The sequence below is a fragment of the Carassius auratus genome, unplaced genomic scaffold (assembly GCF_003368295.1).
Source record: "Carassius auratus strain Wakin unplaced genomic scaffold, ASM336829v1 scaf_tig00216334, whole genome shotgun sequence".
Classification (NCBI taxonomy): Eukaryota; Metazoa; Chordata; class Actinopteri; order Cypriniformes; family Cyprinidae; genus Carassius; species Carassius auratus.
In genome coordinates this window covers 115,528-181,747 of record NW_020528516.1, presented here as the reverse complement: position 1 = coordinate 181,747, position 66,220 = coordinate 115,528, and the positions used below count along the sequence as shown (strand labels likewise).

At 37.6% G+C, this 66,220-nt stretch overlaps 6 protein-coding genes and 1 pseudogene across 7 annotated transcripts; 3 read left to right on the top strand and 4 right to left on the bottom strand.

Annotated features, from left to right (window-relative positions):
• Nucleotides 1-1,559: 1,559 nt before the first annotated feature.
• Nucleotides 1,560-21,589, bottom strand: LOC113097623 (protein NLRC3-like; annotated as a pseudogene).
• Nucleotides 21,590-30,026: 8,437 nt separating this feature from the next.
• On the top strand, nucleotides 30,027-34,364 carry LOC113097621 (uncharacterized). The gene is made up of 3 exons (XM_026262889.1): nucleotides 30,027-30,150; nucleotides 31,445-31,842; nucleotides 32,778-34,364. The coding sequence occupies exons 2-3, from the start codon at nucleotides 31,445-31,447 to the stop codon at nucleotides 33,031-33,033; spliced, it is 654 nt and encodes a 217-aa protein (XP_026118674.1). The 5' UTR covers nucleotides 30,027-30,150; the 3' UTR covers nucleotides 33,034-34,364.
• Nucleotides 34,365-34,676: 312 nt separating this feature from the next.
• Nucleotides 34,677-43,016, bottom strand: LOC113097619 (phosphatidylinositol 4-kinase type 2-alpha). The gene is made up of 9 exons (XM_026262888.1): nucleotides 42,597-43,016; nucleotides 38,420-38,620; nucleotides 38,056-38,187; nucleotides 37,172-37,325; nucleotides 36,991-37,052; nucleotides 36,795-36,894; nucleotides 36,489-36,622; nucleotides 36,313-36,372; nucleotides 34,677-35,314 (listed from the first exon to the last, which is right to left on the bottom strand). Exons 1-9 carry the CDS (start codon nucleotides 42,933-42,935, stop codon nucleotides 35,153-35,155), a joined length of 1,344 nt encoding a protein of 447 aa, XP_026118673.1. The 5' UTR covers nucleotides 42,936-43,016; the 3' UTR covers nucleotides 34,677-35,152.
• Nucleotides 43,017-46,053: 3,037 nt separating this feature from the next.
• LOC113097622 (phosphoglycerate mutase 1-like) lies at nucleotides 46,054-49,964 on the top strand. The gene is made up of 4 exons (XM_026262890.1): nucleotides 46,054-46,367; nucleotides 47,466-47,740; nucleotides 47,838-48,018; nucleotides 48,927-49,964. The coding sequence occupies exons 1-4, from the start codon at nucleotides 46,229-46,231 to the stop codon at nucleotides 49,094-49,096; spliced, it is 765 nt and encodes a 254-aa protein (XP_026118675.1). The 5' UTR covers nucleotides 46,054-46,228; the 3' UTR covers nucleotides 49,097-49,964.
• A 510-nt stretch (nucleotides 49,965-50,474) lies between these two features.
• On the top strand, nucleotides 50,475-54,650 carry LOC113097626 (exosome complex component CSL4-like). Of its 2 annotated transcripts, none has more exons than XM_026262896.1 (8): nucleotides 50,475-50,526; nucleotides 51,651-51,766; nucleotides 51,860-51,934; nucleotides 52,083-52,171; nucleotides 52,607-52,640; nucleotides 52,794-52,844; nucleotides 52,924-53,008; nucleotides 53,770-54,650. In XM_026262896.1, exons 1-8 carry the CDS (start codon nucleotides 50,499-50,501, stop codon nucleotides 53,874-53,876), a joined length of 585 nt encoding a protein of 194 aa, XP_026118681.1. In that variant the 5' UTR covers nucleotides 50,475-50,498; the 3' UTR covers nucleotides 53,877-54,650. The 2 variants fall into 2 exon arrangements, with proteins under 2 accessions (XP_026118681.1, XP_026118679.1); XM_026262894.1 differs by having other exon boundaries at nucleotides 50,488-50,526; nucleotides 51,642-51,766.
• An 812-nt stretch (nucleotides 54,651-55,462) lies between these two features.
• On the bottom strand, nucleotides 55,463-58,677 carry LOC113097625 (lysine-rich nucleolar protein 1-like). Its single transcript, XM_026262893.1, has 5 exons — nucleotides 58,579-58,677; nucleotides 57,053-58,190; nucleotides 56,462-56,521; nucleotides 56,322-56,375; nucleotides 55,463-56,210 (listed from the first exon to the last, which is right to left on the bottom strand). The coding sequence occupies exons 2-5, from the start codon at nucleotides 58,058-58,060 to the stop codon at nucleotides 55,905-55,907; spliced, it is 1,428 nt and encodes a 475-aa protein (XP_026118678.1). The 5' UTR covers nucleotides 58,061-58,190; nucleotides 58,579-58,677; the 3' UTR covers nucleotides 55,463-55,904.
• A 1,089-nt stretch (nucleotides 58,678-59,766) lies between these two features.
• Nucleotides 59,767-64,628, bottom strand: LOC113097631 (G-protein coupled receptor family C group 5 member B-like). The gene is made up of 4 exons (XM_026262899.1): nucleotides 64,359-64,628; nucleotides 60,662-61,732; nucleotides 59,897-60,003; nucleotides 59,767-59,811 (listed from the first exon to the last, which is right to left on the bottom strand). The coding sequence occupies exons 2-4, from the start codon at nucleotides 61,728-61,730 to the stop codon at nucleotides 59,767-59,769; spliced, it is 1,221 nt and encodes a 406-aa protein (XP_026118684.1). The 5' UTR covers nucleotides 61,731-61,732; nucleotides 64,359-64,628.
• Nucleotides 64,629-66,220: the final 1,592 nt, after the last annotated feature.

Here is a 66,220-nt window from a genome sequence, read left to right as displayed (position 1 = left end):
ATATAGGCTTTTAATAATCTTTCAGTGCGCAAACCCATGATAATATGAAACGCTTCAAAACAGAGCACACAAAGTGCGTATGCACATCGCGGGTGCAGAATGATGTGCTCAAAGCAACATGGAGTCACAGTGTGCTGCGCTGCTCAAGTGCGCATTTAAAAGTACGTGCATCCCCGCCCCAGGTGCAGCCCCGCCTCGACCTGCAGGCTGCAGCCGGTGCTTCTCCAAAACAGGCAGAAATGATATGCATTGTGAACATCAGACTTATAATCATTTTCGTTCCGTCTCGTCTCGTCAACGAAAACGTCTCGTCATGTTTTAGTCACATTAGAGCCAATTTTAGCTAGTCATCGTCGTGTTATCGTCAGAAAAAAAAGGTACGTCAACGAAATCATTTCGTTATCATCATCGTTGACGAAAACAACATTGTTGCAATCCATATAAAGCACCTGCGGCAATATTTCAATCATTAAACAGTGCGACAAAACATTATAAAACACTTAAAGTGTCTCTAATATATTTAAAACAGTAATATTCTCTATATTAATGATGCATAGTTCATATACGCAAACAGACGAGGCCAGAATATGAACACAATCCTCTTAATGGTTCAATGTTTTCCTTCTAAAAGTTTTCTATGGGAAACCATTTAATGTGACATTTAATGTTGCACATTGTGTTTATATTCTAGCTTCATCTGCTTGTCTGTACAAAATATACATAAGGTGTTTACTGAATTTCAACTTTTAATATACATGTTTTAAGTCAAGTCAAGTCGCCTTAATTTATATAGCGCTTTAAACTAAATACATTGCGTCAAAGCAACTGAACAACATTCATTAGGACATTAATTGTTTTATTTATTAATAAGTTAGTGTTTTCTGAGTCATTGTCTGCTGCAGTGATGAAGTTAATGATGTTGACTCGTCATCTCTGCAGTACAGTGACGCATCTTTAGAGAGAAAAACACCTTTCATACGATTACCTCACCAGAGAGTATCTGTTCAGTTTGAATTGGTTTGTTTAGACATTTCTAGCTCTTTACAGATATATGTGTCATGTCTGTGAGGCAATTTTTTATTTTAGTGAAGCGCTCCAGTTCACGGTGACAGAGACGGCAGAAAGCACATCCTGTTTGTTTTCTTGATTTTACAAAACCACAATGTTTAGTTAATATTGAGAGTGCACACAGATAAAAGTAGAATGATGTATTACACTGATCTGTGTGAGTAAAAATGATGACAGATTTTGTGTTGTTTCCACAGTTATCAGGAGAAACGTCAGAGATCTACTTCTGTGTGCTTACAGTTCTGAACAAACACTCAATAGTGCACTTTTATCCAGATTAACACTAGAGCGAGGGGCTGTGAAAAGCTGCAACAACTTACACGTTTTCATTTACAAATTATCATTTGAGTTTTTTCTAATCTTCTACTGTATTCATTTGAAGACCGAAATTCATACAGATGTGGGATGACATGAGAGTGAGAAATGACAGAATTTTAATGTTTGGGTAAATATATTATTGTTATAATACATAATTGTTTCACTGGAGCTTGATACTGAATATGATCTTACCTCAGTGTCTCCAGTTTACAGTGAGGATCCTTCAGTGCATCAGAGATCAGCTCACTCCTGTAACTCCTACTTTATTCAGAGTCAGATCCAGTTTTCTCAGCTGTGAGGAGTTTGATCTCAGGCTGAACTCAGAGCAGCACAACCTTCCATCTGTGACGCCACAATATCTCAACCTGCAGAACAACACACTCTTCACTCTTCAGATCAGCAGAAACAATCACACAAACACAGACTATGATATTTAAATGATGAATCGGTGTGTGTTACATCTCAGGAGGTTTATTATTATTTTGTCTCATGTCTAAGGGGATGTTAACACAACACCATTTTCAACTAAAAACAGGAAAACTTGTGTGCTTTGGTTGTTTATTTTCTTGACAATGTATTTACATTTTCTTTTTAAAAACAACAATTAATTAATGATCAATTACATATTTTAACAATGACATTTTATTGGTCTTATTAACTAGTAAAACTGCTCATTCTGAGGAAAGTCTGAAGCAAGTGTATTTGGTGGTTAGTTAATATGCACCTAACTGATCAACAATTAAAGGTAGCAAGCTAATGATTGGTATTATAAATAACAATCATTACAGAACAATTGCAGCGAGCAGCTGCTTAACACATTTAAGCCTTTTTATTGTTTGAGTCCCTTTTCAAAAGTTATTAAAAGTTGGCCAAATAAATTTTAAAAAACTACAAAATGTGTTGCTAGGTTCAATGTTTGAAAGAAAAGTTTCAAAGTGTTGTCTTAAAAAGATGCTAATTTGGGCAACATGAACACAAATTAAGAGTCTCTAATTAGATATTTGTGAGCTCATATGATGAAATATAAAGGGGCATATCATTACTAATTTGTGAAGCTCTTTCTGAAGCTGAATGTGAAGCAGAGTCTGCGTCTGTGTTTAAATGTCACAACTGCAGCCGGACACGTGGATGAGGCAGGCTATGAAAACATGACCAACTAAAGTAAGTCTCTAAATAATATTGATCCTCTTATTCTGACTCGATCATTATTGGCTCGTGTAGATGGACATCAGATTGATCTGATCAGAGGATGAGTTTGAGGGAGGTAAGACTTGTTAAACTGTACATCCTCAGCCAGACAGGTCTTCAGACAGTCAGAGGAAACGTCTCGGGAAAACCTGTCAAGTCTGTAATATTGCAGTGTTGCTGTGAAAAACGATTATGGGTTCTGTACTTTCAGATATGAAATTATATTTATTTATAATATTAAATATTTCACTATTTCGCCAACAAAATTATTCCAAACACAGCCACAAGCACAGTTTTGCATCTCTGAGCAGGAACATGATCGTGTTTCGTTCCTGAATGAATCAACCGTTAAATGATTCAGTTCAATCATAAAGACTCACTTATTAACAGTGATTTGGCTGTCACCTACTGGCGGATTTAATTTCACATTTCAACCTTTTTTTCATTGTTTTAAATCATTTTAAATATCAACATTATATGTTTTATATATCAAATAATTATTCGCATTTGTAAGTGCAGGTTAACTGCATTCAAGTCCTGCATTAAACAGTGTGTAAAATATATCAAAGTGTCACTTCAGATGCAGCTTCTGTGTTGATTTATTTGCTTGGTAACAGCCCAAATGTTTTATTCTAATTCACTGATTAAATTAAAGAATTTGACTCAAAAGATAATGGTCACTTTTAGAAAAAATGGCCTTATTAAAAAGTAAAAAAAAACAACAAAAAAAAAACAGTTTAAAGTTATTGGAAAAGATTACCTTTTATCAGTGTGAATAAAAAATAAAAAACCTGCACATGAGTCTGTTTCACAGTGTATGCCTAACAATGTTAATGTTCATGTTATGTATATAAAAGATATCAATAATTTTCCTTCCTATTGTTGCAATGTAGGAATATTGGTTAAGCAACACAAGTTTGTACAGTGCATTGTGTTGCACACTTCTTACACACAGCAGGCTTTCAAGAAAATAAATAAATAAATAAAATAAGTAATGGGGTCCTGTGCCTTAGTAAGGTTTGAGGTCTAACAACGCCCCTGAACACCAACTATATTGTTTTGCTTCAGAAGACACTGATTTATCAACTAGGGTCTTTGTGGATTATAGTTGTGTTGGTTTCTAGATGGTTTTTGAAGCCTAAACTCTGATCTTACCATCCATTTACATTAATTTTGGGTGAAGTGTCCCTTGTGTCCCTTGTCCCTAATGTAAATTATATGATGAAAGAACCTAATATATAATAGTTTTTAGTTGAAATTAATGTATGTTCTTACCTCAGTGTCTCCAGTTTACAGTGAGGATCCTTCAGTCCATCAGAGATCAGCTTCACTCCTGTATCTCCTACTTTATTCCATGTCAGATCCAGTTCTCTCAGCTGTGAGGAGTTTGATCTCAGAGCTGAACTCAGAGCAGAACAACCTTCAGCTGTGACGCCACAACCACACAACCTGCAGAATAACACACTCTTTGAACTTATTTGCATGTTTTTTGTGTGTGTGTTTTTATCCTCATTCCAAATGATCAGAGAAGAGGAAGCCAACAATAAAAAAGTAGAAAGTTCTAAATTATTACTATATTAAATAGTAGTAAAACGCATGTGAAGAGTAGTGTAGAGTCATCTGTAATATTCAGGAAATAATAGATATAAATGGATGTTTAAACTTTTTCGAAACATTTTTTTTAGCTATTTGTCTCTTTATTCCAAATAATTAGGAAATATAATAAAAAAAAAACTATCAAACAAACAACTGGAAAACAAGAAAAAGTAGTAAATTATTATTACACTATGCCATGCCAAAATGCATGCATCAATTTTTTTGGTCAGTTGTCCAGCTATCAGTCCAATCAGGTGTCTAGGTGACACAGTTTATAGTCATAGAGAGTATGATACCTCTCATTGCACAGCACACAGACCTGCTCCACACTGACTGCACCTGTACTGTCTGCTGGTGGCTCTTACAGCCTGTGTGATCAGAAACAGATCTACTCTGGAGACTATGACCATGTTCACCCCTGCCACCCTCATCCCCGCTGGGCAAAGGGATGAAACTATCACTTGTTTCTTCTTGTTTGGAATACAATTGAGATATTACACCATATTAGGAACTACAGTCTATTTTATTAAGTATGACGTCTTGTCGCAATTTTGTGGCTTTGGCGCTTAGAGGGTTAAAATTAATACTACCACTGACAATAGAGAAAAGAAAAACAGCGTTTCAACACACACACACATCTGAAGATTACACTCAGTGCTACTTACTTTAATGATCTGGAGGCTTCAACGACAGGCAAGAGCTTCAGAAGAAGTTGATCAGGTGTCATGTGGTTTGGGTTTTGGGCTCTGCTTATGTATTTACTCAAATCAAATGTATCCAACTGCTCTGAGGTCAACAAAACAAAGACAACAGCTGACCACTGTGACGAGGACAGTTTGGCTCCTGACAGACCTCCAGATCTGAGATACTTCTGGACTTCACTGACGAGAGACTGGTCACCGAGTTCATTTAAACAGTGGAACAGATTGATGGATTTCTCTGGTGAGCGATTCAGTTTTATTCTTGTTTTAATGTACTCAACTGTTTTCTCCTCACTGAACGGGATGTTTACAATGCGTGTCAGAAGACCTTTCAGAAGCGTCTGACTGGACTCCAGCGAGAGACCCAGAAGAAATCGGAGGAAAAGGTCCAGATGTCCGTTCTTACTCTTTAAAGCCTTGTCCACGGCTCTCTGATGCAGGTCAGATATTGTGTGACATGTGAACTCGTGTGAATATTTTGAGCTGAGGTTTTCATTGAGCACATCTCTCTTGTCCAGCAGGAATGAAAGCAGCACATATAGAGCTGCGAGATGCTCCTGAATGCTCAGATGAACAAAGCAGAAGACTTTCCCCTGATACAAGCCCAACTCCTCTCTGAAGATCTGAGTGCACAATCCTGAGTAAACTGATGCTTCAGTCGCATCAATGCCACACTCGCTCAGGTCTTCCTCATAGAAGATCAGGTTTCCTTTCACAAGCTGCTGGAAAGACAGTTTCCCCAGTTTGAGGATCATGTCTTCATCCTTCACGTTCTTCTCATAGTCCTTCTCGTGTTTGATGTTGGTCTGAATGATCAGGAAGTGTGTGTACATTTGAGTGAGAGTCTTGGGAATCTCTCCAGTCTCTGCTTCACTCATCATCTTCTCCAGAACAGTGGCTGAGATCCAGCAGAAGACAGGGATGTGGCACATGATGAAGAGGCTCCTTGATGACTTCAGGTGTGAAATGATCCTCTCGGCCAGACTCCGATCACTGATTCTCTTCCTGAAGTATTCCTCCTTCTGTGGATCACTGAAGCCTCGTACCTCTGTCACTCGATGGACACACTCAGAGGGGATGAGATCAGCTGCTGCTGGTCTGGAGGTGATCCAGATGAGAGCAGAGGGAAGCAGATTCCCCTCAATCAGGTTCATCAGCAGCACGTCCACTGAAGCTGATTCACTTACATCACACAACCTCACACTGCTCTGAAAATCCAGAGACAGACGACACTCATCCAGACCATCAAAAACAAAGACAACTTTATATTCACCACTGAATGGTTTCATTTCTTTGGTTTCAGGAAAGAAAATATGCATTAAATCCAAAAGACTGAGTGATTTGTCCTTCATCAGGTTGATCTCTCTGAAAGGAAGTGGAAATATGAGCTGGACGTCCTGATTCTCTTTCTCTTCAGCCCAGTCCAGGATGAACTTCTGCACAGAGACTGTTTTTCCAATGCCAGCGACTCCCTTTGTCAGCACAGTTCTGATGGCTTTGTCTTGTCCAGGTAAAGGTCTGAAGATGTCTCTGCATTTGATCGGCATGTCCTCTGTTGCTGCTCTCCTGGACTGTGTCTCAATCTGTCTCACCTCGTGCTCATTATTGATCTCTCCGCTCTCACTCTCTGTGATGTACAGCTCTGTGTAGATCTCATTCAGCAGTGTTGGGATTCCCTGCCTCACTGTTCCCTCACACAGACACTCAAACTTCCTCCGCAGATTTGATCTGAATAACTTGAGGGGTTCACGTTGAGGGCCATGCCTGTAAGATTAAAAAAATAAAAAAATAATTAGAATTTGTATATTTATAGTACATAATAGAAGTCAACCGATATTGGATTTTGCCAATACCGATAGCTAGGTTAGACCACACTGGCTGATATCGATTAATTAAAGAGCCAGTAAGATGAAAATTCTAAGCTTCCTTTCACTGTTTATTAGTGCTGTACATTAGGTTTAAATCCATCCAAGGTTAAAAAACATTGTCATTTTGTCAAAATATCATTTTAAAATTTCTCACCTTTCGGTAGCATACTGTGTTCTGATTGGTCAACTAACATAGTCAGTGATAACTATGCGTTAGCATCTGTTTGGGGGTGAATTATGTCTTATTCCTCTCATCGCGAAGCAAACAGTAATATAAAAAAACTTGAACAGTCTCGCTGCTTTTTCTTCTGTGTGGGTGTATTCAAGCTGCGCGCTTCAGTTTGAATCTGAATAGCGCGTTCAGCGAGAGGGCGTGGTCACATTAGATATAATCAAGGGAGACATGAAAAACAGACATCGCGTTGTTTTCATATGGATTACTTTATCACAGAATATCTGTTTTCAGCAGCACTTGTTTAGTTTTAAAGTAGACATGTCAAGCTTTCTATAGATATCTCTCTCATGTCTCTTCGTTGAGAATTCACGGAGTTACATTTCATTTTAATGACGTGTTTATAAATGAAGATGAGCGCAGAGAAAGGCTGCAGACAGCACACATACTGATAAGACGCTCGGGAGAAAACAAACACATAACTTCATAATCATACTTCGCGTTGTGATTTGGAGATGCTTGTTGGTCTAAATAAAGTTGGTAATGAACCCTCTTTTATGGCCAAACGTTTTGAAAATCCCGCCTTGTACTCACTGAGATTAGAAAAGCAGTCATCAGTGAAATGTTGTGAACACAACAAAAGGGATTTGTTGTACTGCTCTGTTATTGTGGTGAAAATGAATTTTAGCCATTGGTTCTTCTGATCTTCATTCTTTGGCAGTGAAAATAAAGCAAACTTGCCTTTACAATTAAAAACACACTGTCTCCTCGACATGATGCTCTCACACCAAACAGAGCGTCTGTGTGTGTGTGTGTGGGGGGGGGGGGGGGGGGGGAGGTCAGAGTTCCGTTTCTCTCAAGACGGTAGGCGGAGATTATTATGCAAAGTGTTCCTAGTGACGTACATAGAGATGGGCAAAAGATTTGAAATCTATAACGACTCGTTTCAGTGATTCGGAGTCGACTCCTTACTTTAGAAGCCAATAACTTTATAAATCGTGTACTTTTTGGTTTAATTACTTTGCACATTGTTTACACTGATGGACAGCTACATCATACACTGTAATACAGGTCATTTTTGATTTCCCATCTGTGTGGCTCTTTAATAGTTAGTTTTTAAAATGGAAACTGAACAAAAACTAAAATAGTGCTTTTAAAAAAATCAGTACTGAAACATACTAGTAGTAGAAGTAGTATTAATAATAAAAGTTATAATAATAATAATAATAATAGTAAATTTCCACACTCTAATAGGGCCCTATGAAATCTGTAATTTTTCTCCTAAATTCCGTTATTTTCGTTTTAATTTTTCTGGATTCTGTTTTTTTTTTCAATTTAAAATTTTCTCCACTCCTTTTTAATAGTTAAATTTAAGTTTATTAATCATAAAGTCGAATTAATTAAAATCATGAAACTTATATTTTCACTTGATTTAATAAAAGTTTAACAAAAATTACATGTTTAGGGGCTCTATGAAAGGTTTTATTTTTTATTGTTACCAAATTCTGTGTTTTAACATGTGAAATTATTTGAATGCATAAACTTAATTTGTTAATTTTTTTCTTAAATAAGTCTTATGATTTTTCAACTCAAAAATTCTGTGTATTTAAGTTTTTTTTGTTATCAAATCAAGGCATGGAACATTCATTTAATTTATCTTTTAATTACTGGAAATTAAGAAATTAAACTTTTTTTTTCGTATCGCAGAAAACAAAGGGCCCTACAATTATACCAGCACTATGTATACGCTCACACTTGAACTGCTTCTGTTATTGAACACTCAAGTGATCATCTAATCAAAATAAAAGAGCAGCGCTGGGTCTAGGAGAACTCACTGGTATCACACACACTATGGACGTCTAAAAGAGTTTAATCACCAAACGGACACAAATTTACTTGAATGAAAACAATGAGGCACAGATACATTTTAAATTCAGTGTTTAAAAAACGGAGCAAACGGAAAGAGCAGTCTATATTATAGCTCTAGAAATAAGACTCCATTAGAGCCACAGAAAGACAAACGTTTCGATGAAAATGCTCAATATAAAATTCATAATGTACATTAATAACGATTCGGGGCGAATATAATGTAATTTTATGGAAATCTATGTGAATGGCGCTTTGTGGCAGGACAGAATTTTCTGTCAGCTGCATTTAAATCCGTTTCTGAAGTTTCTCGCTCTCTTCGGTGTGCAGCATCACTTGTCTGTCAGTGATTTCTGTCAGTGATTTCAGCCACTAGAGGCCGCTCTCACACTGTATAATGAAAACAGACCCTTCTCAGCCGCTCCAGCAATGGAAGCAATCCGCAAAACTATTGGCATGGATTTTTGCCAATAACCGATGCTCAACCAAATAGAAATATAGCAAGATTAAGTATAAGTGCCAGGGTCCAACACCAGAAAAATGAGCCCGAAAGGACAGGATCCTGACCCTATGCTCCAAATACAACACCCACAAAACACTCACAGAATCAAAACCAACACAAAACTAAAAGAAAGCATAAACGTGTGAAAGGATATTTTGTTCAAATGTTTAATATATCTGCTGTTCATATGTTCATTTATTAGTGTGTTATATGATTAGAACGTTGTCCCGGTTTTAAAATAAAGCACAGCAATGATATTTGAGAGTGTATTTTCCCTTTTCAGTAAAAGTATCGAAAAAGTATTGAAATCGCAATTCTTGACTAGGTATCTGTATCGAAACAATAATTTTGGTATCGTGACAACACTAGTATAAAATGGGACAGCAACCTTTATATCAAACATTTTTAAATCACCCACAGCTGAGCAACGCGAGAGGGTTATCTGCGCCAGAGCGCGTGAAGTGAATGTGATGAACAGTCATTTTCAGATGCAATGGAAAAAAATAGCCTAGATTAGGCCCATGCAGACTCTGCTCTCAAGTATATAATACTTATAATTACTGTTAACCCGGAGTAACAAATTTTAACGGATTAATCGCCTTTTTTCATTTGCTGCATGTTTTCTTTCTTTCTTTATTTTTGAACACACTAAAAAATAAATTAAGTTTGTGAGAGAAAAAAAATATATGAGTCGTGTATAGGTTTCATTTTGATGTATTAATCACCTACTTTCGTTTGCTGCATGTTTTTTTTTTTATATAATGTATAAATTGCATTTTATTACACTTAGAAATGATGGCTGGCCTAATAATGTTATCATGTACAAACAGGATATATTTAATTCCCTTCACTTTAGGCAAGGCAAGGCAAGTTTATTTATATAGCACATTTCATACACAATGGTAATTCAAAGTGCTTTACATGAAAGAAATGAATAATCATGAAAAATAAGAAAAAAATAAAACAAGCAATTTTAAAACTTTTAAAATGATTAAAACGTTTACTTAAAATCAATTTAAAAACAGTTAGAAAATAATTTTATATAAAATAAAACAGTGACAATATAGTGCAATCAGTTCGGACATAGCACAGTGCTCATTCAATAAATGCACAACTAAACAGATGGGTTTTGAGTCTAGATTTAAATGTGACTAGTGTTTTAGCACATCTGATCTCTTCTGGAAGCTGATTCCATCTGCAGGCGGCATAGTAACTAAAGGCAGACTCCCCTTGTTTTGTGTGAACCCTTGGTATTTCTGACTTGATCCTAGTGATCTGAGTGCTCGGTTAGGTTTATATTCAGTGAGCATATCTGAAATATATTTGGGTCCTATGTCATGTAGTGACTTATATACGAGTAAAAGTATTTTAAAATCAATCCTAAATGTAACTGGAAGCCAGTGTAAGGACCTGAGGACTGGTGTGATATGCTCAGATTTTCTGGTTCTAGTCAGAATCCTGGCAGCAGCGTCTAATGGTCTTTTTGGGAAGGCCAGTGAGGAGCCCATTACAATAGTCCACCCTGCTGGTGATAAAGGCATGAACTAGTTTCTCCAAGTCTTGACTGGAAACAAAACATCTAATTCTTGCTATGTTTTTTTAAATGATAGTATGCTGATTTAGTTACTGCTTTGACATGACTACTGAAACTAAGGTCTGTCTCCAGAATCACACCAAGATTCCTGACTTGATTTTTAGTTGTTTGACCCCTAGAGTCAAGGTATGCATTCACCTTGAGAACTTCATCTTTGTTTCCAAATGTAATGACTTCAGTTTTTTCCTTGTTTAACTGAAGAAAGTTCTGGCACATCCAACTAATTTCATCAATGCATTTGCAGAGGGAGTCAATGGGGCTGTAGTCATTTGGAGATAAGGCTAGGTAAATCTGGGTATCATCAGCATAGCTGTGACAGGCAATTTGGTTCTTTCTCATAATTTTACTTAGTGGAAGCAAATACAGGCTAAACAAGAGCGGTGCAAGGATTGAGCCTTGTGGGACTCCACATGTCATGGACGTCCATTTAGACTTATGCTCTCCTATTCTCACATAATAGCCTCTCCCTTCTAAGTATGATCTGAACCATTTGAGTACCATCCCAGAAAGCCCGACCCAGTTTTCCAGTCTCTCTAGTAGTATGTTATGATCGACAGTGTCAAACGCAGCACTGAGATCTAGCAACACCAGCACCGATATTTTGCCAGAGTCACAATTTAAGCGAATATCATTTATTATCTTAATGAGTGCTGTCTCTGTGCTGTGATGCGGTCGGAAACCAGATTGAAAATTGTCCAGGTATCCATTTGAGTATTTGTTCATCTGATTAAAAACTACCTTTTCTATAATTTTGCCTATAAAAGGAAGATTAGATATTGGTCTGAAATTGCTCAAAATTGTGTTATCAAGATTGGTCTTTTTCAGGAGGGGCTTAACAACTGCAGTTTTTAGGGAGTTTGGAAATGTCCCAGAAAGAAGTGAGGTGTTCACCACTTCTAAGAGATCTGCTTTTAAGCAGTCAAGCACACTTTTGAAAAAAGATGTGGGAAGTGTGTCAAGACAGCAGGTTGATGATTTTAGGTGCTGCACTATGTCTTCCAGAATTTTGCTATCAATTGTTTCAAAAATAGACATAGTATCTTTTTGATATTGTGGCCGAATCTGTCTGCCCTCTGCATTACTTGAAGATGTGCTAATCGCCTTCCTGATATTGATGATCTTCTCAGAAAAGAAGGAAGCAAACTCATTGCATTTGCTGTCTGATAGCATTTCACTGGGAATCTGACTTGGGGGGTTTGTCAGTTTCTCAACAGTGGCAAAAAAAGTATGAGTGTTATTTAAGTTACTGTTTATAAGGTTTGAAAAGAAATTCTGTCTAGCTGTGGCTAGTTTCACATTAAAAGCATGAAGGCTCTCTTTATAGATGCTATAGTGAATTTCAAGTTTTGTCTTCCGCCACATCCTCTCTGCTTTTCTGCATTGTCTTTTCATAGTCTGAACTGCTGTTGATCTTCTCCAAACTGATTTCTGTCTGTTTGTTTTCTTACTGACTATTATTGGAGCAATATCATCAATAACATTCTTAACTTTTGAGTTGAAGGAATCAAGGAGAATATCAACAGAGTCTGCAGAAATGCTTGGTGTTAAAGATATAGCCTCCGTAAATAGTACCCTTGTGTTCTCGTTTATGCATCTCTTTCTGACAGAGACAGATCTAGATTCAGTGGTAGCAGAGATCAGTATATCAAAGAAAATACAGAAGTGATCAGATGGATGAATGGATGAAATGGATGAAATTCATCACAATGGATGAAAACAAATCCTTTAAATTTAACAAATATATCATAACAAAACAAGAATTAAAAATATAGAATTCTAATGGATAAATATAATTGCAGTATATAATAATATACGCTTAGCTATAAACAAACAAAAAATAATAATTTAAAGCTAAGCATAAGGTAAGGTTGGGCTTTCTCATTCTCTCACTCGGGAGAAATCCGTTTCCATATTCGTGATGTTGCCAATTTGAAGCTTAAGTATTATTTGTGATGTAAAATAGGCTTTTGTTGTTCACGCGTGTTTCAGCATCGATGGAAAAAAATCTTAATTAACAATATGTGGAGTAATTGGACCACTGCTAATGCTGAATGTCTGCTGAACGCCTGCTGTTTCCAGTGAATATGTGCGCGAGGCACCAGCGCGATCAAACAGCTGAAACAGAAAATACTCAATTTTTGGTCATACATAAGGCATAATTCAAGAATGCAAAGTGTTAGTAGTTTAAAAAAAAATCAAGAATAAAATTATTGCTAAATGCTGGACCGTTCCCATTTTGCTCTGCATATGGAACCTGAAGATTTTTTTTTAAACCAAGAATGAACCAAAATGAAAACATTTCGTTTTTTATTCACACATATATATATATATATATATATATATATATATATATATATATATATATATATATATATATATATATATATATATATATATATATACACACATATATATATATATATATATATATATTTTTTTTTTTTTTATTTATACACACATAAATACATACATGGGCCTTATATTTATTTACTGTTTAATAACAATAGCATGCATATGATCCTTTGTGTAAAGGTCTTTTAATTTTTGATGACTAGACTGTAGACTAAGACTATCTTATGTTTTAAAATTAACTCACTGTAAAAGTTTGAATATTTTTAAAGACGTTACAATGTTATATCATAATGTTATTGTTGTTTTACTATTTCCTTTTATATAATTTTACAATTACATTAATTTCACAATATGTCCCTATGCACCACCTGGTGGTAGTTTCGCGAATGATTTTAACATGCGACTGAATTACAGTTACCGCCGCGGCACCGAAGCAGCCGTACACGCGGTGGTAAAGCCCAATTAGGCTGTCTACCTACTGTATCTAAACCAACAACATGTTAGATCCTGTACCCACTAAATTACTGAAAGAGTTGTTACCTGTAGCTGAAGAACCGCTTCTCAATATCATTAACTCATTGTTATCTTTAGGTCACGTCCCAAAACCATTCAAGCTGGTGGTTATTAAGCCTCTTATTAAGAAACCAAAACTAGATCCTAGTGAACTGGCAAATTATAGGCCTATTCCAAATCTTCCATTTACTGTATGTCTAAAATCTTAAAAAATGTTGTGTCTGCAATTGAGCTCCTTCCTGCACAAAAATGATCTGTATGAAGAATTTCAGTCAGGTTTCAGGCCCCACCACAGCACAGAAACTGCATGCAGAGCGTCTGAACTGAACTGATTCTTTTGGTGATTGATTCTGAACTGATTCTGTGCTATGAGCCCCGGTAAACCCAAGGCTTGAATCAACGGCAATAAACGCCAATGATGTCATTACGTCGAGCACAAAAGAACCGGTGAACCGTTTTCTTCAACCAGTTTATTGAATCAAACGGTCCGAAAGAACCACCTGGTGATCCGAAAACCGATGCATCCAGTTCTTGACCCATGAACGAGTCAGTCTATTGTTCGTTATCTGGCTCGGCTCGGTGTTCATCTTCAGTTCTCTCTTCACAGCAGTTCAGTCAGTGTACTGTTTGAGTAAATTACTCAAGGTTATTTTGTTTGTTTGAACTGAGTATGGCTGTCAAAATTGCTCAAAAATGACGTTCGAATATTCCCTCTAAAAAAAAAAACGATTATTCGAACATCTGGTTGTGCATGTTGTCAATGACGCGCAGTACGTCAATAACAGGACAAAATAATACAAAGAGACATAACTATTTGTATAGGTAGTCTATTTAAGTTTAAACATTTATGACAACGTATTACCTACACAAAAACAAGGAAATCAACTAATGGCCAAGACTGCAGACCTCACATTCTCTCACCCTCACGTTCTCTGTGCATAATGGTTTAAATGAACGCATCAACTTTCAGCAGTGATGCTGTGCCAGACAGTGCGACTCCTGTGACCGGTCCTTGAACCCTCAGGAGCGCTAGCGCACCCACTCGCAAAGCAGACAACCAAGTTTTTTTTCTCCACATTTTTTTCTTTTATTCTAATATTTTTCACCTTCGAAATTAGTTTTTTTTAAACTATTGGAATACAAAATCGAATTTAAAATATTCATTGACAGCCCAAACTCAGAGGGAGTGTCAGCCACATTAAAAAAAGTTAACAGCTTAAGTCATTTGTGGATTAATGCGTATTGGAGACGAGAACAGTTTAAAACCATTCAGTTTGATTTGGTTACTGGTTCAAAAATATCCGGTTACATCGAATGATTCGTTCTCGAACCGGATATCACAAACTGCTTTGTTTTGAACTCTCTCACAACAGACACGGATGAGAAGACAATGCTGAATAAAGTCATAGTTTTTGCAATTTTTGGACCAAAATTTATTTTCGATGCTTCAAAATATTCTAACTGACCCTCTGATGTCACATGGACTACTTTGTACTTCTTACCTTTCTGGACATGGACAGTATACCGTTCACACAGCTTCAATGGAGGGACTGAGAGCTCTCGGACTAAATCTAAAATATCTTAAACTGTGTTCTGAAGATAAACGGAGGTCTCACGGGTTTGGAACAACATGAGGGTGAGTCATTAATGACATAATTTAGATTTTTGGGTGAACTATCACTTTAAGTTCCGTATCAGTTACAAATTATCATTACTTACCTATAAGGCCCTAAATCATTGGTCTCAAACTCAATTCCTGGAGGGCCACAGGTCTGCACAGTTTTGCTCATACCCTAATCAAACACACCTGATCCAGCTAATCATGGTCTTCAGGATTACTAGAAACTTCCAAGCAGGTGTGATTTGGAGCTGGTTGGAGCTAAACTCTGCAGAGCTGTGGCCCTCCAGGAATTGAGTTTGAGACCACTGCCCTAAATGGTTTAGCTCCTGCGTACATAACTAGCCTTATAGACGGTTTCAACGGCATCATCATAAACAAACGTTAATGCGCGTGAGCGCTTTTGTGGACCTAACTTAACTTCCGGTAGACTCCAAATAGAATAAGAACAGCCAAGTCCCTCTAGAGCAGATATTTTTTGATAACAAACAAAAGTGTTTTCTGTGTGGATAAGGCGGACTTAATGAAAATGCTAATTCATTATTTGCCAGCAGGAGATGTTTTAAAGCATAGACATAAAGCGCGAGAAATAGAGGTTTCCCCAGTAACAGCTGTAAACGAAGCAAAGCTGGTACGCTCATACGCTGCTTTATCAGGCATATAACATGCAAGTCTTCCTTCAAAAATACAGCGACATAAAAACACCCGTGACTCGTTTTGATATTTAAACATAAATGTAAGGAATTATTATTAAACGTGCAGTACGTTACGTAATGTTACGTTACTCATGTTTATTTAACGAAGCCTTTTTGAAAATCGATCAGTTTTAAAATTGTGGCGAGTCTCCAAAAACAAATAAATGTATGGGAAACACATCCCGCAGCACAACCACCTAAACCCAACTTCAGTCTACTCATCACCTTGGCTTTAACTGCGTTTGTAGATGGCACTGCAGCCAGACCGATATACACAACACAGACCGGAAGTTAACTTAGGTCCAGGCGCGTGCGCCCGATGAAACCGTCTATACCACGTAACAATCCAGAATCAACAAACAGAACTAACACATATTGCTACAAGTGAGACTGCATCATATAATAATTGCTGTTAATAATGTTCATCATCTGGCTGACTACGTCTTGTATTAATTTTTCTGAAAAATCCTGTCATATGTGCACAAACTGACAGCCACCACTTATAAGCTTCTACTAAATATTGTTGAAATTTAATTTTCTGTAAAGTTGCTTTGTAATGATTTGTATCGTAAAAATGGCTATACACATTGAATTTAATATTGGAGCTGTTATTTAAGGCCTTCATTCTGAAATGCACTGCATATAGGCATTGAAAACCCATTATAGCATTACATTTGACAGATGTAATAAGATAAACACTTTGTACATTGTTTACCTAGACTTTTCAGTGTGTCCACTAAGCTTAAGTGGATGATCCATTGACCAGTCGCTCTTCATGGACACACAGCTGGGTTCTGGAGGATCTGGTCTGTGAAGTGAATGTGAACAAAACAAATGCATTTAATTCACATACTCTTTTATTAATGACTTTTGTCAGATTCAGGTGACTATATTATCCCATTATTATGTATTTTATGTAATATGTATTAAAATGCTATTGGAGATTTTACAGCAAGTACACATCCACATATCAAAGCTGTTAATTAAGATCTTGCAATTAATATCTCCTGAAATGCACTACATACAGTGCAGGCACTGAACAATTATGTCTTTGTTTCAACACAGATGTAACAGGACAAAAAGTTTAATACAGTGTTTACCTAAACCCAAGATCAGTATATCCTCTAAGCTTAAGTGGATGATCCATTGACCAGTCGCTCTTCATGGACACACAGCTGGGTTCTGGTCTGTGCATTGAAGATAAACACAACAATGTTATCCACACACACACACACACACACACACACACACACACACGTTACACCTATGTTCGATCATTTCTGGTCTGAGACCTTAATTTTAAAGTTTTTCAGCTTCCAGTGCATCTTATTTCCTGTTTGCAGCCTTTATTTTCTGTTTTTCATGGGTTTCATTGTGTTCTCACTTATTTCCGTATAAACTCATTGGCTTCTAAAGTAAGGAGTCGACTCTGAATCGCTGAAACGAGTCGTTATAGATTTCAAATCTTTTCCCCATCTCTATGTACATCTCTAGAAACACTTTGCATAATAATCTCTGCCTACCGTCTTCAGAGAAACGAAACTCTGACCTGCCCCCCCCCCCCACACACACACACAGACGCTCTGTTTGGTGTGATAGCATCATGTCGAGGAGACGGTGTGTTTTTAATTGTAAAGGCAAGTTTGTTTTATTTTCACTGCCAAAGAATGAAGATCAGAAGAACCAATGGCTAAAATTCATTTTCACCACAATACCAGAGCAGTACAACAAATCCCTTTTGTTGTGTTCACAACATTTCACTGATGACTGCTTTTCTAATCTCAGTGAGTACAAGGCGGGATTTTCAAAGCGTTTGGCCATAAAAGATGGTTCATTACCAACTTTATTTAGACCAACGAGCATCTCCAAATCACAACGCGAAGTATGATTATGAAGTTATGTGTTTGTTTTCTCCCGAGCGTCGTATCAGTATGTGTGCTGTCTGCAGCCTTTCTCTGCGCTCATCTTCATTTATAAACACGTCATTAAAATGAAATGTAACTCCGTGAATTCTCAACGAAGAGACATGAGAGAGATATCTATAGAAAGCTTGACATGTCTACTTTAGAACTAAACAAGTGCTGCTGAAAACAGATATTCTGTGATAAAGTAATCCATATGAAAACAACACAATGTCTGTTTTTCATGTCTCCCTTGATTATATCTAATGTGACCACGCCCTCTCGCTGAACGCGCTATTCAGATTCAAACTGAAGCGCGCAGCTTGAATACACCCACACAGAAGAAAAAGCAGCGAGACTGTTCAAGTTTTTTTATATTACTGTTTGCTTCGCGATGAGAGGAATAAGACATAATTCACCCCAAACAGATGCTAACGCATAGTTTACCGTGGAGGTGTGTGCGGAACAACCAATCAAAACTGACTATGTTAGTTGACCAATCAGAACACAGTATGCTACCGAAAGTTTGGGGATCTCTGAGAATTGAGGTAATTTTAAAATGATATTTTGACAAAATGACAATGTTTTTTAACCTTGGATGGATTTAAACCTAATGTACAGCACTAATAAACAGTGATAGGAAGCTTAGAATTTTCATCTTACTGGCTCTTTAATTGAATGTCACCCGGAGTATTTATTATCCTCCTCAGTTTAATCAGATCATTGTTGTTTATTGTCTTTGTGTAACTGCAAAGTCATTTATGCTGCATTTGTGTGCTCCCTTGCCTGTCGGGTTCCCTCATTTATTGAAATAAATTCTGCAAAGATCTCCATCTCTACTCACCCTTCATTTTCCCTTCTAATTAACTAATTCAATTATTCCATTAATATGTGATCTATTGTTGAATACATGATAGTAAGTACAGCTTTTATAGCATACACAACCATTTATCAGAGTTATTAATCATTGTATTTTAATATATTTAATATATTGAATAAAAGGCACAGAAAAAAAGTAATTTCAACACAGAAGATAAAGACAAATGGTTTAGTACATTGTTTACCTAGACTTTTCAGTGTGTCCACTAAGCTTAAGTGGATGATCCATTGACCAGTCGCTCTTCATGGACACACAGCTGGGTTCTGGAGGATCTGGTCTGTGAAGTGAATGTGAACAAAACAAATGCATTTAATTCACATACTCTTTTATTAATGACTTTTGTCAGATTCAGGTGACTATATTATCCCATTATTATGTATTTTATGTAATATGTATTAAAATGCTATTGGAGATTTTACAGCAAGTACACATCCACATATCAAAGCTGTTAATTAAGATCTTGCAATTAATATCTCCTGAAATGCACTACATACAGTGCAGGCACTGAACAATTATGTCTTTGTTTCAACACAGATGTAACAGGACAAAAAGTTTAATACAGTGTTTACCTAAACCCAAGATCAGTATATCCTCTAAGCTTAAGTGGATGATCCATTGACCAGTCGCTCTTCATGGACACACAGCTGGGTTCTGGTCTGTGCATTGAAGATAAACACAACAATGTTATCCACACACACACACACACACACACACACACGTTACACCTATGTTCGATCATTTCTGGTCTGAGACCTTAATTTTAAAGTTTTTCAGCTTCCAGTGCATCTTATTTCCTGTTTGCAGCCTTTATTTTCTGTTTTTCATGGGTTCCATTGTGTTCTCACTTATTTCCGTATAAACTCATTTGGTTGTTCACCGGGGTCATGTTTAATTGAATGTCACCCTGAGTATTTATTATCCTCCTCAGTTTAATCAGATCATTGTTGTTTATTGTCTTTGTGTAACTGCAAAGTCATTTATGCTGCATTTGTGTGCCCCCTTGCCTGTCGGGTTCCCTCATTTATTGAAATAAATTCTGCAAAGATCCCCATCTCTACTCACCCTTCATTTTCCCTTCTAATTAACTAATTCAATTATTCCATTTATATGTGATCTATTGTTGAATACATGATAGTAAGTACAGCTTTTATAGCATACACAACAATTTATCAGAGTTATTAATTATTGTATTTTAATATATTTAATATATTGAATAAAAGGCACAGAAAAAAAGTAATTTCAACACAGAAGATAAAGACAAATGGTTTAGTACATTGTTTACCTAGACTTTTCAGTGTGTCCACTAAGCTTAAGTGGATGATCCATTGACCAGTCGCTCTTCATGGACACACAGCTGGGTTCTGGAGGATCTGGTCTGTGAAGTGAATGTGAACAAAACAAATGCATTTAATTCACATACTCTTTTATTAATGACTTTTGTCTGATTCAGGTGACTATATTATCCCATTAATGTGTACAAAACAGTGATGTGACATACAGCCAAGTATGGTAACCCATACTCAGAATTCATGTTCTGCATTTAACCCATCCAAAGTGCACACACACAGCAGTGAACACACACAAAGCAGTGAATATATATATATATATATAATTTTAATCTAAAATTAGGATTTTTATCAGGCACCTATATTTATGTTCAGTTATTTCACTTTAATAGCCTGGAAAAGGACCTGCATATCTGCATATTGCCATTAAAGTAAAATGACTTAACCTAAGCAAAGGAGCTTGATAAAAATCCAAATTTTAGATGAAAATTTCAGATGGCACTTAGAGGCTTTTGTATCTGAACTCTTCATATATATATATATATATATATATATATATAAACACTTTTAAATACAGAGTGTTTCCCATTTTTATTTGTTCTGTCCCTTCAGAAACTCTCACATGTGATTTAAATGCGTTTCTGATTAACTTTCTTTAATATTTTTGCCGGTAAGGTTTGTTTTTTATTAGCTTCCAAATATAATAAAATATATTTGTACTCTTTTCCAGAATTGCTGTAATTTGTGCCAACTCTTCTACGTGGCAAGTTTTGAGGTATAAAGTGAAATCAAAAGCTTATCCAGTAAACATCGTCGTCACACGGCACCACACAAATGTTACTCCTGTAACGTTACTTGGAGCCAAAAACAGTTTACGCCATAAAACGTGCTGCTAATCTGCAAGAGGAAACCAACTTCTTTCGAAACCTCTGTAAATCCGTAAATTTCCGAAAGCAAATCGAACTATTCGCAGATTAACATCAACGCCTGTCTAGGCCTGAATCTTTTCTAGGAAATAACGTTAGCTACGTCGTTTCGTCGTTGTGTTTGTAAAACACGCACCTGTGTAGAAACATATCTGTGGATAGTTTCTCATGATCCGGATTTCCATCTGGTTCCATTAAAAAAAACTGTGTAAAGAGGTTTCCGTTTTCATTAAAATCCGATTATAAACCGATGGATTCTACTTTCACTTTGATGAACCCAAAGGGGAGGAGCTGTGTGTGGATGGGGCTTCCGCAAAGTAAGTTATTTTTTCCGGTTTTATGAGGACAGTTTAACCAGCACGTTAGAGGTGACAAAAAGAAACCCGTCAATGGCCCACAGGCGATCCACTTTCTTGTACATTTGTGCGTCGAACCTCTTTAAAAGATGCACATATGTTTTTCAGTAAAAACCATTTGACAGTATAAGAAAAAACAACAGAAACTGAAAAAAATGCAGCGTCTTCTTCCTCTTCTTTAATGGCGCATTTCCGCAATCCACTGGACTGGGGTGGGGAGCATGACGTATTTCGTGATAACGGTAACATACCATAAAAAATTAATATAAATTTAAATAAATAAATAAAAACATTTGGGAAACATTTTGTCCAAAATAACAATGGCTTTAGATTATAGATAAACCACGGTAACAACAGATTAACCATGGTTTTGCTACACCAACCATAGTTTAATCATGGTATTTGAAGTAAAACTGTGGTTATGGAAAAGGTAATCAAAAAGCAAAAAAACTTTTACTATAATAAAACAATGGTTAAGACAAAGACTATTTCAGACATAATCTCACAATGTGATGCACAATTTCATGAATTTCACTTCAGCGTTTGAGGGGGAAATCTAAATGACAAACGGTGATGAAAAACACATTAACTGAGTGAATAAAAGCTTTTACCTTTGCAGCATTGTCCAAAAAAAGATCTAAAAATAAATTGACATGATTACCTAACCCTGAAACATCCAAGATTTGCCACATAGTCACAAATAAAATTCATGTTTTTAATTGCCATTCAATTCTATTGAGTTCATATCACGGAGATGGCAGATACAAAGATCCACTAGATGAATGGGAGGAAGATTTTAATAGATCGTATACACACACACACACACACACACACACAGGTGTTAATCCTCTTCCCTTTTTTTTTTTTTTTTTTGCATGTTTGTCATTTTAATGTTTCGGATCAAACAAATTTAAAGGGTAAGTTCACCCAATAATCAAAATTATGTAATTAATGACTCACAGGTTCCAAACCCGTGAGACCTCCATTTATCTGCAGAACACAGTTTAAGATATTTTAGCATCGAAAATACATTTTGGTCCAAAAATAGCAAAAACTATGACTTTATTCATCATTGTCTTCTTTTCCGTGTCTGTTGTGAGAGAGTTCAAAACTTTTCAGTTTAGTGATATCCGGTTCGCGAACCAATCATTCGATGTAACCGGATCCTCTTGAACCAGTTCACCAAATCAAACTGAATCATTTAAAACGGTTCGCATCTCCATTAACTTTTTTTAATGTGGCTGACACTCCCTCTGGGTTCAAACAAACCAATATCCTGGAGTAATTCATTTACTCAAACAGTACACTGACTGAACTGCTGTGAAGAGAGAACTGAAGATGAACACCGAGCCGAGCCAGATAATGAACGAAAGATTGACTCGTTCACGAGTGAAGAACCGGTTGCATCGTTTTTTCGGATCACCAGTAGTTCTTTTTGACAGTTTGATTCAATAAACCGGTTGAAGAAAACGGTTCACCGGTTCTTTTGTGCTCGACGTAATGACGTCATTTGTGATGATTGCCCTTGATTCAAGCCTTCGGTTTACCCGCGCTCATAACATTAGCACAGAATCAGTTCAGAATCAATCACCAAAAGAATCAGTTCAGTTTAGACGCTCTGTGTGTCGGTCTGCTTCACGCTGAATCACACATGCGCAGTATCATCAGCTCCTCGGTTCACCAATCGGACGCGTCTGACAGAAACAGTTCTTGACTCGTGAACTGGAACATACACATACTTTCAATGGAGGGACTGAGAGATCTCGGACTAAATCTAAAATATCTTAAACTGTTCAGAAGATAAACGGAGGTCTTATGGGTTTGGAACGACATGAGGGTGAGTTATTAATGACATAATTATGATTATTGGGTGAACTAACCCTTTAAATATTAGCAAAAGATAACAACATGCTGTTTTTAAATTAAGGCTTTTATTATTAAGGGAAAACAAAATCCAAAACTATGTGGCCCTGTGTGAAGAAGTGTTTGCCACCTAAACCAAATAACTGGTTGGGCCACCCTTATAAGCAACAAGTGCAATCAGGCGTTTGCGACATCTTGCAACGAGTCTGTTACAGCGCTGTGGAGGAATTTTGGTCCACTAATCCATGAATTAGTAGTAATTCAGCCACATTGGAGGGTTTATCAAGCATAAAACACTTTTATGGTCATGCCACAGCATCTCAATAGGATTCAGGTCAGGACTTTGACTATAGGCCACTCCAAAGTCTTCATCTTGGTTTTTTTTTTCAGCCGTTCAGAGGTGGACTTGCTGGTGTGTTTTGGATCATTGTCATGTTGCAGAACACAAGTTAACATCAGCTTGAGGTCACGAACCGATGTCTGGACATTCTCCTTCAGGATTTTTTGGTAAACAGCAGAATTCATGTTTCCATTCATCACAGCAAGTCTTCCAGGTCCTGAAGCAGCAAAACAGCCCCAGACCATCACACTGCCACCACCATATTTTACTGTTGGTATAATGTTCTTTTTCTGAAATGTGTTACTTTTAAGCCAGATGTAATGGGACACACACCTTCCAAAAAGTTAAATTTTTGTCTCATCAGTCCACAGAGCATTTTCCCAAAAGTCTTGGGGATCATCAATATTTTCTGGCAAAAGTGAGACGAGCCTTTATGTTCTTCCTGCTCAGCAGTGGTCTTCGCTCAGCAGTGGTCTTCGTCTTGCCATGCAGACCATTTTTGCCCAGTCTCTTTCTTATGGTGGAGTCATGAACACTGAGGCAAGTGAGGCCAGCAGTTCTTTGGACGTTGTTGTGGGGTCTTTTGTGACCTCTTGTATAAGTTGTCGCTGTGCTATTGGGGTAATTTTGGTCAGCCGGTCACTCCTGGGAAGGTTCTCCACTGTTCCATGTTTTCTACATTTGTGAATGATGGCTCTCACTGAGTTTCGCTGGAGTCCCAAATCTTTAGAAATGGCTTTGTAACCTTGTTCAGAGTGATAGATCTCAATTGCTTTCTTTCTCATTTGTTTCTGAACTTCTTTGGATCTCGGTATGATGTCTAGCTTTGTGGTGTATTTTGCCAGTTCTCCAAAGAATCGAACTCAGTCAGGGATTTTTCTCTCAGAAGAAAAGACTTTATTTTAAGCAAAACAAAGCCGAGAGCTCGTTTCAAGGAGATCTCCCGAAATGCTAGGTTGCATCTCATTATATACCCTATACAGGGCGTTTCCAAATAGTCAAACTTTTCCTTAGGCTTGCAATTTTGATCCCTCCCTAGGGAGGAGAGGCCCCTACTTGTTTTTGTATAACGAAAGGCCCTTTCTGGCCATATGTTTCTCCTCAGTTCTGAACATTCCAGCACGTAAGCAACTTTCTATCCATTACCTATAGGATTATAATGGAAAAACAACTAGCAACAAATATGGCTTGATTCACATTGATTATTCTTGATTGATTAAAATCTTACTAATAAAAATCTTCCACATATTCTCCCCTTTGAGACTTAATAAGTCTCACATTTGATTATTCTTATCCAGAGTGCTACTCCATAATCCAGTCATATTAGTTACACTACCTAGTGACTAAATAAGTCACATTGTATTATCACCAGTGACTAGATTATGAAATTCCACTCTGAGGGATTACTGGACCAAACATCTCTCTCCTAATTTGACAAGGAGTGAGTAAAAGATCCAGTCTCCCTAACCCCTCTTTAATAGTAAACATTGTTAAAAGCATTAATGTGCAATTGGTTCAGCATTTGCCTGGTTATCACAGTTTTGTATAAAAGACATAAAAATACATACACATACAAATACAAATCACATCACACATTGAATATCACAAGATTATAAGAGTTGATCTTCAGCTTAGATACCTTATGTATCATTTTCCCATTATTTTGATATCTTTGAATTTAATTTGCTTAGCTGTGGCTTTGACTAGTGACCTCAATATAGGAAGTATACAGTAAAATAGTAAATATCCTGTCATTAATGCCATTCCTAAAAACTTTCCCTATTTAGTTATAAACTATGCTCCCCATGCTCCTAACTGTCTTACATTTTATTATCTTTTCCAACATTTTCTTTATCTACCATTCTTAGCCTTTTCAATTTGATCAGTTCTTCATTAAATGCTCCCTTCTATAAATACAGCATTTTCCCCAAACATAACACATACTTTTCCTTCTTCAATTCACAAATCTTGAGCTTTTCTATTTTGCTCCTTTCATTCTATTTGTTGCATCCAATTGCTCTATTTTCCCTTCAAATCTTCCTACATCCATTTTTCCCTTCTCATAACCTTCAAATTCTTCATCTACCATTACTTAACATCCTCTTTCCATTTTTTCTTATCTATTTGTTGGCTCATATCTGCACCCAAGTATTTTGATCTCAGTAGCAGTCCCATCACTCTCTCATTCCATCTTCACCAGGGAGACTCTTTGCGAGTCGTTGCAATGGTCTTTCCCTCGTTGGCAAGGGTGGGTCGTTACTAGCACGCCCTTCATCCCTCACTTCATGCTGTGTGGAGTTGTTGAAGCTGGTTGGCGTATTTTAAGGTTAGAGATGTGAACTTAGGTGTCACTCTGTAACCGTTTTTCTGATTCATGCAAGGCTCTCGAGATCATTTCTGCACCCTCACTGGTTCTCTTTGATGGAGCGAAGCATTCCTTGGTCTTACTGGAACTGCTGTCACCTGTAAATGGAAAACTTTTTTTTTTGGAGTTTTTTGTTAGTGTTATCAAGCATGCTTATTTGTTCATCTGCTAGTCGTCCTTCTTGGTGTGACCTGTGGAAATGTAATGTGGGTTGAGGGCTGTCTTGGCCCCTTTTTGAGTTTTCACAATTCCAGTGCTGTCTTTCTATATATATTTTTTTTTTAATTCCTTTCAATTTTATTCTCAGCAATTTGCTTATTTAGTTATCTCTTTGTTTTGAAAACTGAGTTCCACTATATCACTGGATAATTTATCTAGGTCTATCTTGCTCAGTAGCATAGGCCTTTTGACCTGGAAAACACTCAACCCACTTTATTTATTTTAACAGTCAGAAAGATAATATTTCATCCTTTTGACACAATCAGGTCCATCATGATATGCTGAAAAGAAAGTTAAATGTTGGGTAGACAGAGCAAGCTTGCTTTGCTCTGCTCTGCCTTCCCGTGTTATACGCTGCGCAGGTGTGTCACTGTTTTTCTTTCTGCCACAACAAAGACCTAGGTACTGACCAGGAAACTTAACCAAATACATCCATGGTCATTATTTTACTGGGCATAAGTTTGCCCTGTGGGCCCACATTCAAATTTGTATACAGCTGTTTGGGCAAATTGATTGAATTGCCTCAGTGTCTCGTCAGACACTCTCTTTCATGCCATACAACACCATCATTCATACTTTTTCACACACTTTCACTCCCCTTTTTTGCCAAAAACTTTTCTTTTCTTTCTTTCCTTCCTTTTTTCAAAATCTCCTAGATTAATTTGTTTAGAGTATTAGGCCTAGGCATTGGGCATTTGAGAGAGCCAATTATCATTTCTCAAATGTCATGTGTTTGTCTAATTTAAAGTTTAGTCAAATACTTTTTTGTTATTGCTCATGAGCAACTCTGAGAAGAGGATTGGAGATCTCTGTAAATCTAGGATCCATGGCCATCAACATTTCCATCTGGTTATCCCCAGTGATGACAGTATATGTGATTACATGATTTTGGATCTCTGGAATAATTTTTTATTCAATATTATTTTATTCAGTTTTACCTTAGAAAATTACCTTTAAACAAAATGGAGTGACCAATATTTCTATTTTCTCAACAATATATATTTTTTTCTATTGTTCATCAAGATACCCTTTTTCATTTATTTATTTATTCTCTTCTTTCCCAAAGCGCTCAGCCTTGTTGTCAAGTATTCAGTTATGCACTTTCCCCTAGTTGTTTAATGAAACTGTCTTACTATGCCAAATCCAGCTCCATGTTTATCTGATTGGTGAGTCAAGTACTCACTTCTGTCTGTCAAAGTTATTATTTTTCTTTAAGACATGAGGCTGGACTGGAACCTATTGAAAAGCAGATTGAGAGAGTTAGTTAAAACACAGAATTTAAGGAAGTGCTGTGAGACCAGTGAATAATCAAGATTAAAACATAGTAAATAAGATAATGAAATAAAATAATTAACATTTGAAACAGTCTCTATAGTGTTCATTGAATAAGCACGACCTGTGCACTGAAGGCATGGAAGTCCTTCTGGTGACATCATCTGCCTGGGCTGTTGTACTGGGTCGTCAGTCTGTGATGGCACTCAAAGACCTGATGTTGTGGTGTATGGTCTCCGTTGTTTTTCTGCTTCTTCTCAGTCTGGCTTCTGGTTGCTTTCTGAGAGTTTTGCATTTCATAATGTTCTTTTCACCCTCAGGAAAAGTCTCAAGTGAAAGATTCACCTTTTCCTGCTTTAATTCAGTCTTTCTCCTTGCTGAAAAGTGTTCTTCTCTTTCAGGAGGGGAGGGGAAAATCCATCAGCCCCTCCCTCTTCTTCTCTCTGCAGCTGTTTGCTGCTTTGCCATTTCTCGACAGACTCCAGTTCATTGCTTTCCTTTATCAAGGCACTTGTTCCAGAAGTCATCTGAAATGTGAACACTCAGAGACTGCATTAATCAAATGCACCTATGTAACTTCTGACCAAATTGTTTCTGAGCAGTCAGCTCTTTTTCTAATTTTCACTTTTCAACCTCTTCTTTCAGTGGTCCTTTAATAAAAACAAAATCATCTGGTTGAAAACAGCAGTTCTCTTATTCTTTGTTAGTTAAGCAAGTTCTTCATTGCAGGAAAATAGCAAGCATTTTTCTTCTTTGCAAAATGCAGAAACCAGCTACCTTTATTATCTAAGTATACTGCAATAAAATAAAATAAACCTTCCTTTTATAACAGCATGACATGCATATGGTAAAATAAAGACTTCAATCATAATTTTTCTTCTATATTTGAATACATGATTCAGAATGATCTGGTATTTGTGAATTAATGTTTCCTAACCAACATAAAATTATTCCTATTATTGTAAATCAAATAATTAAATTTAATTCTCTAAGCAACTAGTTCCCTTCCTATTGTAAAATGCCTATAGCTTTTGAATCCAATTGTCTATTAACTTGGTCACCCAATCTTGCTTTCATTCCACATTGCACAAGTTATTTCTTTTATTTTTTTACATTTACACAAGCCCAATCTCTGAAACTCTGTAATGGATTAACTTTCATACTGTGTCCCAGGGATAACAAGATAACATTTTTTAGATGTCTTCACATATTAGATACAAAGTTTTAAGCACGTGCATCTTTTAAATTCATCTATTAATAAAAGTTATTGAATAATAAATGCATATCTTATTTTAATTAATTTATTATTATTTCTATATTCCACCATATCTGCCATCTCTATATTAGTCCATTTCTTGGAACATTTGTATTTATTTTTCTCTAAAACAACCTTTATACAGTTAACTTTATTGTTTTAGGGCTCCTGCACATATCCTTTCTAGGTTGCCTCTGTGTTTTCACAGCTGGCTTATTTTCCTCATATATTTCTATCTGCCCTTCTAACTCTAGTTCTCCGGTTACCTCCACTGTTCCCTTGAGTATTGGGAACTCTCCTTGTACTGGCAACTGGGGGGGGGGGGGGACATTAAACTGTGACAAACATGCAAAAAAATAAGAAATCAGGAAGGAGGCCAGCACTTTTTCACACCACTGTATGTGTATATATATATATATATATGAAATGAATCAATATTTACTGCAGGGTCTCTATTTTATCTTTGGCATGTTGAGGACCATGGCTAAGGTTACAATTTCAAATCTGTTATTAATATACATACTATATATGTGCATGAGTGCTATAATAAACTGTGATCTTCCTTTAGTTCAGGATGTTTAGCTGTGAAACGTAAGATGTTTCTCATGTCTCTTTGTGGCTTTTAGGAAATCAATCAAGAGATTAGATATAGATCTAATCTGCTTCCATGAAGGAGAAAAGGAGGATGCAGTACTCTTACTATTTTTGCTAAATCAACACTGACCTATGTCTCCCTCTGTTGGCGGAAAAAAGAAGGACATCAAAAATTCGGTTTTATTTCTACATTACTTCTGCGGCAAATAAATAGTAGGCCTACTACTTAATTGGGTTTTCAATATTAATGTTGTCCTTCAGAAACCTGATGTTACATAAAAGAAAAGTAGAAGCTCAGAGTCAAATACCACCTCTAAAGAAATTATCAAAAATGTAAAAAAGAAATATATAAATAAATAACAGTGACATAGAAATCGTGCTCGATGCTTTTAAATAATCTTATAATCACTACACATTCCTAAATATCGATGCTTTTTAGATATATATTTATATTACTGTTAATTGTAAATGCCAGAATAACTGTAACCGAGTTTCGCTCTCTTTTTCTCGAGACAGTTTCACATATTGGCACGTGCGCGGCAGCACTGACGTAAATGAAGGATTACTTCAGACCACACGACCCCGCAGGAAGGAGAGATGTGATTGGCTGGACGCGGTTTGGAGGCGGGTTCAATCGTCCATTCCAATCGTCTCATTGGTCAGAGCGGTACAGTAGGTGACGAGTCTGAGCGTTAAACTTTACTGTCCGTCCGTTCCGCTCGCTTGACACAGACGGAGACTAACAGCCACGCTGTTTACTACAGCATTCTGCTGCTTTCTCTTAATATATCCCAAAGAGCTAAAATGCAAACGATTTAGAGACAATAGTTCACACAGACAAGGTGAGTATATTTTTACATAATTATGTTGTTAATGTCTTTTTAATGTGTTTTTCCTAAAGCGCACCTAAGCGGAACCGCATTCCCAACTAGAAATATGACTAAGGCGCAACGATTGTGCTTTGTCTTTGTGGTCCCACAAGTCGTCACTCTTAACCGAGCATTTATTCTTGAATATATGCGTTCACTCCTCTTGTTATGTGCTGTATTTAGAGTGAATGAATGTGAAATGATGTTTTCAGTGGTGTTTTTGCAGTGCCTCCTCGCGCGGCTGTCACCGCGGATGTTCGTGCGCTCGTGCGTCACTGTGCCGTCACGTGACTCATCGAGCTGCAAACTTAGCAGCCTTTGTGACAAATATATCATAATCAACGAAGCAAATGAGCCAGAGCAGTCAACGAAGTCCGGCCTACATTTATTTTTTTCTGAGAAATCTGAGAGATGAAACCAGAAAGCTGATTCAAACAATGTTTACTTTGTGCAATAATTGCTTAAGTAAACAGCATACTCATACTCATTTGATGGGGCTGCCAATTTGCATTTTAATCGCTGCGTAATGCATACTTTAAAAAGAATAGTATGCATTGCACACTGTAAAGTACACAGTGTTCTGTTCTTAACACAGCCATGGTTAGTTTAGTAGGGTAACTGCTGCTAGATATCAAAACTACATCATAACTTGACCTTTTCTACCCTGAAGACCATCCAAAATTGATCCATGCATTCTGACTTGATTATATATTTTCCATAGGAAAAATAAAACAAGTACTGCATCCCAAATGATGCACTATATGCACTATGTACATATGCACTATGTACTCAGCCATGTAGTGTATGATTTTTCTAAGGTTATTTTGTCATTAATAATCAGAGTCTGATAGCCCCTCCCCCTTCGTTGACATAATTACAGCTGCAACAGTTGAGTGCATGAATTGTCCAACATAAAATACACTGAAAACATGTAATCCTCTGAAAGCATTGAATTCTATTCAATTTTCTTCCTTTTTTTTTTGCTCTGGCAGCTAATTTTATTTTGATTGTGAATATGTAATACCTCTTGTTGTTGTGGCACTGAGAAAAAGAAAAGTCCTATATTCCACACTTCATTTAAAATTTACTTGTTTGAGTTTTCAGTGTGAACACACTACTCGCACTATGTGTACTACAAAACGCCATAGAATAGTGCATAAGTATGCGATTTGAGACGCACCTCTAGATTATAAAAATAGCTTGTCATCTTCTCAGAAGGGCTATAAATAGTGTATGACCCTTGTGACCTTCACCTCTTGTTGTGCAGATGGAGGACGTGGCCTCAGCCTCTGTTCTCGCAGGCCCGTCCCAGCCCACGTGTTCCCGCCCGCCGGGCTCCGTGCGCCGGAACCGTAAGTCCGGCACCGCCAACATCTTCCAGGGCGTGAACCTGCGGCAGCTCCGGCAGCTCTTCCAGGCGGCAGGAGACCCGGACGCCGAGCAGAGGGCACGGATGGTGTGGAGGAACCGAGGAGCGGCGGCTGGAGAGGACGGAGCGGACCGGGAGGAGGAGGACGAGGATAGAGCCATGGCGGAGGTGGAGACGGGTCTGGCCCAGGCGCTCGTGGGGCTCAGAGTCCGAGCGCGGAACCGAAGCGGCCTCAGGGTGGAGGCTCATAAAGACGGCACAGGAACACGATGGATGCGAGCGTTGGGTCATCACAGGTGAGATCGAGGGAGAAATGATTCTACAATAGCATTATTATCTACAAAATAAAGCCTGCTTTTGTAAACTGTCACTTTGTAAACTGTAACCAACATCATTGTAATATTTGCGTACAGAATTGCAGGCACATTCAATTTTATTAGCTTATTGAAATACAAATATGTGTTAAACTAAAATTGTGGATATAATTTTTTATTTTTTTTTTCAATGTCAAGGTCACATTATACCCAAAAATATAAAGATAAATTTGCATAAAGCGAATTAAGCTTGAATCCTTACCTGTCATGTAAAAGTATTTTTTTATATCAGTTTTTTGTGTGTATATGTATTGTATGTATATAAATAATTCTCCTTATTTGCAATGTAAAAAATTATACATTATAAAAAAGGCATTCTCATATGCAATTAAAAAAATTATAATATTAAAATATTTATACAAAATTGTGGTATTTACTGCTTGATTGCAATTGATCAAAATCATTACATTGTTTTTTTTTGTACAATTATTTTAATAAAAAAATTAATCATCTTCGAGATTGAGAATTATAAAAATGATTAGGTGAAAATCATGCACAAAAATATTTGTACAAAATTGTAAATAAATAAGCAATTTTTTATTCAAAACGTAAGTTTTTCCTTTAATTTTGGGGATGAAATGTGATTTGCATGTGCTTTTATAGAACTTACCCTAGTAGATTTACTAGTGTTTATTCAGATGCACCTGGCGTGTTGTGTGTGTGTTAATGGAAACACACTAATCTAAACAAAAATAGGTCACAAGCCTGCCACATTAAAGACCCTGTAAACAAACTAGAAAAGGCATGGGTCTCACCCACCCTCCTGTGAACATCAGATGTGCACGATACTGTAATTACATAGCATATAATGATTTACATAGAAAAAGTGCATTCATTATTATTTAATCCCCCATCAGAATCAACGAGGGCTCACTGGCACAAACCTCTGAGGTCCATACTGGAGATGAAGACAATAATGTCAATAATGATGATGATGCATCTGCTTTGGGAGCCTGTGGAGGGCAGAGCTCTTCTGAGGCTGGATCATGTGACCAAGCTGACTTCCTGCCCCCAGAGGAAGAGCCTCAGGGGCCCTCGGGTGGCCCCAGGTGGAGCTGGAACGCCGTTCAGGAGAAGGACCCGGAGCGATACCTGCACCGGATCCGACACTGACGCAGCGGAGCAGTGCATCCAGTCAGATTCCCATCTGAGAAACTCGCAGACACCCTAGATTTACTTGAAGCCACCTCCTCAATCAAACACTAGTCTTAATCAAGCAACAATCAACACTACAGCACCTGCAGTGGCCAGGAACGCACATTAACAATAATCCCACAGGATCACAGTCCTGCGAAATTTTAAAACACTGTTTACGGGTTTGTGCCATTCTCACATCCTCAGACCGGATGGTCTACACTACAGTCAAACACTATTATAGGATAGTTCACCCAGAAATTTCGGTTCTGTGTCATTTACTCATGCGTTACAAACCTCAAAACACCTTCATTCTTGTGCAGAGCAGAAAAAGATACTTATGCTGCTCTTTTCTGACAAATATGAGTGAACCGAGGCATTCAAAAGATGAACAATGAGATAATGTTTCTCTTTCATAAAGCAAATGACAACAAAACACATTGTCATAAGTTGCAATGCAATAAGGATACTTATCTATATCGGTAAAGTATTTATACTAAAAAACAAAACTAATTCCCATTAAATGCACTGCAAAAGTATTTATGATACCAAAAAAGTCAAATAATAATACATTTATTCACTTTTTGATAAAATATTTATACATAATGGTGCTATCTGTTTGCTGTCTGTATGTTGATAATATCATTGTATTACAGTATTTGTTTTACTATTATACAGTAAAAATATAGTATTTCAGTAATGAGAATTTGAGAATTATGAAATCTAAAAATATTGGGTAAAACTGTAAACATTCTTCCTTTTGATTTCAGGGTGAAAAATGATTGATTTAGTTGGATTCACCCAAGTAGATGTATTTCAGTGAATTAAAAATTTTAATTATTTCATACTGAAAAACCAGAAAATCATACAGGTTTGGAACTACACGTGGGTGAGCAAATGACACGTTTTGGGTAACCTTTTCCTTTAAATGCAGTGATTTCAGTCTGATTGAAGCTTCCAGAGCCCCTGTTCTAAGAAATGTACGGGCCAAAGTGTGCTGGGTTTGTATTATTTAATGATATGTGCTTGTATTTTATTTTTGAAACACTAGTTTCTCAGTAGTTCTCCTTTTTTACAGGAGCATTTTGCCTTCCAGTGGTGTTTAAATGGTTAATAACTAAAAATATAAAAGAATGTATGAGCATTAGCTTTTTACTGCAACACTGCAGTTCTCACCAATCCATTAGTGTTGTTTTCAATACAGATAGTTTGGTAAAATGTAAATGATAGTATTATGACCTGTAGAAGTATGCTGGACACTATTAGTGCTGATTATTTAATGTCTTCTGTCACTCAGACAGACATTTAGAAGCAATATGGAAGAAAATATGTAGCTGAATTCAGTAAACACTACATGCACAAAAGTTATTTTTATCCTCGTGATTAAGCTGGAACTTCCAAACAAACTGTTTTTGAAATAAAACTCAAGTCTGTTTATTTTATTCAGTACTTTATGGTTATAGTTTTAGCATCTCTCATTAAATACATTACATACAATTTATACAAATTATACAGTTCATTTTCACGTTTTAAGGTCAGTTTTGTTGACACCTGTGAAAACATAGTTTGAAAAAAATGGCAACATCTTAAATTTTCAAATTAAATCGAACAACGAACAAAAGAACGATGACACTGTGAGAATGGAACGTTCGGTGTTTCTGCACGCGCTCAGTTGAGCGCCAAAGTGACTCCGCCTCCAAGTAACGAACGCCTAACAGGTGAGCGTTAAAAAAGTAGAAAAATATCATACTAATGGACAAAAAGCAGGAGAAAAATTGTGACTTTTCAACGACTGTGAGAACAACGAAACTAACACAAAAGTGAGGCAAGAACCCCCTGACCAGAATACGCTTATGAATGATATATTTGAGCAGTTCCAGAGCCGTGAAGCATCGAGGTTTCACTACAGCAGAAAGTTTCTCCTTCATCGTCTTACTGACTCGACATGCAGGTCACTCTGAACGCGGCTATGTGTGTTCATAACAGTCAACAAGGCAATGCTTCCTTCAGAATTATATGTTCTGCATCAGTTATGCCTTCTCGTCTGTTCCCCAAATCCCAGTGAAAAACGCAACTTAAATCGGGCTGTGCTCGCGCATCAACACCAGGTGAAGAAAGGTCTTCTGCTCTGGAAGCTCTGTGTGTAGGACTCGCTGTCGGCTCGCTGCGGCGCTCGCGCGGTCTCCACGGTCACCGGCGGCATCTGCACCAGCTGCAGCGGGGTCTGACCCTCCATCAGCGCCTGAGTCAGGTTCAGGATCTACAGCAACACAGGACAAGAAAGAGAGAGTTGAACGATGCCAAACCAAAGGGGGGTTTCATTCAACTTCCCTGCTCATGCTGGTCTCTTTTCTCTTCAATGTGGACATGTCTTAAGGTAACGTCTCAGAAAGAGATGTCTAGAATCAGAGCTGCTCTAGGAATTTATTCAGAGTCAAGCAGCTTTGAGAAACGAGTTTCAAACGACGCACATTGTTGCAAATCAGGCTGAAGAGTTTTTTTCCCCCAGTTGTTAACCATATTAAAGTTCACATGAACCCTTTCCCTTTTGAAAACCTATGAGGACATTTTCAATGTTTACATGATATATTGTGGCCAAATAATAAGGCTGAGTGATAGCATTTAGTCAACATTTTTAATCCCAGTATTTTCCCCATATCATTCCACGTTTGTTAGACCTAAAAAATAAAAAATAAACCAACCCTGTGATTATGGAAACTCCATAGAGAAACCAATCCAGCACCCCATTTATATATAATATTATTATATTTTTTTTTTTTTGCCAGTGTTTGTTTTATGCTTTAAAACGATCAATATCAAAATTCTGCAAAATATAATTTTTACAACAGAATAAGATTATGCACATCAGAACTTATTGTATATTGTATGCATTAAACATGGACAAAAATATCTCACTTTCATTATATTCTTTAATTATCATTTAGAAAAGTTAAATTTACTTTACAATTGTAATATACTGTCACAATTTCAAGTTAAACCTAACTTATTTTGTCATGAAGACCTTCAAGGTTTAGTGTGAAGCTTTTCACAAATGAAAATGAAATGCTCATGAGCACCTCTGAAGATTTAGGCTTAATATATAAAAAAAAAAAATATCAAAGCTTTATTATCGGCATTTACAGATGTATTTTTTTGGTGAATATCAATATTGCATAGCCCAATCTTATAAAATATTGTAATATTCTAATGCAGATTATTAATTTTAGTATCTTTAAACATAAGTGATTAATGACTCACCTGCCCCCTCATTACTGAGATCTGCTTCTTGAACTGTCCTCGGTCAAAACCCGGGTCTTTCTGTCAGTGTTAACATAAATATTATTAATTCAATACCAAGCATTAATTTCATGGAATATAAATCAAACAAACTGGTGAATACCCAGCTGAACCTCAAGGTGATCTCTGTGACTCACCTTAAAGAGCTCATATAGATCTTCCTCAAGGTCTTTGATGAAGTTGGGGTCAGATAATTTGGGCAGAACTAATTCTCGGATCTCTTGGGAAAACGCAACTTTAGCCTGAGGCAGCCAAGCCCAGTAAAACGGGTCTACAATACATACAATCAAGAAAAAGATTGAACCGACTACTTCAAATGAAAAAAAAACACCTCAAAATAAATGATACTGCAATGGTGATATATGAATTGTCGTCAAGAATATAACCATGTGATTGGCCAGTAGCTGGTCATGTGTTTGTGAGGTGAATGGTGATTGGCTTACAGGCTCTCCATGAATCCGGATGTTTGAGAGGGAAGGCCAGTCCATTGTCAATGGCTGCCAGTTTAATGATGGGGTCCTTCACAACCACCCAATCACTGTCCTGCACAAGAAAGGCATTCGATAAACATATCAATAAAAACACAAACTGGGACAGAATGTCTCCCAAAAAGATCTAAATGCACATCTTGTCACTCACCCTGTTGCTTGACGTGTCCATCGGACAGTCATATTTGATGAGCCAGTTGTCATTTCCTCGATCTACAGATCCATACAACAAGTTATAGATGTTAAAATAAAGACAGTATATAGTTAATATATATATACAGTGTTTTTGGCTGTTTCGTTTGACCTTAATTCTGCAGGTTTCCGTGAGTTACCTGTGTTTCTGATGATGTAATCCAGCACCACCAGCCTCTCAAACTGTAGCAGCAGTTGACGATTAGTGTTTTCTGGTAAAGGCTCTGCCTCGAACCGTCGGAGCCAGAAATCGGCATCTTTATATCCCTCTACGAAGAGCTGGAATGAGCCCACCTATAAACAACCAAAGTAAACCGATTCACAAACCTACACGGCCAATAGAAACGAGTTCCCAAACCTACACGGCCAATAGAAACGAGTTCCCAAACCTACACGGCCAATAGAAACGAGTTCACAAACCTACACGGCCAATAGAAACGAGTTCCCAAACCTACATGGACAATAAATGTTTATAAACATGCAAAACTAATTTTTCAGCAGCTTTCATTTGGAAATTTGGCACATTACAAACCTCGATTCGAAGCAAAAAATTATGTTTGTAAAGGTACAAAAATATTTTATTAGTAAATAAACTACTTGAATGGTGAGATCAAATTAGCCATGAATGTAAAATGCGAAACTTGGATTGGATACGAGTAAATAAAAGAAAGCTTATATTGCTAAAAGGTATTAATGGGAAATTAACAGGATTTTTACTTCTCAAACCATACCATTGTGCTCTATAGAGTTCCTAAACCCAGGGTTATTATGATAACTAAAACAAAAATCATTAACAAAATAAAATAAACGTTAAACATAAATTTATTTTAAAATTAAAATTACATGCATTTACATTGAAATGAACTGGGAAAATATTCAAATTAAAAACGAATTAAAATTATACTTTAAATTTAAAATTGCATCTCAATGATACTAAAATAACACTATAAAAAGGTGAGTTCGGTAACATCTAAAATGTCTCTTCTTCCTCCAGGCAGACAGGTGGCGCTGTCATAAACCTTACCTTGGGTGGCAGGCCAATCCGGTGGAAACGTTGGCCCACCTTGGGCACTTTTTCTAGCGCTAACCTCTTTCCTCGAGACTTCACTCGGTCGATGGCACTGTAATTAAACGTCTCGCTTGCTAAATACACCACCTGAGAGAAAGAGAGCACAGAGAAGGCTTCATATAGCACATGTCAGTCCACAGTCACTGTTCAGCTCATATGTTCAGCTGTGTGGTTGACTAGTTTGTTTTGGTGCATGCCAGCAACAGGAAATGAAAGAGGCTGACTAACAAACACCAAACTATCAGGAGCATTTCTACTTTCACACGTCCTCAGTCACCTCGGTTTTGGTTTTGCACAAGTGTGGGTGTCGCTCTCATACCTTTGTGCGCGGCACGATGTTGAGATCTAGTTTCTGGTCCACCAAACTGGCACCGGCCTCTGACAGATAGCCCTGATTCAGGACCAGACAGTCCCGGCCGAAACAGCATGGACAGCAGAGCTTCTGCAGCCATTTGGTCCATTTGGGGTTCAGCTGGCCATACGGTTCCTCATTCTTTGGTTTGAAGACGCCAATGGTCTTCTGTTTTGAGATTAGAGAGAGAGAAAGAGATTTCAGGTCAGCTTTTTCTGAAGCGACATGTGCGGTTCACATCTTACGTGTAAAGCACCACAGTCTGCTCAAACTGAGACTTTCACAAGTTGCTCTGACAGTAAAACTAAATTTTTCCTATGAGCAAATCAAATAAAAAATGCTACTCTACACTTTACATCTCACATATTAGACTACAGTCACATTTATAACCAGGGATATTAAAGTCATTAAACTTAAAACTATAAAAAAAAATACTAGTTTCATTAACCAAGATAAAATATTACAATTATTTTAAACTTAATTTCAGCTTGTTTTTAAGGCAAAATTTATGTTTACATTTACTTTAACATGAAATACTAAACTAACTAAAACGCAGAATAAATCAAAACTATTCTGCATAATTAAAAACAAAAAACAAAGAAATGCACAAAATTGCTAAAAGTAAAAAAAAAAAGAAAAAAAGAACAAATTCAAAATATTCATTAAAACTTCAAACTTTCAATGATGAAATCTCTATGATACTTATGCCAATCTACAACATTCAGTAATCATAGATGCTTTCCAGAACCTTTAGACACATCATTTTGGCTAGAGTTTAATGCAATTTCATTAAAACAATCAAAGAATGCAGTAAAAAAAAAAAAATCATCCAATATGGGAAATGTCAGTTTTCTTTCGGGGTAAAACAACATTTTCAACATTGATAATAATCAGAAATGTTTCTTGAGCAGCAAATCAGCATATTAGTTTGATTTCTGAAGAATCGTGACACTGAAGACTGGAGGAATGATGATGAACATTCAGATTTGATCACAGGAATAAATTATTTTTTACTATACGTTCACACAGAAAAAAGTTATTTGAAATTGTAATAATATTTCACAATATTACTGATTTTATTTTCAATCAAATAAATGCAGCTTTACTGAGCATAAGAGACTTCTTTTAAAAAACATTTTTAAATCTTACCGATGTGTACAAGTGTCACACATTTAATCTTATTCGTCAAATTTAGTGATTTCCCAACTAAAAGTGACCTTTAGCAAAGACATCAGGTGTGTTCGACATCGGCTGCGGCTGGATGCAACCGATCGGCGAGAGTAGCCGCGTGCAGGTGGGAGGAGCTGCGAATGGAGATATGAAGCAGGACACGTCGTGGCTCCCGTAGTTTGGTGCAATTACGTCAGTCATGGCAGATCACGTCGCGTTTGCTTACTTGATCGCGTTTAAGATGTGTGTATAAGTGGTGTTTTGGAAAGTTGTCTTCCAAAACAAGATAACATATTGGATATATACTTACCTATAGCAGTATGACATGGGTGTTTCTGCTAATACAAAATGATAAAAGTAACCTATAAAAAATTCCCTGGTGGGTATGTGTTTTTTTTTTTAAGAAGGTTTCAGCAACAAGATTTACAGTACCCTCCTGCTGAGCTCTTTTTAACATTTTAAACATAACACCACTGATTTTCAAATACAGAAAAGCACAATTCTGTTGGATTTATATTGTGATTTCGACCAACTATTTGAAAGTGAACAGAATGTTGTCAAGTTGTTAAGTTGAGGTTAAAGCAAGTTGTTAGCAGTTTGCTAAAGACATGCAGGTGAAGTATAAACGGCAAAATAAACTAGAGAATATGAAGAAAACAAACAAATGGAGGAACATCATGTATTATGTATCATTTATATAGGAGCATACATTTATGACCACATTAGATTGTATGCTTTTAAGATTAACGTTTTAGTTATTAAAAATGCTCATTTGAATAGGTTATGCTGCTGATTACTGTAAAAGGTCTGTATAAAAAAGAAAGTCATGCAAAATAAACACACAAACTTTATATTAACAATAAATACAGTAAAACAATATTTAATAAATATGATTTATAAGATGAAGACGACATAAAAACGTATTGAACTGTTTTAAAAGTCCATATGAGAATTTCTGAAACTGAAGTCAACTTGCAATAAACTTGAAACGCACTTCATCGGTGTCATCAGTGAATCCAGCCAATCGTGGATCAGTTGTGTCGTCATCAGAACCTGTGCAGCCGCTCTTCAGAAGCTGCGCTGGCTGAGTTCTCCGGCTACTCTCGAATCGCTCTCGTGGTACTTTGACGGCACACGTCACAGTCACGTGGCGTCAGCGCTGTATCAAGTCGGACAAAATTTCTAACCGGCATGCACTGCTTCAAGTCAGCCGACGATCGGTTTGCGCAGAGCTGCGTGAAGTCGAACAAGCCTTTCATCTGGCCTCCGTGACTCATGTGTGATTTGATTTTACCAGCGCATCACCTGACCATACACGTGGTCATGTGTCTTGTGACTCGTGAGTGAGCAGATGAAGCTTGCCACATGTTCACTGCTGAGAGACAACACCAGGCCTGCACCGCTGGAGATCACAACACCAAACTGATACCACATCAACTCAGTTCTGCCCCCTGCAGGCTGGAGCATGAAGCATCACTCACTCAGCTCTCATCTGACTAACTAAACTAATCAGCCTGACTACTAATCAGGTCCTAAACATAAAAAAAACTTCTTGAATGAAAAATGGGTTTGCTTGCAGTTAGGAATAATGTCTTTTGGTCACTTCTGGTCACCTCACAGCCTATTTTCTTTGTAATTTTTTAATTAAAAACTCAATCCGTGACCCCTCCGTGACCCCCCCCTCATATATATATATATATATATATATATATATATATATATTAGTGCTGGGAAAAAATTAATCGCATCTAAAATAAAAGTTCGTGTTTGCATAATATATATGTGTGTACGGTGTATAATTATTTTGTATATATAAATACACACATATGCATGTATATATTTAATATTTTTTATATATAAATGATTTATATTTATATATAATATAAATTATGTATAAATTTATATACATGCAAAAAAAATTAAATTAATACATGCATATGTGTGTATTTATATACAAAATAATTATACACGTTCACACACATATATTATGCAAATAACATAATAACAACACACCGTGCTTTACTACATTAAATAAAAACCAACAAAGATCAATACATGCGTTACGGTATTTTAAAATGTAATCAACAATAATAAAACTGTTCATTATTAGTTAATTTTATCTGAAATCCATTAAATAAATTTAAAAGATACAGCTTTGATTTTACTAATGTATTAGTAAATGTTGAAATGATCATTTACAGAGACGAATAAATGCTTTTCATTGTTAGCTCATGACATTAACTAATCGAATTGACTTAAGTTTCCAAATGAAACTGTATTGTAAAGTTGCCAAAAATAAGAACTCGTTCCTAATCAAGCTAAACTTTGACTTTTATGAGAGCCGTTATCGGTGTTAAGGTCTCATATAAAAGACGTGGTGCATATCTGCTGGGTATTTGAGTGTGTAATGATATGAGCTCTATCGCCGCATGATAATAGAGGGTAGTTTCACTAAAGAGAGCTTCAACGAGAAAGTGCCGGATAGCTTTTTTTGTTTATCGATCAAACAGATGATGGCTGCCTAACCAGACATTGTGAGGCCTCAATGCTATCTAGGATGATAGATCTAGATTTTGAACTACAAGCACGATGAAGCTGTCCAGTGCAATGACACAGCAAAGTGACAATTACCTTAATTTAACCTAGTTTTAACCACGCATTTGTCAGGTTTGATAAATAATGATTGCACAGCTGGGGCCTGGAACAAGAGTGCAATAGAAATGCAAAATAATTAACCAAAAAGTTTCCAAAACACAATTAAGTTTCACATTCATATTACAAAAACACATAAAAGTGCCTGTAGATGAAGAAACACACAGTAATCCAGATTAAACTATACAGAAACAGATGTCTGGTGACTCCAGGCCTGAGCTGATGACACAGCTGTTACTCTGACTGTCCAGCTCTGTGTGAAGCTGTGGATGCACAGAAACTGATGTAACGCGTCACAGATCGAGATGTGATGACCTCTCACCCCTGTTGAGTCTTTGACGAAGTAGCTCCCGCTGGAGCCCTGGTAGATGCGCTCGGGGTAGATGCCCTCCTCGATGGCCCGCTCCGCCTTCCGGATGATCTCCCTGAACTCCGGATCCTCCGGGAACTCGTTCCTGTGCGGGTCGCGGGGTGAAGCGCCTCGGTCTCGGTCCAGGAGCGGCTGTCGCTCGCGGCTGCGTCCGGGACTCCCGGCCGGGAGACGCACCACGGAGCCCGGCGTGCCTCCAAATCCGCCTCGGGGACTGGTCGGCTCCGCGGGACCGTAGCTAAAATTGTTAGAATCGCGAACCGGAGAGACCAGCGGGCTCGTCTCGTCCATCGCGGAGAAGAGACAGAGGATGAGAGCGGGGAAAGGGGAAATTACGCAGGACAACAGTGTGTTTGTTGCCGCAATGAAATTATGCGGTTCTGCGTAACGGATTGCCAACAAACAAGTCACATGAAAATTATCTTCCGGAAAAGGCGGGGCTCTTGCGTCATCGCGATGCCGCTGGCCAATCAGCGCTTCAGAATTCCCTTGTTTCCATATGCACACGCTGATTGGTTAGAATTATACCACCCATATCGAACATGTGATAAAGCACAACATAGACTAAATTTTCTCTGCGTAGACACACCGACAAAAATACAGAAATTATAATTTGCTTCAAAACCACCACTGGCTCAGCCCCCCTATGTGCCTCTCTAGAAGCTTGAGTTCTGCAAGTGAATGTCGCTTTATTGTTCATCCCAAAGAGGCACATAATCACTGTCAGGGACTATTACATGAAATGTTCCCTCCTGGTGGAATGACCTGCAGCGTCCTTAAACATCTTCAAGAAACTACTAAAAACACATTTCTTTCATCTTTATTTGACCCTCTAACTCTAGCACTCTCTATTATAAATATATTCTTAAAAAAATGCTTTGTCCCTTTTAAACTTCACCACCATCTACAATTACTGCTTTTTTAATAAACAAAACAAGCTTTTCTAATAGTTTTGCATTCCATTTGTTTTTATAATACAATTAACAAAGTGTTTTCTAAATCGGTGGTTCCCAATCCTGTTCCTGGAAAACTCCCAACATTACACATTTTAGATGTCTCCCTATTCAAACACACCTGATTCAACTCATTAGTGAAGACTCCAAGACCTCAAATGTGTGTGTCAGATGAGAGAGAAACCAAAAACATGGAGAACCCCCACCACTGGGAACCACTGAACTAAATGTATTTTCTTTACGTATATCAAAATATTTAAGACGTTAAAAATATGAATCAGAAAGAGCTTTATGGTCAATGTTGCATAAGTATGTACATGCACATACAAGGATTTTGTTTTAGTATAGCTTCCAGTTCACATAGACAAAAATAAAGATAAGAGACATGTAAATAAACAAATATAATTTTTTTTTTACAGATGTGCTAAATAGAATAGAAGCTATAAATTATACATAAACCTTCAAAGTTTTAGGCTGCTGTTTTTCTTTTTGCATACGAGTTGCATAATAAAAGCTACATGCAAATGAATGCAGCGATGTTGCATCACACCACAGATAGTGAAGAGATGACTACACCACCCATGCACCCAGGGAAATACCACACACCCTCAGGTGCTACTCAAGGATACACAGATTCACTACTACTAAAGGAGCAAGAGACAGGACTTAACAAGATAACTTCAGAGAAGTCAATCCTAAAACATGGTCTCATCAACAGGTTACCAATGAAATACCCACAAGTAAAAATAGAGAGATCGTAATAAAGCTTACCTTTATTAGAAAAGGCCAGCCCCACAGCAAATTAGTGAATAAAAATTAATATAATGCAAGTGACAAATCAAAAAGTGCTGACGCAGTGGAGGCAGACAGAAGAAGACAGTAAAATGACAGTGAAATTTATTAATTATATTAATGTTACACTGAATCCTTCTGCAGGGCGTCTGGTTTTCATTCAGGGAGCAGTGTATCAGTACACTGAGTCTCAGATCCAGCAGACGGTGCATCAGGCCTCAGCAGGAGCCCAACGCTTGCCTCAAAACACTTCGTCCTGGAGGATGAGGATGAAGGGATGTCTGTCTGACTCACTCCCAGAGGAGGAGGGCTCGTCGTCACAGAAACGATCATCTTCCACTGCGAGTTCTCATCAGGAAGAAGCCCACATCTGTGAGAAACACACTCCACACACACACACACACATTTGTTTTAGTGAATTGTGGGGACTTTTCATAGACTTCTATTGCTGACCGAATGATATTTTCAATCCTATGTCAAAGTGTCCGAATAATTTTTGGCTCCCAATGTTTTTTCTCATAATTATGGCTACTAATGTTATGTATAACCCCTTTGCTTATATTTATGTATATGACCCTTCATCTCTCAGCAAATCAGCTAATCTGTGGGTCTTTGAATAAAGTTTTTCAAACACAGAATGTGGTTTATTGTTTTGTTTTGATTTGATTTTAAGTAATGAAACTAAAATTTGCTAAATTTTCTATTACATTTATACAATAATACCAGATTAAACGGGAAGAAAGGGGGTCTGAAAACATTTTTAAAGGCCGTGTGATATGAAAAAAACCTAAATTAAAAAATAATTAAAATAATTTAATAGATAATAAACCATTAGATTTAATACTACATCTAAAAATACACTTCTATAGTAACACACAAAAAAAAACACCATGTGAAAAAAAAAAATATTGAAAACAATAGAAACTAAATATTTTCAAATAATAATTTTACTGAATAAATATGGTTAATGCAATTAAAAAATATATCTGCCTTTTAAATTGTAATGTTTTAAAGAAAAATCCTACACTAAATTATTTAAATTAAAATATATAATGTTTAAAGTGAAAAAATAAAATATTTCGAACTTCCACAATAATAATAATAATAATATTTTTTATTTATAAACTTGTAATTTTATACCGTTAAAATATGTAAATATTGCACTTACAACCAGCTGCAAAACTATAATTCCTTCTTTTTAAACTTATGACAGATGATTTTTTTTATGTAAACTTTTATTAACAAGATTAAAATTACATGTATAAAACAAACATTATACATGATATTGACAAACATTACACATGAAATAAACAATTTCATACTAGGGGGCTGTATCCACATCCTAATTTATATAAAAATATTAAAGCGTTTACAAACTTTCACTGTTTTAATTGCTTTTTGTTTCAATGAAAATCGTATAGTATCAATATAATGCTCCATTTCCTTACTAAAAGAGATAAAACAAGTTTTTTTGCATGAGAACTTACATTTGTGAATATGAAATTTTGCATGTAAAACAATAAGATTGATGATGTAAACGTTTTCTTTGATGTTTTCCAACATACCAAATAATACATATTTCCATAACAAAACAAAATGATACTTATGACAGAAGATAAAGACGCTCAAGGTCGCGTCGTGACGTCTCTTTCCTCTGATTGGTCGCGCGCATCAGGAAGCGTCGTGCTCTCGCGCTGTCCTCCTTTAACAAGCGACGACCTCCAAACTCACCGGAGCTCTATTTCCGCTCACCGTGACTGCATCTCTCATCCGCCTCCGGTACCGCGTCTCCTCCGTTACCAACGAGCATCCCCGCTGTGTTTCCGTGCAGACCGCGTGATGGCCGCGTACAAGCTGGTGCTGATCCGCCACGGAGAGAGCTGCTGGAACCAGGAGAACCGCTTCTGCGGCTGGTTCGACGCCGATCTGAGCGACACCGGAGCCGAGGAGGCCAAGAGGGGCGGCCAGGCGCTGAAAGGTGACCCGAGTCCGGTCTTGTGTTTGTGTGTGGCCCGCGGAGATCACCGCACTGCAGCAGTAGCAGCTCCTCTCGTGATATTACTGTTATTATAACGCAGGATGACTCAATATCGTGCTGCTCTTCCTCATTTACTCTTTATCTGCTGCACTGCAATATTTTTAGCTTGCCTAGGCGTAAAAAAACCTTCAACTATAACACAGAAGTCATGATAAGTTTGTTTAAAAATACGACGTTGTGAAAATGAGTTCAGTAATTGATTTTTATATGTCTGCTTTTTGAAAATATAATATCTTCTAAAATATTGATATGGAGGGGAAAACTAGAAAGAGGAAAAGGATGTTGTTTCACTTATCTGTCAGTACCATATTTAAAAATATTCTTCTTCTTCAAAAACAGAACAAAAACTGTATTTTAAAAAAATATATATAATATAATATATTATTGAATTTTTTTTTGGTAGGACAAATATTTGGTTGTCACAACGTTGCTTGGAGGTTGCATGAATGTTGATTGGTTATCTTGATGGACCAAGTCTTAAGGGATCAAATTCCTGTATTGCAGTCACAGATACAAAAAAAGTTTGCAACCAAGATGTAACCACACAAGTAAAAAATACACTGCACACAATGTACAAATGAAAGCAAAGTTTTCAGAATAGCAAGCAATGGTGGCCAATTGTAAGATATTGTGCACAAATCAAATTTTTTATAATGCATTTAAAAAATAATTAGCATGAATCAAAACTTAAAACACTTAAATATTCATGCAGAATTATCCAACTTGCAAACAAAATCATGTTTTCATTGGTTATATTTCTGTTTTTTTTTTGTGCTCTCAGATATTTTTATGCTCATTATTTTTATATGCTTATGCTGCTTTCCCTTCGCTCTTGTTTCAATGTTCTGTTCTTGGTTTTGTAAATGTTGCGTTAGTTTCATGTAAATCAGGGCAGATTTAAGCATTGCTCCACTAGTTCTAGACACTTAGCTGCCGATGCTCATAAACCACAATCTTACTGACCCCAGAGCTTTGCAGGGTAGTGCACATGCAGTGTGCAGAATGAAGCAAATGCTGTTTTCTCTCTCTCTCCTGTAGATGCGGGGTATGAGTTTGACATCTGCTACACGTCCGTGCTGAAGCGTGCCATCAGGACCCTGTGGCTGGTGCTGGACAGCATCGATCAGATGTGGCTGCCCGTGCATCGCACCTGGCGTCTGAACGAGCGCCACTACGGCGGCCTGACGGGCCTCAACAAAGCAGAGACGGCGGCCAAACACGGCGAGGCGCAGGTGAAGATCTGGAGACGCTCCTACGACATCCCACCTCCGCCCATGGACCCCGAGCACGACTTCTACACCGCCATCAGCAAGGTGAGCAGCACACTGACCACCAGCAGAAACGTGTCAGTTCAGCGTGTTAGGCTGATTTCTGAAGGGTCATGTGACACTGAATGTGATGTCACTGCAGGACCGCCGCTACAGAGACCTGACGGAGGACCAGCTGCCCTCGTGTGAGAGCCTGAAGGACACCATCGCTCGAGCGCTGCCCTTCTGGAACGAGGAAATCGTTCCTCAGATCAAGGAGGGCAAGAGGGTCCTCATCGCCGCTCACGGCAACAGCCTGCGAGGAATCGTCAAACACCTGGAGGGTGAGAAACCCTCTCAAACACCCTGAAGATCAGGCCCTGATAGTACACCAGACAGGATATACACCCTAATCACACCCAGGACGAGCACACGAGGTCTCCTAATCCATAGGACGCTGTTTTAATGGTTGAATTAAATTTGAATAATCAAAAAGCACGTCTAATTAATTTATAATTATGAAATTTAGACATTTAACAACAGTTGTGTTTAACAAAATTTTTAGGGCCTTGTGAAATTGTGTTAATTGTTCTCAATTCCATTTTTTCCATTTTAATTTTCTGGATTTAATGGTTGCATTTGAATTTTTGTAATCAAAGGTATGTTTAATTAATTGAAATTATAACATTTTACAAATGAACAATGATTTATTAAAGGTTTAATGAATTAAGTTTAAAAATTATCTGCTCCCCCAATTCAGTTTACTCTTAAGCAAAAATCTGTTTTTAGATTTTTTTTTTTTTTTTTTTTTTTTTTTTTTTTTAATAAAAGGGTCCTATGCATTTTTTATATAATTATTCAGAATTTATGATTAAGTACAATTTTATTATAAAAAATGGTGGTATTCATGGGAAGGCATAAAACATTAAAGGTTTAATTTATATTTTGAAATCTAATCAAATGAAAGTGTAGCTTCTCTTCTGTCTGCACTTCTCTTGAGTTACTCTTTTAAAATTCTGTGACATTCTGAGTTCTACTGAAAATCCACTTTTATCACTGAATTCCGTGACTACATCTCACAGAATTCTCCAGGCCCTAGATGATGCATCATTTTCACCTTTCCTTAATAATAACTGAAGTAAAGGTAGCAGTTTAAAAAAAAAAAATCTTAGCAGATGTATAACAATGTCCTGGCAGCTTCATAATTGCATATATTTGATTGTGTTAATAATATCCCGTGTGTTTGCTCCAGGTATGTCGGAGGAGGCGATTATGGAGCTGAATCTGCCCACAGGAATCCCCATCCTTTACGAGCTGGACAAGAACCTGAAGCCGGTGAAGCCCATGCAGTTCCTGGGGGATGAAGAGACGGTCCGCAAAGCCATGGAGGCTGTCGCTGCTCAGGGCAAAGCCAAGAAGTAGACCTCAGTTCACACAATCCTCCTCCAAAACACAATCATTGTTCGACCATGAGCCTAGAACCAAACCACTGACCAATCATTCATTTCCTAATGCTCTGAATCGGGACCATCCTTCTAATAAAATTCAATTGAATCTGCTTGGGTATATGTTTAAATGCAGTGAAATTGAGCCACAGGGAGGGGTTTTAGCTTTATATAGTCTCAGCACTGAAGATCCACGGTTGCACATTTCAGAAGGCGGCACATCTGTTTGTCTGTGATGACATGCTTTGATCACTGATGCCACGCAGCAGCATATATTAATGTCCGGGTGGGCTGCAGAAGGGATGCGATTCCCCGTCTTTGAGTGATTCCTGCTTTGCACCGCTGCTCTTTATATTTCTCAAGACCCACACAAATGCTCTTGAATCATCACACACTGTCAAGTCACTGAAGAGATCTGCGTAACAGTTTGTTTTTAGGATTCACCTACATCTAGAGTGAAGACGTGAGTTTGTTTGGCGATTAAAAGCAGATTATATTCCTGTTTTTTTTGCATATGTCTATTCACACTTTTTCTGTGGTAAATATGATGCTGTGGTACATGTCTTGTTCAATGCATCTTGACCCAAGTATTCTGCAAACATACTGAATATTGTTGTCCCAGAAAATAAATGATAGCTTGTACAGGAGGTTACAATTAGTTTGCTTGACTGAAAGCCATAGTTATATGTAGCTATACTTACGCGAGCTATGAGATGTGCAATCCCTAAAAAATGTTGTTGTCTTAAGCAGAAATAAAGTTGCATGCTGTGAATATTTTCTTCTGATTCCTAAAGATAAAAAGAGAAATGCATCTGTCACAATAAAAAGTTTTTAAAAAACATGAATATACATAAGATATCTATTTTAAATAAATGCAGTTTTTAAAAAAAATATTTTATTCATGTATCACAGGTTCCAAATAAAATAAAAAGCATCACAACTGTTTCCAACATTCATGTGACACGGAAAACTGGAGAAAAGATGATGAAAAATCAACTTTGCATCTCTGAAATAAATTACATTTTAAAGTATATTAAATAGAAAACCATTATTTTAGAAATACGTTTTTTTTTTACTGTATATTTGATCAAATAAATGCAGCCTTGGTGAGCAGAAGAGACTTCTTTTACAAAAACTATTCATTTTCAAAGATTAATTGAAAGGCAGTGGTTTTGAACTTCGTTTTTATAATAATATATGATAAGAAATATATAAGGAACAAAACGTCAAAACCCTTTCAATGTCTCCAGTTACATTGCAATGCAGCCACAACAAATATGGCGGTTTACTCAAACCGCACATGATGAAGTGACCAATCAGAGCGCGAGTTGTCCTCTCACTAATAGCCAATCAGAACGCATCTGTCGCTTCTTGAAAACATGTCGCCCATGAAGCTGTGTGTTCCAGGTGGGTCGCTGTTATTAACGTGTTTTCTGCACGTACTTTTATCTACATAATCGTTGCAGGGCTTGGCTATATGTTCTCTGTTTACGCACAGAGTGATATTTTATGAACTTTGATGTGGGTAGTAATAGTTGTGAGCGGTTTGATTCCTCTATAGCGTTCACGTGTGTTGCTACAGGGCTGAATCATCCGCACGCGCAGCACTAATATGACGCTGTAAACACATAAACATGTTCGATTTCGGTCAACATATGGCAAAAACAGCTTAGGTCGATAGTTTGCGTGATATAATAGCGTGTATGTGCTATTGAGTGAGTGAGTGAGTGAGTGAGGTGTTTGCAGGGTTTAAAGACTCGTTTGGCGAGCCCTGCCCACCGCCCGGGGCGCGAGCGCTACTGTCATGCATACCTGCCCTGAACCTGCGCTCAAACACTCACCTGTGTGCCTCTACACGAACGACTCGAGCTGCTTCATCCCATACATTGCCCCGGGAACAGTCACCGAAATCCGGTTTAATTTTTTGCATGTTTGTAAAAAAAATAATAATAATAAATTATGTATAATGTACAGTTAGTTACTGTTCGTGTACACCTCTGGATATTACAGTATTTAAACTATGAAAACATATTTCCTCCACGGTATATAAAAGAGTAAATGCGACTTAAATCTTACAATTCTGACTTTTTACAGCACAATTGAGTTTGTATCACAATTCAGATTTTTCCTTTGACAGCAGATAAAAGAGAGAGAAAAACTTGAGCAATTGTGATATTTAAAAGTCAATCACAGTTAATTTTTTTTATTATTATTCTGTGGCAAAAAAAAATTGCAAGATATAAACCCAGAATTCAAAGTGGGGAAAATGATCTAGGCTAAATTGTGAAATTTAAACTAGAATCTGAGAGAGAAAAATCTGAATTGTGGGACTGAAAAGTCTCAGTTAGCCTCATCATATTTTATTGCATGGCAGAAATTAACTTTGATGATCTTTTCTTGTGGTTAAACTATATTTTTAGGTTTATTCCTGTCCTATATACTTCCATTGAATGTGGATGACTGTATATTGTGTGTGTGTGTGTTTACACACAGTTTGATGTGGCTTGGTTGGTCTGCTGTTGTTCACGCAGGTGAAAGGCTCTGCAGCACGGAGGACTGTATCCCCGGGAACGGCACGTATCTGCGGCACGGCTCCATCTTCGCTTCGCTCGCGGGATACGTGCTGAGGAAGAACGAGGGAGAGGAGGTCAGTTCATTTGAACACAACACTTTATTCATTTCTAAGACTTAAACACCCATGCTTCTTGGTTATGCAATAGTGGAATGTACTTCTTCACAGCTCCCGGTGATTTCAGTCGTAAGGGAGACAGAAGCACAGCTTTTGCCTGACGTCGGTGCCATTGTCACCTGTAAGGTGAGAGTTCTGTACAAAACATCACATCATTGGTGTTTAATGCTGTGGTCATATCATATCTACATGCTTCTGATCTTTTTTTGCCATTTACTGTGAGATGTTCTGCTTAATGTTTCTGTGTATTAAATCTATGATTGTTTCTTTGCAGGTGACGAGTATCAACCCACGATTTGCTAAAGTCCACATCTTATACGTGGGGTCGACTCCGCTAAAAGACAGGTTTAGAGGCACGATCAGGTACGGATGATTTAATCTTCTATCAATCCCTAATTCTAATATCAGAATCAGCTTTATTGGCCAAGTGTACACAGACACACAATGAATTTGTTGTGGTTTTTAAAGTGCTCTTGGTATAAACATATCTGACATGAGAACAGAAAACATTTCAAAAGTAAGACTTAACAGTATAATAATGTGTATGAATCTGGAACAGAAGATTTATGCACAGATTTGTGCATTGTTTTCTCTATTTACAGCTGTATAAATTTTATATATGCATATGTATTTACATAAAACTTGAGATTAATATCCATCAAATGTTGCAAATAGGCTAACTAAGTAAAGTTTCATTCATATTTGAAAAGCAGGTTCTGTTGGATATTTTATTATCAGTAAAAGAAGTTAAATGTTCAGTCTAATCTGTTAAACACTGTTTGGTTTGGATTTGTCCAGAAGAGAAGACGTGAGAGCGACGGAGAAAGACAAGGTGAGATCAGGAGAATTCTTTTGTTTTGTGATTAAAAAATAAATAAAATTGTGAATGGAAAAGATGATAATGCTATTCAAAATTGTACAAAAATGTCTGCAAAAATGTAATATGTAACCTTTTTAAAATGTCATGTTGAATTGGTGTTTTCAGGTGGAGACGTACAAAAGCTTCAGGCCAGGCGATATTGTCCTTGCAAAAGTGGTATCCTTTATGCTTTATGAAAAGCAGTTTGTCTTTTGTCATGGATGTGCTGCTCATGACCCTTGACCTCAGATGTCAGATCTCTTTGGGCGACGTGCAGTCGAACTATCTGCTGACCACAGCAGAGAACGAGTTGGGTGTAGTGGTGGCCCACAGCGAGGCGGGTGAGGGAGTGTCAAATAGCATGCACTTTAATAGGAATAGTTCACCCATGATAAATATTTGACAAATGTACTCAACCTGAGACCATCTCAGATCTAGATGAGTTTGTTTCATCATGGGAACATATTTGGTGACATGTAGCATCACTTGTTCACCAGTGGATCCTCTGCAGTGAATGGGTGCCGTCAGAATGAGAGTCCAAACAGCTGATAAAAACATCACAATAATCCACTCTAGTCTATCAGATAACATCTTCTGAAGTGAAAACCTTCAAGTTTGTAAGAAACAAATCCGTCGTTAATGCGTTTTAACCTCAAATTCTTGCTTCTGGTCAGAATATGTGTCCATTATCCATAATAACGCTTCCTCCAGTGAAGTCCATCCCCTGTTGTCCTCTCATATCAAAATCCACTACACTACATTTGTTTAGAGTTATTTTGGAAACATATTTTTCTCCTGATTCAGGCAAAATTATATTTTTCATTGCCGAAAGCAACACTATGGATAGAGGATTCATATTTTAGCTGGAAGTAAACAGTTTAAAGTTAAAACGCTTTAATGATGGATTTGTTCTGATGGCACCCATTCACTCCAGAGGATCCATTGGTGAGCAAGTAATGCAATGCTACATTTTCCAAATCTGTTCCTATGAAGAAACACACTCCTCTACACCTTGGATAACCTGAGGGTGAGGACATTTGTATTTATGTATAGTTAACCCAAATGTTCGTTGTTCATCACAGTCTGAAATCTCTTCCCGCAGGCGCTCAGATGGTGCCCATCAGCTGGTGTGAGATGCAGTGTCCACGTACACATGCCAAAGAGTTTCGCAAGGTCGCGCGGGTACAGCCGGAGTACCTGCAGGCCTAAGCCACGCCCACCTCACCCGCTGACCACACCCACCGGAACACACAGCTTCAAAGACACGCCCCCTCCAGCAGAACTCTCAGCCCAGTAACCGATTGGAATTCTAGGAGTGGATCTGGACTGTCACATTCCACACTGCTTGTGATGCACACTACTCAGTGAATACTGCATGAGTATCACATCACCGTAGTTCAGTGTAGTTGCATAACTAAGCAGCATTCTGGCATTTCTGCTGCTGTGACACACCCGTGATTGCAATGTCACATGTTCAGATGTCTTTTGGAAGCTCTGATTGTGGAAGCTCATATTTTGTTGATGGACTTCCATTTTAAATGGTCCTGAATGTTTAGAGCTTCTTTAAACACTGAGTTGGAACAACTGTATGGGTGAATCTTAGTAAAACGTACTACTTTTGGTCACATTTCATCACAAAATCAAAAGAAAAAAATAAGAAATTATATTGTGTAAAGCAACTGAAGCCTGTTTTAACGACATATTTTTTGCATTGTATAAATGGAGCTCCAAATCCCACAGCTCTTTTCTGAACGTGGAAATTTGAAGTTTATGGAGTAGTAACATTTGGCAGCACTCTTTTCTAACTCTTTGAAGTGAATGAACTGCAAAAATAGTCACCAGAGATTAATTTTCTCTTGCCGCTTTTATTCAGAACATCTGGAAATGTCTTATTTGATATGTTTTCTTTATTCTGTCTTTTGCCTGTAACCGTTTTGAGAGGACGTGTTTACAAGAGAAAAAATAAAATAAAGGTCAGTTCCATTTGTCCTGAATGTTGCACTGTTGTTTGGAATAAAGATGGAGAATTTCAATGCAGGATTTACTTCGTCAAATGATATATTCCTGTAGCTCAAACAGTAAAGCTTGGTGTTAGTGATGCCAAGGTAATGGGTTCCAGAAGTTTGGGATCAGTACGATTTTTTTTTTAAAGCAATTAAGTGATTTTATATAGCTAGGATGTGTTAAATTTATCAAAAGTGACTAAATTTAATGTTAAAAAAGATTTATATTTTAAATTGTTCTTTTGAGCTTACAGTTCATAGAAAATTATCAAAGTTTCAACAAAAGCATGAAGCAGCCCTATTATGGGTTACGATCGGTTCATATTTTGGTTTTGGGAATCGCCAACAACAGGTTTACATGCATGCAAGGTCAAAAAACACTTTCATTGTCTAATTTTTTAACCACAGTTCACTCAACGATAAATGGCTAGATGACTCTGAGTCAACTCTTTCTTAGGAAAGAAAGTAACTTTATACATTGTGCACTTTTAGATTTAAAGCTTTGCAGGATGTTTTCATTCACTTAGAGCTGTTACACAACGCATGAAAGGTAACTTTCAAAAATCTATAACGAGCACTTTAATAACATCTCACAATATAAAAAATTATTCTAATTTATTTTTGATCAAATAAATGCAGCCTTTGGGAGCATAAAATTTTACCAACCCCATGCTTTTGAACGCTAGTGATTATACTCTGAAAGCAATGCCACTTTAGACAAAACTCGCTAATTGCATCACTGTAAATGACAAAATAAATTAACTAAAATCTCATAAACATCAATAACGCAATGTGACTCATGATTACCCAAAGGACAGCTCTAATCCAGTGTCTTTATTTGCTGTTGTTTAATTTTATCTTCTAGTATAAACTTTTTCGTATCAAAATCCAATGATGAATTAAAATACAACTTGTGATATTTCACCTGAGTACAACATCTCTCAGGACCCAAAGAAATTCAATCAGGTTTAAAGGAAACTTACGAAATAAAAAAAGTTAAATACTTTTCTTGGTGGGTGATTCCGAGCTCCCTAGTTTCCAAAAAGTCAAATCCACTTTGATTCATACATTAAAGGAGCAGTACACCAAGAAATGAACATTTTATCATCATTCAAAACAGATTTCATATGGGCTATTCTGTCCTTTTACTGGAGCTTGACTGATGTGATGACAGCACATGGGTTTGTAAACAGTGTGAGCGTGAGTACATGATGATCGAGCGATCCTGTAACTCTCAGTCATCGAATCGCACCGAGTTCCTTGCATTCGCATCAATAGCAAACTTCTTATTGGACGGCGCCGCAAACCCCAATCCGGCTCCTTTATTCCTGAAGTCCATACGGCGGCTCTGTGCACGCTCAAACTCTCCCAGAAGGCCTTGCTGCAAAGTCTGTTGGCCTTCTTTCCCCAGCGCCATGCTGGCCTGGCCGGAGGATCCTGAGAGGGGCTGGCTGCTCTTTTTAAAGCCGCCCATCAAGCGCAGGAACTTGGCTTGTCTGTCAGAGCTGTCGAACTGTGCCGTGCCCCACTGGCCAAGATTCTACAAACAGATCAGTCCCTTCACATTACTGATTACACTAGCCATGCTCTTACACTCTTATAAGTAAAGACCAAGATCAATTAAATGCTAGTGTTCTGAAGTGAAACTGACCGGCTTCGGCTGTGATTCCTGGTCAATGTCCCTCTGTAGGGCGAGTCTGCGGGCCTGTGGAATAAAAACATAGTTTTAACACATCTTAACTTGATTTATTTATGGTGTACACAGTATGTGGTAAAGTATCATTGCTGTACCTGATCTATAGAAACCTCATCCTGGTTTCCAGGCTTCGCTGACAGGAACACGACATCAGACTGAACGCAGAGACAGAACACAATCAGATACAGAGAAGTGAGTGTGTGATTCACTTTTGACAACAAATAAAAATATTAGCAACTCATTTAAACTCAAATTAATGTGTTACACTTTCCTGGAATATACATAGCATAGAAAATGACCATATGTCACAAAACATTACAAATTATATTATTATATTATTTTTATGACTTAATGGCTTTTCATGTGAATGTGAATCTCATTTTAATTTATTATGCTATATAAATATATATATATATATAAAAAAATTAATATAAACTGAAGATAAACAGAATATATTTTTTTAAATGGGGTAAAAAAAAAGTTTATTTTTCCAAAACCTTTAACTAAAATGAAAAAAAGTGTAAACACTGTGCAAGTATATAAATAATACTTAAAAAAACAAAACATATGTAATTAAATATCCTCTCTGAAAGTCAGGTTAATTGTCATCACAGTGACATCATATTGTAAACACCTAGTCATGATCCTGGGTTTTGTCCGAGCAGAATAAACTCAGTAAAACTCACCGCTTTATTTGCTTTCTCCACGACGGTCTCATGATGCTCCTCTTTAGGTTTTTTCTTTTTCATTTTTTCAGGGGTTTTGTTTCTGTCCTCTTTCCTCCCCTTCTTTCCCGTCGGCTCCTCCTGGATCTCAATGACATCATCAGTCATCGCCCTGATTTTCTTCTTCTTCTTCATCTTCTTGTCTGATGGTCTCTCCTGTGCTCCGTTGGTGTGAGGATGACTCTCACCTTCATCCACGCTTTTTAATTTCTTCTTCAGCTTTTTCTTTTTTTTCTCCACCTTTTTATTAGAGCTGATCTCATCAGGCTCCTCCTCTGCTGAAGATTTCTTCTTCTTTTTCTTCACCTTTTGCTCCACCACTTCACACGCATCTGCTTCTTTCTGCCTTTTTCTTTTCTTCTTCATCTGTCCATCTGCCAGTTCTGTATTTTGCTCTTGCTCGGCCACATCATCGATTTTTCTCTTCTTTTTCTTCTTTTTGACCAGCTCCACACTGTGTCCTAAATCAGCCTCTTCTTCTTCGACCTCTACCTCTTTTTTCTTCTTTTTCTTTTTTACACCTTCCACCTCTTCTTCATACCCTTGTTTCTTGGCTTTCTTTTTCTTGGACACTAAATGATCTCCATCCACACTGACGATCACTTCCTCTTGGATCTGTTCTGCTTCCTCCTTTATCTTCTTCTTCTTCTTCTTCTTCTTCTCAGGAACGTCGCTGATGTTTATATCGGAGCTCTCTGGTTTGACGGTCGTCTGAACGGCTGCATTGCAACACACAGGGCTGTTCGCTTCCACTTCCTCCTTCATTTTCTTTTTCTTCTTTTTCTTCTTCTCAGCTGCATCGCTCTCCTGCTTCTCTCCATCTCTGATGTTTATGATCAGTGGTTCTTCTTTTTTAACAACAGTCTGGACGGACACATCATGACACGCTGTCACGCCTTTATCCTGAACATCCTCCAACTTTACTTTTTTCTTTTTCTTCTTCTCCTTGGTCGCCCCGTCCACTGCCATGCTAACTTTTGTCAACCAGCTTCTCAAAAACCTCGTATTCTTCTCGCTTTTTGCATCCTCGGGGCTCTTTTTATTGGTTTTCTATGGTAGAGTTTCCTCTGATTTCTGATCCTGGATCAGCCTTCACTACCTGCAAACGCAGTGAACACATTTCAGACAGATGCACTACATATAATCTTCATGCAAACTAACTTACATTCATAAATGATAAGGAATAAAGTGATTTATAAGTAATTTGTAGTTCTTGGCTGGTTGGGTCGAGAAGTAAACACATAGATATGACATTAGTTTGACGTATGTGTGGAATGACAGCTTGGTTGCTTTTTTTTAAACATCTTTTAATACGTTAAACGCATTTGAATCTTACTTAAACATGATTACAACAGCATTGTTAAATCGACTAGTTTAGCTAAACACGCTCATGTGAACAAATACGCTTCGCTGCAGCGGTTTAACATTCCTTGTTTAACTCCTTCAAAACACTATTATTTGCGTTACATGTTTGTTTTATTACTTACTCGTGTGCCACACGTGGAAACGCTTTCCCTTCAGACTCTAATCCGGAAGAAGTCGCTCGTCACTTCCATGGTAACGCTTCCACGCGTCCCTGGCAACAGTGACCGAACGCGTCCGCGAGCGCCAGTTTGCGCATGCGCACGACGCGATACGCAAAGAGTGACAAGAGACGCCTTGAAAACACGGTAGGAATGTTTATTGGAATTTGTTTCAAATATAGACATCAATTATAGTTGGCAGTATGCTTTTCACACTGTATAGCCTTTCAATATCAAACACGGCATCACATTTAAACATAATACCATCAACTGCATCATAAAGACTGACAATCAAGCGTGCAGAGTCTGGAAAAAAACATCAAACGTGATATCAAAACTAAACTAGGCTCACAGGTCGAATTTAAAAGAGCTTAAAAAGAAGATGATAACTGAACAACTTGATACAAAACATTAAAATAACTGAAATACAGTTTAATACATTTCAAAGTTATAGATTTTGATTATATATCTAAAGTGGAATGCAGGCAGAAGACTTTCTAAGGCTAGACATTTAATGAAATAACCTCTCTCTCACAATCTCATCATCAAAATAACTGACCCTTTTTTTCTGTCTCAATACACATTTCTGGTTACATTTTGAATAACTGATATGTGCGTGTTTCTTTTGAAAGTGGCCACTGAAATAATATGCTTTTCTAGTTTTGGCAGACATCACAAATGCCTGTTTTCCCCTCCAGGCAATCAGTTCACACTGAATAAGTGAAAGAATGACATCTATTCTCTCTCACTCAGAAACGCGTCACATTATGTAAGTAAACTGGTCTGTTACCAGCTTTTCATGTTGATTTTTAGACTCCCTCTCCTTTCTCTTTCACACATCTCTGTTTATGTAAATCCTTACAGGTCCTCATCAGTATGATTTAACTGATTTATTTAATCTAAACAGACATCACCTGAGTGATATCGAATATGTAGCACGTCCTTTGTTAAGTGCTTAATAGAGAACATGTGCAAAATGAGCTTGCTCCCATGTTGAAAATGTCCATTAATTTCAGTCAGCTCTTTTATTAGAGGAGCATTTCCAAATGATTAACATGGAACCGTAATAAAGTGCCTTTTGACCCTGTGAAGTCACCCGTACTCAATCCTTTTGGGGGGCCCGAGGGGACATTATTGCCATGCTAACCGCTCTCACCACAGATGCCTCCCAGTGAAGTTTGGGGGGGCGGATGGGATCTGGAAACATAAAGCGTGAGGTGAATGGTTTGTGAGACTTAGACATTAAAGTATTGTTGTAGAAATGAGTAGTATTGTTACTGACTGGTCCAGCGTTCATGAGCAGGGCCATCTCCGTGGGCTGGTAAACGTGACTGCGGTACGGCACAGCGGGACGTATCAATCCGTTATGATAACCTCCAGTCTGCAGAACTGCAAGAAACAAGACAATATAAACAATATATTACATGCTATTATGTAAAACAAAGGAAAAGCTAATTTAAAATCTGTATATAATAATTCTAATCTGGCTAAATAGAATAAATATAAATATATATATATATTTTTAAATATATGGCCAGTTAAATGATTTTGAAAAGCTTCAGAAATTTTACATTTTCCTAATGTCCTCAAAAGGCTATTTTTGGCAGAACCAAATAATAACGTTCGAGAAACGTTTTTATAACCATCAACTAACCTTCCAGAACGTTGCTGGGAAGTTTTCGGCGCTCTACTCTTGCTTGAACTATCTTTTTTCTTGATGGAAGCTTTCAAATATTTCAACTCAAATCAATATTTCACGTCTAATTATTTATTTATGTGATAAGTAGCCAAGTAATAAGGTTGATCAAGACGTCTCCGCTTCGCATCAGGGTCGTGATCACCCTGTCAGGGTTTATTCTGCGAGAACAACTGGCTGGATGTACATTATCCCTTACATAATCATAACCTAATCTTCATGGATGTTGCAGGAAGGTTTTTGTAATAACCTGAAGATAGCCTACACAAAACATTCTCTACTGGTTATTTTTAAGTTTAATTTTCAGAAATGTAAACTATCCGTGCACATGTTTTTTGTGTTGCATCCTACCCGCACTGTGCTCTTCTACGGTGTACGCCTGGCTCTCTGCGAACGGAGCTCTGGGATTGGTCGGCCGCTCGTCATCATGGTAACTTTGTGCCGTTGGCGGCTGAGGAGTGTCGTAGTAGTTCTGGCCGGTGTCTGTGTTCCTCTGACTGGATGGACGCAAGCACAGGTGCGTTTCTGGGATAGCATGAAATAACAGCAGCACCCAACCCTCGGTCACCAAGGCGACTGCTAATGCCGGCTCATCCCAATCCTTCGCTATGGTCGTGATGGTGGCGTCTCCGTACAGATAGAAACCGAGCCAGGCGATCCAGAGGAGAAGCGAAGACAGACATGAGAGGAAAAGCCAGACAGCGTTGCATCTCCACTTCATACTCCTCCTGCTCGATTCCTCTCTGTTGCTCCCTCCGCACAACACCACAGCCAACGACAACATGCTAGCAGCTAGCAACAACACTAGAGCATAGCTACACACCAGCACAAAGTCTAAAGGCAGGTAATCGCAGGCTGCATGTCCCTCGCGGACCACCGTAAGCAGAAGCCACTCTCCAGCAATGATGCCTTGAACCACAGTGAGAGCAAAAGCCAATCCGGCGAGAGAGCTGCCCACTGGGCTCCGCCTCCCTCCGGCCAGCTTCTTCAGCCGCACTCCCTGCACCAGCAGACAAGAGAAACACATCGCAAACAGCACCCCCCACAGCCCACGGCGCACCATGCAGAGCACCTCGCCACGCCCCACCAAGAAGACCAGCGATAGGCTGAAGAGACCCATGGTTCCAGCCAATAGGAGGAGGAGAGGGCCGACACCACAGCGCTTCTCTGGTTCCGTTATGGTTTTCAGCTTGGCTAAAAGAACTATGGCCAGGATCAGAGCGGATACGGTCCCGCCGCATGCTATGGCCTCCAGCACCACGCCCCACACAGACTCCAGATCGCACAAAACTCTGTAGGGCGGGTCCACTGTAGCGCCACACCCATGAGGAGGGGGTGGGGCCATAACCTTGGGCGGGTCCTCAAGAGCGCAGCAGCCAATCAGAAAGAGAATGACGACGAGGGTGGGCCTTACAGCCATGGCTGGAAGAGAAAGAATACAAAACATAAATGTATTTTTTTCCAATGGGTTTTCTGTGTAAAGCCCAACATATACTGTGTCTTATGCGCATACAGTGCATGTGATGCACATTTGTTTTTTTTACATATAGAAAACAAAACCAGAGATGGATCAACAACAGCAGACACCTGTATTGAGTGCATTAACCCTCTCAAGGCAGGCGTTGCAGATTTGCAACAGTAAAGTAACTAAAAACTTTATTACTCCAGATACATATTTTATGAATCTGGAGTACTAAAAACTTTACTATAGGTTACTAAATTTACTAAGTTACTAAAACTTAATTTGAGCCTGAGAGGATTAAGAGATAGCCACAACTTTAGTTTAAAAGGCTACAAAGATATTTTATCAGTCGTACCTCCTGGAGAGAAACTTTCTAAAATGCATGTGTCAGCTGTCTGATTTGTGTATGCTATCAAATGGAGTACACTTTAAAAGGTTATGCTGTTGTCTGTATGCATATGCTAGCATACATGTACAAAAAAATGTATACTTTGGGCTTAAGGATTTAAACTTTTTTTATTTTTCAGTAAAAAGACATTAACCGAACCACCAGCTCTGAGATGGATCACAAGTCGTCACTATGAAATTACCATTTTCATGTGAAATATTGCAGGGTTTATTATAAATAATTAACCTGTGCATATCTTTATTCATTTATTTATTATTATTATTGTTTTTTTTTATAATTAATATGCCCTCTTAATAAAAAACAATAACCTTCTACCTCCATCTACCTCCTACCTCTACCTACACCTCTTCTCGAGCTCATGAAATCAAAATTGACTTTATTTACTTGGCGCACATTTCTAGTCAGTGAACAATTAATCTGTGCTAGGTAATAAGAAATAGTTTGTTTTGGTAATCTTTAATCAAAAGCATTTCCTTCCGCTCTGAAATGGCACTCCTTCTCTGATGACGTCAGTTTGAAGGCTTGGACAGAACATCCTTAACAACGGCCGTTAGGTTGCTATGAGTCAGAGATGACAGGAGGAAAATAAAACTCAATCCTCTATTCAATATTCAGTTTCATTTGGAAACACGTCACAGAAATAAAGACTGCATCCAGAAACTGAAAAATGCTTCCTTTTAAGGATGCATTCCAGAGAGGCATCAAGACACATCCGAATCCAAAGTTATAGTTTTACTTTCTGTCTCATGAGATACCTTTATCTGATACATTTTTGAAGCCAGCATAGATGTCCTTCGCTGCCTTTGATATCCCACAATCCTGTGCGTTCCTATCTATGATGGTTGATGGCATCTGAAAATTACATCTGTTAGGCCTAGTCAGTTTTTTTGTGAAAAGATTTCTGACTAACTTTGAGTTTTTTATGTCATTTCTAGTGAGAAATCATAAGGTCTATTATAGTAACCAAATAATTGTTTAGTTTCACCTATTTTGTTGTAAATCATTAAACCTTTTCGCTGCCTCAGAAGCCTGTCAGTTTCATCAGATCAGCAAATCAGTTTCATGAGGTGGCCTCATGCCAAAACGCTGCGTGCAATGTCAATAAGGCAGCAAGTCAGCTGCTCAAGTTTTCGGATGCAGTCAAAGTCGACAGCAGCTTCACGCAGACTTTAATCAGTTTAGAAGCCATATTGGAATTTAACACAGATGAAAATGAGGTGGTGCATGATAGACCCACTGTTTTATCTAGTTTCTGAAAGAGGTTTCATCGTTTTTTTGTTGGTATGTTGTTAAACAATAGCACAATCCAATGAACGCACTGTATTCCTCACAGCCTCGTTTTCATTTCTTTCAGTCACAGAAGATCGCTACAATTATCCAATCTTCCAGAATAGATGGAATTTTCTTTTTAATTTATAAAATTATCGTATGAGAATCCTTGTTGCAGGATATTCTTAACAACAGGTAAGAAATAACAATTGCATTTACGGTTATGGTACAAGTCAACGACCGAACAGTACACTTCTTTGTATTCTTTAAATTAAAAAAAGAGTATACAACATACTGATGAGTCGCTGATTATAACTACAAAAACATTGTGTGTATTAGACTAAAAGAATAAGTGTGTATTACAGAGTGTAGGTACTGTAGACAGGCTTTGCTGTAATTTTCATTTCCAGAGCAACATCCACTTCTCTGGTTAGGAATTTGGCTATTAAAAACATAACATTTTAGCACATTTCACTTTTCATTATTATTATTATTATTATTATTTTTGTTATATGTTTACGCAATTTGTGTGATTTCTAAATAAATGTGATATATAATAAATAAAATCAAATAAATGCTATTTCTAGTGAATGCATTTGCTCATCAGAGTTGTAAAAACCGAGTTTAGAGATGAGTTTGTCTCTCATCCTCTACCCCTTATAAACCCCCCGACAGTTGCTATGGCAACCAGAGGAGCGCGTGGGCTGGCCTAGATGGAGCGGCACGCAATTGATATAAAAAACGAAGTCAGAATACACACACATATAAACACATGCAGGTTCAAACATGCACAACTTCAGAATCACGTTTGAGTTAAAGACAGCAAAACCATGATGAACAAGGGTAATAGGATAGATCTGCAGGTAAAACAGTTATATAAACCACAGACAGCAATAGGTGTGACTCACCTGATGAGTTCAGACTGTATTATAGATAAAGCCTTGAAGTCGATATGTGTTTATTAGTGCAGGAGAGTTTCTACACACTTTCCCACAATCCAAATCTCTTCTTATCATGTGAGTATTATCCTGCAAAATACAAACTCCTGCTCTGACATTACAACCGAACGCCACGCTTTTTCTCGCTGCTCAATAGTTGAAAACCGGTGACAGAAACCAGCTGATGTGCGACAGACAGCTTCACACCCACACACTACATCTGGAAGACAGCATCCTTATTTCTTGATGTCACTGCTGCTGCTTCTTTCCTCCAGTCTCTCTTTGACCGTGTTCAACCTCCTCTTGCAGCGAGAGATGTTGCTGCGCAGTGTGCTCCGTGGATCCGTGTGCAGTTGAGGGTAAAACTCACGTCTGATTGAATATAGACCTCACTGGACCGCTGTAGTCCATCCTCACTTGTCACATGCATCTCTCTCTCTGAAGGGCTTCATTTGCAGCATTGTGATGCAGAGCCTATAAATAAACCGCAGCAAACTCCTCAGTAATCATGCTTCTCACAGTCTCATGATGATCCAGCAGTCAAACTTCTGGCCTGAAGACTTTCAGTTAGACCTCTCGCTGTCATAGAAATCTGACAGAGGCCACACACACACACACACTTACGGCCAGGTGTGTGTCCACGTGCAATGTCTTGAGGGAGTCTTATGTAATAAGGATCCCAGAGCTTCAGGTCATACGTGTCCATTAGTGTGTGCGTGTGTGTGCGTGTGTGTGTGTGTGTGTGTGTGAGAGAGTGTCTCTTTAAGTAGCCTTCAGATAATCCTGTCCAGTGGTGCAGTGAGCCATCAGAGTATCACAAAGAGTCTCTTCAACTCTCCTTTCATTATGTGTAGGTGCTATATTTTGTAACCCATACAGTGGATATTAACTGGGATCTGAGAAGTTTAATGTAATAAGAGGTGTACAATTTTAATGCCTACAAAACCTATTATTTTGTTGAGGCCTTACACACACACATTTGTTTATGTGAATTGTGGAGACTTGTTTTTATACTGACCAAACAGTATTTTCTATTCCCCAACCCCTAAACAGAAAACCTGTTTGCATTGTTACACTTTCAGATACACATTTACTATTTTTAATCATTTTTCCCCCTCATGGGGGCTGCAGGCTCCCCACAATGTCACAAATTTCAGGTTTTACTATCCTTCACAATGTAGCATAACATGTACAAACACAGACAGATATGCTTCAGCACACCATAACGTACCCCAGATGCTTGTTGAAGATTAGCTTAAGCTGCATTCAGATGACTTGCTAAACTGCACTAGTGCAGCAGAACTTTAAGAGCTAAATGTTTTAGGTGGCCATAAGACCATTCTGTTGTATTTGTATAATGCAAAACAGGGATCGTTCTGAGAACGTTCTTATCAACAAACCATACTCCCAGTAACAGATCATTCATTTATTTTTAAAGTGTCAGCACAAAAGTGTAGGCTAGATTATACATTGTTTATACACAGAAACAATTTAGTTTGATATTAATCTAATGCTTTCAAAACGTTACTTCTTGATTCAGAATGTTCAGAAGACATTTGAAAGTAACGTTCCCATAATGTTGCCAAAATGATCAAAATGATCCTCGCATAACCGAGAGAAATTATTTAATGGGAACATTCACAAAATATGATAACATTTTAAACCTCTATTTGAGCAAATAAAGATTAATTTATCTGAAATTAGTACAAAACTGCCAACAACATGTTATAAGTGTGTAACACCTCATGAATCCAGTAGTAATGATGCTGAGCTTCAGAGACAGATTATCCTGCTGTCCTTCTACTAACAGGGTTATTAGGACACAGAGGACA

Excerpts from the sequence above, each read along its gene's own strand:
- LOC113097621 (XM_026262889.1), top strand. The coding sequence starts at position 31,445 with ATGGAGGACGTGGCCTCAGCCTCTGTTCTCGCAGGCCCGTCCCAGCCC. Across the intron at positions 31,843-32,777 it reads CGAGCGTTGGGTCATCACAG|AATCAACGAGGGCTCACTGG; the intron begins GTGAGATCGAGG and ends ATCCCCCATCAG.
- LOC113097619 (XM_026262888.1), bottom strand. The coding sequence starts at position 42,935 with ATGGACGAGACGAGCCCGCTGGTCTCTCCGGTTCGCGATTCTAACAAT. Across the intron at positions 38,621-42,596 it reads TCGTCAAAGACTCAACAGGG|AAGACCATTGGCGTCTTCAA; the intron begins GTGAGAGGTCAT and ends ATCTCAAAACAG. Across the intron at positions 38,188-38,419 it reads ACATCGTGCCGCGCACAAAG|GTGGTGTATTTAGCAAGCGA; the intron begins GTATGAGAGCGA and ends TCTTTCTCTCAG.
- LOC113097622 (XM_026262890.1), top strand. The coding sequence starts at position 46,229 with ATGGCCGCGTACAAGCTGGTGCTGATCCGCCACGGAGAGAGCTGCTGG. Across the intron at positions 47,741-47,837 it reads TCTACACCGCCATCAGCAAG|GACCGCCGCTACAGAGACCT; the intron begins GTGAGCAGCACA and ends ATGTCACTGCAG. Across the intron at positions 48,019-48,926 it reads AATCGTCAAACACCTGGAGG|GTATGTCGGAGGAGGCGATT; the intron begins GTGAGAAACCCT and ends TGTTTGCTCCAG.
- LOC113097626 (XM_026262894.1), top strand. The coding sequence starts at position 50,499 with ATGTCGCCCATGAAGCTGTGTGTTCCAG. Across the intron at positions 52,172-52,606 it reads AGGTTTAGAGGCACGATCAG|AAGAGAAGACGTGAGAGCGA; the intron begins GTACGGATGATT and ends GGATTTGTCCAG. Across the intron at positions 52,845-52,923 it reads ATATTGTCCTTGCAAAAGTG|ATCTCTTTGGGCGACGTGCA; the intron begins GTATCCTTTATG and ends CTCAGATGTCAG.
- LOC113097625 (XM_026262893.1), bottom strand. The coding sequence starts at position 58,060 with ATGGCAGTGGACGGGGCGACCAAGGAGAAGAAGAAAAAGAAAAAAGTA. Across the intron at positions 56,522-57,052 it reads TGGAGAAAGCAAATAAAGCG|TCTGATGTCGTGTTCCTGTC; the intron begins GTGAGTTTTACT and ends CTCTGCGTTCAG. Across the intron at positions 56,376-56,461 it reads ATGAGGTTTCTATAGATCAG|GCCCGCAGACTCGCCCTACA; the intron begins GTACAGCAATGA and ends TTTATTCCACAG.
- LOC113097631 (XM_026262899.1), bottom strand. The coding sequence starts at position 61,730 with ATGGCTGTAAGGCCCACCCTCGTCGTCATTCTCTTTCTGATTGGCTGC. Across the intron at positions 60,004-60,661 it reads CGTAGAAGAGCACAGTGCGG|TTCTGCAGACTGGAGGTTAT; the intron begins GTAGGATGCAAC and ends TGTTTCTTGCAG. Across the intron at positions 59,812-59,896 it reads TGCTCATGAACGCTGGACCA|ATCCCATCCGCCCCCCCAAA; the intron begins GTCAGTAACAAT and ends TTATGTTTCCAG.